The sequence below is a fragment of the Thalassophryne amazonica genome, chromosome 7, assembly GCF_902500255.1.
Source record: "Thalassophryne amazonica chromosome 7, fThaAma1.1, whole genome shotgun sequence".
Classification (NCBI taxonomy): domain Eukaryota; kingdom Metazoa; phylum Chordata; class Actinopteri; order Batrachoidiformes; family Batrachoididae; genus Thalassophryne; species Thalassophryne amazonica.
The window spans coordinates 122,188,246-122,260,334 of record NC_047109.1 but is presented as its reverse complement, the minus strand read 5'-3'; the positions used below and the strand labels follow the sequence as shown (position 1 = coordinate 122,260,334).

General features: G+C 43.2%; 1 protein-coding gene and 1 long non-coding RNA gene across 2 annotated transcripts; both read left to right on the top strand.

The window, feature by feature from the left end:
* The first annotated feature begins 17,478 nt into the window (after positions 1-17,478).
* On the top strand, positions 17,479-55,748 carry klhl32 (kelch-like family member 32). Its single transcript, XM_034173696.1, is given in 7 exon segments — positions 17,479-17,526; positions 36,492-36,518; positions 36,520-36,738; positions 54,457-54,767; positions 54,769-55,178; positions 55,475-55,533; positions 55,683-55,748. Coding segments are annotated over 7 exon segments (1,140 nt in total).
* A 4,885-nt stretch (positions 55,749-60,633) lies between these two features.
* Positions 60,634-61,041, top strand: LOC117513398. The gene is made up of 3 exons (XR_004561612.1): positions 60,634-60,736; positions 60,807-60,881; positions 60,959-61,041. It is a non-coding gene; the product is annotated as an uncharacterized LOC117513398 (long non-coding RNA).
* The last annotated feature ends 11,048 nt before the right edge of the window (positions 61,042-72,089 follow it).

The following is a 72,089-nucleotide window of genomic DNA, read 5'->3' as shown; positions in this document are numbered from 1 at the left end:
GAATAGAATTTAAAATTCTTCTTCTTACTTATAAGGTTTTGAATAATCAGGTCCCATCTTATCTTAGGGACCTCGTAGTACCATATCACCCCAATAGAGCGCTTCGCTCTCAGACTGCAGGCTTACTTGTAGTTCCTAGGGTTTGTAAGAGTAGAATGGGAGGCAGAGCCTTCAGCTTTCAGGCTCCTCTCCTGTGGAACCAGCTCCCAATTCAGATCAGGGAGACAGACACCCTCTCTACTTTTAAGATTAGGCTTAAAACTTTCCTTTTTGCTAAAGCTTATAGTTAGGGCTGGATCAGGTGACCCTGAACCATCCCTTAGTTATGCTGCTATAGACGTAGACTGCTGGGGGTTCCCTTGATGCACTGTTTCTTTCTCTTTTTGCTCTGTATGCACCACTCTGCATTTAATCATTAGTGATCGATCTCTGCTCCCCTCCACAGCATGTCTTTTTCCTGGTTCTCTCCCTCAGCCCCAACCAGTCCCAGCAGAAGACTGCCCCTTCCTGAGCCTGGTTCTGCTGGAGGTTTCTTCCTGTTAAAAGGGAGTTTTTCCTTCCCACTGTAGCCAAGTGCTTGCTCACAGGGGGTCGTTTTGACCGTTGGGGTTTTACATAATTATTGTATGGCCTTGCCTGACAATATAAAGCGCCTTGGGGCAACTGTTTGTTGTGATTTGGCACTATATAAAAAAAAAAAAAAAATTGATTGATTGATATAGCACCCCTCGGGCACATACTGTGGCGTTTTCGGATTACCTTTCACTGCTATGCTAATGATACTCAGTTATACATGCTGATAACTGCTGGTAATCTCATCCACATAAAATCCTGAGAAGATTGCCTTGCATCATTGAGAAGCTGGATGTCTAGTAACTTCCTACTTTTAAACTCTGATAAAACTGAAATGATGGTTCTTGGTCCAGTGAGACATTGTGTGACGTCCCCGCCGTCTTGTAGCGGGGCGTGCCCATAATCAGGGGCACCTGGGCCCGGTGTCCCTGTCTCTTATTTAAGTGGGCCCAACTAATTCATTTTGTTCTCTCCCTCTCTCTTTCTAGGACATCTCGCTGTGCTGACCGGTAACAGAGCGCCTTTTTGCACAGCTGCATATCTTTGCACCTTTTAATTTGACTTAAACTATTGTAAATAAATACTTCTATTTTTCTAATCCTCTTGTTTGTGTCTCCTCCTTGTCACTGTCCTCTGAGCCACGGGCAAGTGACAAGAGTGGGGGCTCGTCCTTTAAATTTAATTTTTGTAGTCAGCGCGTTTAGGTTTTGTAAATTTATTTGGTTAAAGTTTGTTTTTAGGCCTGATTTTTGTGTTGGGGCTTTGCCGCACGCTGATTACATGATTAGAATCCAGTGTGCACCTGCTGATTGCGTTTGTTTGTTTGTGGGGACACGTGAGAGGTTTGAAGCCAAATTGTGTTTTTTTTTTTTTTTTTTATCTGAGGTGAAGGCAAGTGCTGTCTCATGCTGCATGGTGTTTTGGAGTCCGTTAGGCTTTAGTGGCTTTTCTCATAAGGAGATTTTCCTGCTTTTGTTTTGTGAGGGCAGCGGTGAACGTGGCTACAAGCTTCGGCTTGGGAGCACGTCCGTGGTGTTCTGGGGGTTGTCAGCTTGCTGGTCGCTGCTCAGACCCATCGGGTTTTAGCGCATAAATACCCACCATATGAGACCGCAAGAAGACTAGGTTAAGCAGGTAGATTTGGGGTTAAGTAGTTCAGGGCGGGGGACTCCAAGGGACGCGCTGACCCTCAGCCTCGGTTATGTGAGATTGATAGTTTGTATTCAGTTCGGTTCACATTACTTTTTTTTGGAACCATGGTTTCTGTTTCGCATTTTTTTTCCCACTCCTTCTGAAAGTTTTTTGGAAAATTGTCAAAAGAAACATTTATTGCAGATAGCTAAACACTATGGCATTACAGTGGGAAATAATACACGCAAAGATGATGTTAGAGATATAATCACTGCTGCACTCTTTAATAAAGGCGTCCTGAGAGGGGGAGAGCAACAGTCGGGTTTATATGTCAATTCTAAACCTGAACTGTCTATTTCGTTTGATGGACTGAGGTTTGAGCAGCGTAAGGAATTAATGTTGCTACATATTGAACAAGAGAAAAGCAGAAAAGATGCTGAACTTCAATTGGAACAAATGAGACTGAGAACTGAAGCTGAAAAAGAGGTTCAATTGGAACGTGTCAGACAAGAGACTGAAAAAATGAGATTGGAATTGGAACACTATAAATTGAATTTGATTTGTGATGGTAAGGTTATAGGCGAGGTGAGTGAAGAATCATTTTCCTCTGCTGTTTGTAGGCCTGCTCCTAATGCGTTTGACCGGGGTGCTAGTCTGCACCTAATGCCAAAGTTTAATGAAAAAGATCCAGATACGTTTTTCATTCTGTTTAAGCGCATTGTAGATGTTAAAAATTGGGTGGATTGTGATAGAGCTTTGTTGTTGCAGTCTGTGTTTACTGGTCGTGCCCAGGAGGCTTATTCTGCGTTGAACGCTGCAGAGTGTCTGGATTATGCCAAAATAAAGGCTGCGGTTGTAAAATCCTACGAATTAGTCCCAGAAGCTTATCGCCAGAAATTCAGCAATTTTGAGAAAAATGAACATCAAACTCACGTGGAATTTGTTAGAGATTTAACCTGTCAATTTAATCGTTGGTGTTCTGCTTTGAATATTGACACTTTTGAGGGTTTGTCAGAGTTGATGATCTTGGAGCAGTTTAAGAACTGTATTCCTCAGCATGTAGCTACTTATGTTACTCAACAGAAACCCAGCACCACTCTGAAGGCAGCGGAGCTGGCAGATGACTTTGTCCTGACTCACAAGGGGGCTATGGGTGAAATTTTTCCATCTAGGACCAAGCCTATAGTCAGTGAAAGTCGCTCCTACTCGCAGACCTTTGCGCAGGGTCGCTCTGCTTCATTCAGAGGGCATTCTAGCAGGTGTAATTACTGTCAGGCAACGGGCCACTGGACGTCTCAGTGTCCTGTGCTCAAGTCTAAAAGCAGGTGTAAAATGTACGTACCTTCAGCTCCTCCTCTGTTAGCTTCAAACAATAAGTCCAGGAAAAAGTTCGATAAAGCGTTTGCTCCTTTTATCCATGATGCGTATGTGTCCGTTGTGGGGAGCAAGCAGCGTGTTCATATTAAGATGCTGCGTGACACAGGGGCTAAACATTCATTTATAATGGCTTCTGTGCTTCCATTCTCCTCTGCTACAGAAACGGGTGACTCTGTCCTTATGCATGAGATGGAGCTGGGTGTGGTCTCCGTGCCGAGGCACACAATTATGTTAGAATGTGGGTTTATTAATGGTCTGGTGATTGCAGGCGTGAGCCCCACTCTGCCGCTTCCTGGGGTTTCATTGATTTTAGGCAATGATTTGGTTGGTAGTGCGGTGTGGCCAAGGTCTCCTTTGCCCGTGGTGACCCCTGAGCCACGCTCATCGGCTCTGCTTGAAGAGCAGTGTTCAGGGGTGTTTCCGGCTTGTGTCGTGACGCACGCTCAATTTCATGCGTCTGAGTCGGATGTGCTTGAGAGCTCAGTCTTGTTGCCCGAGCTCCCCGCATTTGTCTCTGTTTCAGTTTTGTTTGAAAATGTTCTTCCAGGTGACAAGGTACAGAGTGCTGCTCATGGGTACTTCATGCAGGAGGGTCTCTTGGTGCGTAAGTGCGTCCCATGTCATGGTGACTTCGTTGGTGAGCCCATTTTTCAGATTGTTGTTCCTGAGATGTTTTGTGATGATGTGATCAGAGTTGCCCATGATGACTTTGGTCACTTAGGTGTGAAAAAAACGTTGAAAGTGCTATTTCTACAGGTGTTCAGTTTAGACATTCATCATATTAAAGGTTCTGATAACTTATTGGCTGATGCTTTGTCATGTGCGCCAGTTTAAAAAAGGAAAAAGCAAAGTTGCCTTAATTTTTGTGCCTGTCTCTCTTCTGCCTCTCCCCAGTTTCAGGCGCCGGAACTCTGGAGGTGCAGCAGAGGACGTGTGTGCTAAGCTTGTGACTTTACCAATTAAATGTGGTCTATTAAACATTAGGTCTCTCTCTTCTAAGTCCCTGTTGGTAAATGATATAATAATTGATCAACATATTGATTTATTCTGCCTAACAGAAACCTGGTTACAGCAGGATGAATATGTTAGTTTAAATGAGTCAACACCCCCGAGTCACACTAACTGTCAGAATGCTCGTAGCACGGGCCGGGGTGGAGGATTAGCAGCAATCTTCCATTCCAGCTTATTAATTAATCCAAAACCCAGACAGAGCTTTAATTCATTTGAAAGCTTGTCTCTTAGTCTTGTCCATCCAAATTGGAAGTCCCAAAAAACAGTTTTATTTGTTATTATCTATCGTCCACCTGGTCGTTACTGTGAGTTTCTCTGTGAATTTTCAGACCTTTTGTCTGACTTAGTGCTTAGCTCAGATAAGATAATTATAGTGGGCGATTTTAACATCCACACAGATGCTGAGAATGACAGCCTCAACACTGCATTTAATCTATTATTAGACTCTATTGGCTTTGCTCAAAAAGTAAATGAGTCCACCCACCACTTTAATCATATCTTAGATCTTGTTCTGACTTATGGTATGGAAATAGAAGACTTAACAGTATTCCCTGAAAACTCCCTTCTGTCTGATCATTTCTTAATAACATTTACATTTACTCTGATGGACTACCCAGCAGTGGGGAATAAGTTTCATTACACTAGAAGTCTTTCAGAAAGCGCTGTAACTAGGTTTAAGGATATGATTCCTTCTTTATGTTCTCTAATGCCATATACCAACACAGTGCAGAGTAGCTACCTAAACTCTGTAAGGGAGATAGAGTATCTCGTCAATAGTTTTACATCCTCATTGAAGACAACTTTGGATGCTGTAGCTCCTCTGAAAAAGAGAGCTTTAAATCAGAAGTGTCTGACTCCGTGGTATAACTCACAAACTCGTAGCTTAAAGCAGATAACCCGTAAGTTGGAGAGGAAATGGCGTCTCACTAATTTAGAAGATCTTCACTTAGCCTGGAAAAAGAGTCTGTTGCTCTATAAAAAAGCCCTCCGTAAAGCTAGGACATCTTTCTACTCATCACTAATTGAAGAAAATAAGAACAACCCCAGGTTTCTTTTCAGCACTGTAGCCAGGCTGACAAAGAGTCAGAGCTCTATTGAGCTGAGTATTCCATTAACTTTAACTAGTAATGACTTCATGACTTTCTTTGCTAACAAAATTTTAACTATTAGAGATAAAATTACTCATAACCATCCCAAAGACGTATCGTTATCTTTGGCTGCTTTCAGTGATGCCGGTATTTGGTTAGACTCTTTCTCTCCGATTGTTCTGTCTGAGTTATTCTCATTAGTTACTTCATCCAAACCATCAACATGTTTATTAGACCCCATTCCTACCAGGCTGCTCAAGGAAGCCCTACCATTATTTAATGCTTCGATCTTAAATATGATCAATCTATCTTTGTTAGTTGGCTATGTACCACAGGCTTTTAAGGTGGCAGTAATTAAACCATTACTTAAAAAGCCATCACTTGACCCAGCTATCTTAGCTAATTATAGGCCAATCTCCAACCTTCCTTTTCTCTCAAAAATTCTTGAAAGGGTAGTTGTAAAACAGCTAACTGATCATCTGCAGAGGAATGGTCTATTTGAAGAGTTTCAGTCAGGTTTTAGAATTCATCATAGTACAGAAACAGCATTAGTGAAGGTTACAAATGATCTTCTTATGGCCTCGGACAGTGGACTCATCTCTGTGCTTGTTCTGTTAGACCTCAGTGCTGCTTTTGATACTGTTGACCATAAAATTTTATTACAGAGATTAGAGCATGCCATAGGTATTAAAGGCACTGCGCTGCGGTGGTTTGAATCATATTTGTCTAATAGATTACAATTTGTTCATGTAAATGGGGAATCTTCTTCACAGACTAAAGTTAATTATGGAGTTCCACAAGGTTCTGTGCTAGGACCAATTTTATTCACTTTATACATGCTTCCCTTAGGCAGTATTATTAGACGGTATTGCTTAAATTTTCATTTTTACGCAGATGATACCCAGCTTTATCTATCCATGAAGCCAGAGGACACACACCAATTAGCTAAACTGCAGGATTGTCTTACAGACATAAAGACATGGATGACCTCTAATTTCCTGCTTTTAAACTCAGATAAAACTGAAGTTATTGTACTTGGCCCCACAAATCTTAGAAACATGGTGTCTAACCAGATCCTTACTCTGGATGGCATTACCCTGACCTCTAGTAATACTGTGAGAAATCTTGGAGTCATTTTTGATCAGGATATGTCATTCAAAGCGCATATTAAACAAATATGTAGGACTGCCTTTTTGCATTTACGCAATATCTCTAAAATCAGAAAGGTCTTGTCTCAGAGTGATGCTGAAAAACTAATTCATGCATTTATTTCCTCTAGGCTGGACTATTGTAATTCATTATTATCAGGTTGTCCTAAAAGTTCCCTAAAAAGCCTTCAGTTAATTCAAAATGCTGCAGCTAGAGTACTGACGGGGACTAGAAGGAGAGAGCATATCTCACCCATATTGGCCTCTCTTCATTGGCTTCCTGTTAATTCTAGAATAGAATTTAAAATTCTTCTTCTTACTTATAAGGTTTTGAATAATCAGGTCCCATCTTATCTTAGGGACCTCGTAGTACCATATCACCCCAATAGAGCGCTTCGCTCTCAGACTGCAGGCTTACTTGTAGTTCCTAGGGTTTGTAAGAGTAGAATGGGAGGCAGAGCCTTCAGCTTTCAGGCTCCTCTCCTGTGGAACCAGCTCCCAATTCAGATCAGGGAGACAGACACCCTCTCTACTTTTAAGATTAGGCTTAAAACTTTCCTTTTTGCTAAAGCTTATAGTTAGGGCTGGATCAGGTGACCCTGAACCATCCCTTAGTTATGCTGCTATAGACGTAGACTGCTGGGGGGTTCCCATGATGCACTGTTTCTTTCTCTTTTTGCTCTGTATGCACCACTCTGCATTTAATCATTAGTGATCGATCTCTGCTCCCCTCCACAGCATGTCTTTTTCCTGGTTCTCTCCCTCAGCCCCAACCAGTCCCAGCAGAAGACTGCCCCTCCCTGAGCCTGGTTCTGCTGGAGGTTTCTTCCTGTTAAAAGGGAGTTTTTCCTTCCCACTGTAGCCAAGTGCTTGCTCACAGGGGGTCGTTTTGACCGTTGGGGTTTTACATAATTATTGTATGGCCTTGCCTTACAATATAAAGCGCCTTGGGGCAACTGTTTGTTGTGATTTGGCGCTATATAAAAAAATTGATTGATTGATTGATTGGTGTCATCTTTAGCCTTGTATAGCTAAGTCTAATTTGATTCCTTGCAAATGGTAGAATTTCTCTTGTTTGTTAATGGAAAATAGAAGAAAAAACTTAGTCCTATCAGATTTTAAAGTAGTTTGTAAAGGAAAAAAATGTATAGCTGAATATAGGTAAGCTGTAAATATTGTAATTTTGGTGCAACAAAAAAATATGTAGTACTACTAAAAACAAAAGAAAAAATTGCTGTTTGCAATTGGTTTGGAAAGTCCTTAGGTGGACTTCCCTTTTGAAGGGGGAGGGTGTGACGGTCCCCGCTGTCTTGTAGCGGGGCGGGCCCATAATCAGGGGCACCTGGGCCCGGTGTCCCTGTCTCTTATTTAAGTGGGCCCAACTAATTCATTTTGTTCTCTCTCTTTCTAGGACGTCTTGCTGCGCTGACCGGTAACAGAGCGCCTTTTTGCACAGCTGCATATCTTTGCACCTTTTAATTTATTGACTTAAACTATTGTAAATAAATACTTCTATTTTTCTAATCCTCTAGTTTGTGTCTCCTCCTTGTCACTGTCCTCTGAGCCGCGGGCACGTGACAATTGGCATCAATTTGACCAGCTAAACACTTAGCGAGGCTCATGTGTCATACATCATACTGACAAAGTGTGTAAATTACTTTGAGTAATTTTTGATCCTACTGTGGCATGTTGGTGCACAGCATACCTTTAAGGTGAAGGTGGGCGGTGCCAACGGGGTCGTTAAAGCGCGCAGGGCACACTCATAGAGATATACCGCCTGGAGTGGGCTTGTGGTGGCGGCGTGCTGCGGGTTCTGTGCCGATTTGTTTGGGCACGGTTGCATCGGACTCTGAGGGTTCCAGTTGTTCTTACAGGTCAGTTTTGTGCTTTTCTATAGTCTCGGTTGACATTGGTGTTATTTAATTGCATGTGTCTCGGGTTCAGGGCAGCAGCCTGGCTGGAGTGCGTTTGTTTGATTCCTGGTTGTTGGGAGTGCGTGCTGTCAGGCACGCGTCGTGTGCTCGGGGCTCTCTGCTGTGGTAAGTTTGTTCATGGTCTGGCTGGTTTTGCATGCTGTGTCACAGCTAATGTCACAGCTTCCCTTTCAGTAATGCTGGTATTTGCTTTCTATTTGGTCTATTTGAAGAGTTTCAGTCAGGTTTCAGAATTCTTCATAGTACAGAAACAGCATTAGTGAAGGTTATAAATGATCTTATGGCCTCAGACAGTGGACTCATCTCTGTGCTTGTCCTGTTAGACCTCAGTGCTGCTTTTGATACTGTTGACCATAAAATTTTATTACAGAGATTAGAGCATGCCATAGGTATTAAAGGCACTGCGCTGCGGTGGTTTGAATCATATTTATCTAATAGATTACAATTTGTTCATGTAAATGGGGAATCTTCTTCACAGACTAAGGTTAATTATGGAGTTCCACAAGGTTCTGTGCTAGGACCAATTTTATTCACTTTATACATGCTTCCCTTAGGCAGTATTATTAGAAAGCATTGCTTAAATTTTCATTGTTACGCAGATGATACCCAGCTTTATCTATCCATGAAGCCAGAGGACACACACCAATTAGTTAAACTGCAGGAATGTCTTTCAGACATAAAGACATGGATGACCTCTAGTTTCCTGCTTTTAAATTCAGATAAAATTCAGATTGTACTTGGCCCCACAAATCTTAGAAACATGGTGTCTAACCAGATCCTTACTCTGGATGGCATTACTCTGACCTCTAGTAATACTGTGAGAAATCTTGGAGTCATTTTTGATCAGGATATGTCCTTCAATGCGTATATTAAGCAAATATGTAGGACTGCTTTTTTGCATTTGCACAATATCTCTAAAATTAGAAAGGTCTTGTCTCAGAGTGATGCTGAAAAGCTAACTCATGCATTTATTTCCTCTAGGCTGGACTATTGTAATTAATTATTATCAGGTTGTCCTAAAAGTTCCATGAAAAGCCTTCATTTAATTCAAAATGCTGCAGTTAGAGTACTGATGGGGACTAGAAGGAGAGAACATATCTCACCCATATTGGCTTCTCTTCATTGGCTTCCTGTTAATTCTAGAATAGAATTTAAAATTCTTCTTACTTATAAGGGTTTGAATAATCAGGTCCCATCTTATCTTAGGGACCTCATAGTACCATATCACCCCAATAGAGCGCTTCGCTCTCAGACTGCAGGCTTACTTGTAGTTCCTTGGGTTTGTAACAGTAGAATGGGAGGCAGAGCCTTCAGCTTTCAGGCTTCTCTCCTGTGGAACCAGTTCCCAATTCGGATCAGGGAGACAGACACCCTCTCTACTTTTAAGATTAGGCTTAAAACTTTCCTTTTTGCTAAAGCTTATAGTTAGGGCTGGATCAGGTGACCCTGAACCATCCCTTAGTTATGCTGCTATAGACTTAGACTGCTGGGGGGTTCCCATGATGCACTGAGTGTTTCTTTTTATTCACCTCTTTTTGCTCTGTATGCACCACTCTGCATTTAATCATTAGTGATTGATCTCTGCTCTCTTCCACAGCATGTCTTTTTCCTGATTCTCTCCCATCAGCACCCACCAATCCCAGCAGAAGACTGCCCCTCCCTGAGCCTGGTTCTGCTGGAGGTTTCTTCCTGTTAAAAGGGAGTTTTTCCTTCCCACTGTCGCCAAGTGCTTGCTCATAGGGGGTCGTTTTGACCATTGGGGTTTTTCTGTAATTATTGTATGGCTTTTGCCTTACAATATAAAGCACCTTGGGGCAACTGTTTGTTGTGATTTGGCACTATATAAATAAAACTGATTTGATTTGACCTCCATGACCAGTAAAAAATCAAGGACCGAGACGTCGCCTGGTATGGCGGAGCCGGGGCCCCACCCTGGAGCCAGGCCTGGGATTGGGGCTCGCGTGCGAGCGCCTGGTGGTCGGGCCTTAGCCCATGGGGCCTGGCCGGGCTCAGCCTTAAAGAGTGACACGGGCCCGCCCTCCTGTGGGTTCACCATCTGCAGGTCAAAACTTTCTGACCTGTAAATCTGGTCATATTTTCTGCATAAATAAATGTTATCCATTCTTTGTGCTCAAACGCCAAAGCAGGGGCGAATCCCTAATACTACTTAAAATGATTTTGACAAGTAAAATGTTTAGAGAAATTTAAATGTTAGAAAAATGTTAGAAAGAATTTAATAGTTACATTTATTAACAATGTAGGTTAGAAATTACAAGTTTTACTGTTACAGTGCTGTCAACAGTTAAATATGAGGTCAAGAAAGAGGTCTTTATTTTACTTTTTATAAAACAAGTATATACTTTCATTGAAGTCAAGAAAGGTTGACTATAAAGTGAGGCGGGGACCACTATGGCCATGACGGTAAGTGAAGGTTATCTTCAGCTATTAATTGATGAACAGCAACCTAACTTGTTCATAAATCAGACATCTGTGTGTGAGAGAGACATTCTGATCTTCTGGTCCGAAGTGCTGTCTAACCGGGTCACTCGGATATGAATTAAGGTTGGATATTATTTTCATTCGTGCTAACTCTGCCAGTCACGTAACCTAGCCTAGCAATGTAACCTGTGCAAATGGTGTGCATGGCTAGCTACCATGCTGTTGCCGCCAGATTGTTTCTTTATTCTATTTGTGTGACGGTCGTGCGTCGGTCATATGAAGTATGCTGTTTTGCACAGTCTGTGGTGCGGTGGCGTGGTATAACGGCGTCCCCGTCTAAAATGTATTTTCCAAAGTCCTGGCATAATTTCACATACCTAACATTTTACTTTAAATTGAGAGTCATTCTCTAAGTTGATTAGAAACACAAATTGGTAATAAAAGAAATCCTTGATGTTACTTGTAGCTTGTAGTGAGATAGACAACTGTCTCCATGTGGCATTTTTGTGTATTGCAGTTTCAAAAGTTCAGCCTTTGTATCCAGTCATCCAGTCATTTCTTGCTTTATATGATGAATTGTATCACACAAGTAATATATTATTTATAGTATAGCCTGCAATATTTCTATAACAAATGTTTTTATATAATTTCTATTTCTAAATTTAAGTAACAAGGCTGAATGAAATGACGGCTTATTATGTCTAAAAAGTAATGTGACATACTGTCAATAGATCGTACTTTTGATAAGCCTATGATAACTGTATTTCGGGAGAACTTTTCATAATGCTTCTTATAGTGTTAAAATGTAAGTGTCTCCTGGTGCACATTGATCGGTTAAGGGACCAAAAAAAAAAAAACACTGTCACAGCAGGCTTCATTTTTTTCCCCTTCGATACCTTGTGGTGGCCTGGTCTTGGTTAAAAATGCCCGGCCTGAAAAATTTCCCCAGTCCAGCCCTGCTGGGGGAGGTGTGTGTGGATCGGGAGGTCTGGGCGGCTTTGCTTGAGCTGCTGCCCCCGCGACCCGACTCCGGATAAAAAGAAAACGGATGGATGGATGGATGATTTGATTTGATTTAATGTCACATTCTGCTTCAGAGCCTGAGTTGTTGTGGGCTTTTTCCCCCTCCTCTTCCTGCTGTCTGCGGGTGCATGCGCCTACACTGGCAGGTAAGATTTCAGTTACACAGGCTGAGTTAATATGGTTGGTTGTTTGTTTGTTTGCTTTTTAATTGCTTGTTTAGGTACAAGGAATCATGGTGTGCAGAGTGTACGTTTGAGTCGCCACCTCCTATTAAAGGGCTGTTGCTTCGTCCACATTTCATCGGCTGCCAGCAGCTGTGTACATGGCTTTGCAGAGGGCACCCTCTGCGGGTGCTGTTGGCGCACTACACGGGACTGATTTCACCTGCTGTGATTAATATGGTGGGGTGAGGGGTTTATTCCTCCTCGGCCGAGTTTGATGCATGTTTGGTTGTTTGTGTGTGTGTGTGTGTGTGTGTGTGTGTGTGTGTGTGTGTGTGTGTGTGTGTGTGTGTGTGTGTGTGTTTGGTTTGTTGTTTATGTTTTGGTTTGCAGTGTTTTTTGTTTTTTTTTGTATTTAATTTTTTTTTTTTGTCTGAGTTGGACCCTTGCTCACCCAACATTAATTTGGTTGAAGGTGAATAATTTAACTCGGTTAAGTGCAATATAAGATCTGGTTGAAACTGAATAAGGCAATTCTGTGCAATATAAGGTGAATGTGAAAAGCAAATGTGAAATGAAATGTTAAATATGTAATGTTTTATTTATATTTTTAAACTAATTTGACAGAATAAATCTACCTTGTGATAAGCACACCTCTCTGTTTCCCGTACCTTGCGCAGCCTTCTGTTACAAATTGGGCTTTGATTGGTCCCAGGGCCGTATCCCTGGGTGGCATTGTTGGTCCTTTTAAAATTGGAATTTAATGATAGTGTCTTTTTAATTAGGATAAACAAACAAATAACCCTAGCCCAGGAGCGAGACTCCACTTGGCGTTGTCGGCAGGATGGAAATGATGTAGAGGTGTGATCACTGTGGTAGTATTTATGAACTGTGACTCTTGTTTGTACTGTTTATATGTAATTTTGTTGTGGATAGGCACAGTTGGACAAAGCAACGGTATTCTTTTTAGGACCCAAACTCGAGGTTGGTAGAACTTTTTAATTTTTTTTTCTCCCTTTTTCTCCCTTTCCATAGAGGTCGGTGTGTTGACTTGCAGCAGTATGGAGGAGGAGCTCCAACAGCTCAGAGAGCAACTGTCTCAGCTTAAAGCAGACAATAAGCGACTTCTCCAGGAGGGGCCCCAGGCTGGGCCTAACGTCCAGGCTCCGGGCACTCCTGCTGCCAGTGCTTCTTCGGGGATTCCATCTGCGTCCGTAGAGTGGGTGATTGTTATGCCCCGTGATCGTAAGTGTCCTCTGTTCAGTGGTAGAACTGGTATAACGTTGGATGAATGGACGGAGGCGGTCCAAGCTTGTATGCATGCGCGCTATTCATGTTCGATCATTTGGAAGGTGAGGCTAAGAGTGAGATAAAGTTCCGTCCCCTAGAGGATCTGGAGGACCCAGTTCGGATTTTGCAAATTCTTTTGGAACTGTGTGGCTGTACAGAGCCATATGTCACTTTACAGCAAGCTTTTTTCTCCAGACAGCAACAAGATGGAGAAACTTTACAAGAGTTTTCATTGGCTCTAATGTCGCTTATGGAGAAGGTCAAACAGAGTACTCCTGGTGGTGTGCCAAATGCCGCAGTTCTCCTTCGAGATCAGTTTGTCGAGCACTTATGTGACAACGCTCTGCATAGGGAGTTAAAGCGGTTTGTCCGCGGAAGTCCCACTGCTACCCTAATGCAGGTACATGCAGAGGCCCCTGTGTGGGAAAGGGAGGGGCTTCCTACTGTTCATCGTGAGCGTAGCTTTTCCCTCTCATCCATCCATGGTCTTCAGTTTGAGGTTAGAGGTAATGCTCTATCTCCCTCCTTGCCGGCACCGGGACTGAGTGAAGTCCTGGAGCTGCTTAAGAGCCAGCAGGAACAACTGAATCAGCTCACCCAGACTGTGGCTTCTCTCTAGGCATCACGGCAAAGTGGTAGGCCTCTTCATAGTAGTATCATATGCCTGAGATGTAATCAATCTGGCCATTATGCAAGTGAGTGTGATGGAGAGAGGGTTACATTTCGCGGCCGAGTAAACCCTTCCTCTAGGCTTCCTCAAGCTTCTGAGCCACAGGGAAACTAGCACCCCCTGGACTAGGGAGCCAAAGTTCAGGTGGGGTGTTTAGGTGCTCAATGGTAGGCAATTTTTCACACTTAATGTCGTCTTGTCTGACCATTATGGTTGGCATGGGTGGAATAGAAGTTCCGTGTTTGTTGGACACTGGATCTATGGTGTCCACTATCACGGAGAGTTTTTTCAGAGAACATTTTGAGCCTTGGGGCACAGACCGTCTGCAGGCCTGTCACTGGTTGCAGTTGAGGGCCACCAATGGGCTCGAGATTCCCTATATTGGCTATCTAGAACTGGACGTGGTTCTGTGCAATAAAGTGCTAACTCACTGTGGAATACTTGTTGTAAAGGATTCCCCGGTTGCAAGACTGCCAGTGCCTGGTATTTTAGGAATGAATACATACATATAGATATATAGACAATAAGATCCACAAAATTCTAAAAGCTAATAAAGAATCAAGAAATAAACAAAGACACGTGCAAAAATTATTCCAATGAGTGGCACCATACCACCTAATCATGGAGCAAACAGAACGAGGACATCCCCAAAAAGAAATGCTATGAGTTCTAGTCTGCTAAGTAATTTAACAAAGGAGGTATGGGGAAGCAAACAGTTGTATACTAAAAAACAAATCCCCCAAAAAAACAACAAGGTATCTGTAGAGGAGAAAAGAGGACTTTGATATGAAACAGTTGCAGTTGTAGGGAATAAATGTGCTTAATTGAAACATAGAACCAATGAAAAAAACAACAAAATGAAATGCTAATAGGACCAAGAAATGTAATTATTCCAACAACAAGGCTACTATGAAATGACTGCTTAAATAATGAATACCTACCAAAAATGGAAAACCCAACAAAGAGAACATGATTTAACCATTTGTCTAAGCACAGAGCTATGAGAACTGCCAGAGCGTAAGACAAAAAAGGAAAGGCATAAAACACTAAATCGTGTAAAAAAGAAAAACAAAAGATGAAAAAAACCACCAAAATAAACTCAGGGGCCAGTCAAAAACAGAAAAATAACCAAAAAGACTGCGAGCAGGGAAATCTGAAGATGCATGTGAAGAATGAAACTGCTTAATGTAAAAAAGGACAAAAAGTCATTAACCCACTGAACTGAGATACAGGAACCACTTGGTAATAGAAAGCAAAAAAGATGAAAACCAATGAAATAAGCCCAAGAAGCTATCCAAAACAGAAACCTTTAAATTGGACATGGGAAAGAAACTAACCAATCAATCAATCAATCAATCAATCAACTTTTTTCTTATATAGCGCCAAATCACAACAAACAGTTGCCCCAAGGCGCTCTATATTGTAAGGCAAGGCCATACAATAATTATGTAAAACCCCAACGGTCAAAACGACCCCCTATGAGCAAGCACTTGGCTACAGTGGGAAGGAAAAACTCCCTTTTAACAGGAAGAAACCTCCAGCAGAACCAGGCTCAGGGAGGGGCAGTCTTCTGCTGAGACTGGTTGGGGCTGAGGGAAAGAACCAGGAAAAAGACATGCTGTGAAGGGGGGCAGAGATCGATCACTAATGATTAAATGCAGAGTGATGCATACGGAGCAAAAAGAGAAAGAAACAGTGCATCATGGGAACCCCCCCACAGTCTACGTCTAAAGCAGCATAACCAAGGGATGGTCCAGGGTCACCTAATCCAGCCCTAACTATAAGCCTTAGCGAAAAGGAAAGTTTTAAGCCTAATCTTAAAAGTAGAGAGGGTATCTGTCTCCCTGATCTGAATTGGGAGCTGGTTCCACAGGAGAGGAGCCAAACCAAACAAAATGGTGAGGACCAAAACTGTCAAACATAAACCCAACCAGAAAAATACAATCTCATAACTTACTAAATAATCTATGGATGTCAGAACATTGGCATTTCATTTAAACAGAAGGTGAATCGGGCTGGAATAGGAGACATGAAACAGTCTTTCCAAAAAACATAACAGGTGGGGGAGGAACCAGAAAAACATAATCAATACATAGAATAATTTCACACTAACCGTCCAGAGAGCTGCGCATCTGATGGTCGTCTCTGGAGAAATCTCAGCTGATTGAATGTGGGCCTGAACCTTGGGAGATACAGGACTAGCTGTGATTTTAGGAGATGGTGCTAAGCATCTCTCCAAAGGTGCTGCTGGAAGCCTGAAGGACATGCGCGGCTCCACTTGTTGCAAAGAGGTGAGCGCAGATGGCATCACTGCTGGTGCCAAAGAGGAATCTGATGGTGTGTGTGCGGCGCTGAGCTGCGGTGACAAGATCTCTTCTGGAGGAGCCATGGACGTGAGCTGCTCCACTTGTTCCGGTGGTGTGAGCGCTGATGTCACTGCAGGTGCCAGGGAGGAATCAGATGGCATCTGCGCTGCGCTGAGCTGTGGTGGCATGATCGCTTCTTGTGGAGATGTGATGGACATGAGTGTTGATGACGTCACTGAAGGTGGCAGAGAGGAATCCAATGGTGTGTGCTCTGCTGACTGATCCCTGAGCTCAGATGATTCGGCCGGAGGAGCTGTGATTGCCGATTCCAAGGGAGCTGGACATTGTGGTGAAGCGCTTGCCGCAAAGCTTGCGGGCGCACAGGCAGTGAGGAGCTGGAGTGACGTGGCTTTTCTTGATGGCTCTGATAGCGATTCAGGAGGCGAAAGTGGGTCCAATGGCCACAGAGGTGTGAATGTGTCAGAGCTCAGGCAACAAGTGAGCCCGGCTTCTGTAGGCGGCATGGCGGCGGAGGCTGAGGGTCGCGGCAGAGGTGTTCGGTATTTACGAGGCATGGGGACCGGTGGTGATCGCGGCGTAGCCACAGGTTGTGCTGAGACGTGCCTTGGAGCTGGTACAGGTGACTGACATGACGTTGACAGCTCTGAGAGGTGACACTGCGCCGCTGTGGGATACTGTGGGAACGAGACTGCAGAGTCAGGGTAATTGAAGGAGGTGCGTCAGAACTGGCATCATACATGTCAGATTCAAAAAGGAGGTCCATGGGGTCCTCAATGTAAGGGGGGACTCGACCCTGCTTAAACCACATCTTAATTCAAGTCAGGTCTGGATAGGAAGTCGTCAAATCAGGCTGAGCTCGCAGAATCTGATCCAGCGCTGAAAAAATACGCTTTTTGCTCTGCCAACCTCGACTGTCCAATATTCAAAAAATAAATCTTGGATTTTGAAAAATACTGTGGCTGTATCTTGGAGGGCACGGCCCTCCGTTTCAAATGATGCGTCATCGTCCATGTCGCTCCACTCTGATTCACTGTCAGTGAGTGTCAGACTGGGCAGCAGGTGCAGTTCAGGGTGTTTGAGCCAGGCTGGGAGACTTTCCGCGGTGAATATTTCGTCCAGATCTTCTAAGGCTGAAAAATATTCGTACAGCCAGGTGTTAGCCTCTACGAAGTCCAGGGCTTGGTTTACATAATCAAACCTCTTCTTGGATGTGAAGCAGGCACGAAAACAGTCAAAACAGAAGTCGATTTCCGAAAAAATGTCCTTGATGAGGACAAGGTCTTGTGGTGAGTAACTGCTCACCGGCATGGCGGGCTGTGAGTCAGCTGTGTCCAGGTTATGGCTAGTTCATACTGTCAGAGAGAGAGGTGACGAGGCACAGCGGGCGGATGGACACAAATGCATGACTCAGATATGGGTTAAGAAAAAGGCTTTATCCAAAAACAGGCTTAGGTCACTACACAAGAAGTCAATCAGTACAGGCAGAGGTACAGATGGTCAAAAGGCGAGGACGTGGTCAAACAACGAGCAGAGTTCCAGCACGGGCAAACAGGTGTATCGGAGGAGGCAAAAATATAGTCAAAAACAAGTAGGGTTCATGCACAGTGAAGCAGGTTAACAGGCTCAGGCAAAAACGTGGTCAAGGACAAGCAGAGGTCGAGAACAGCAAAAACACAGACTAGGACAGGATACAGGTGGCTTGGAACGAGGCAGAATGCACAACGAACTAGCAGTGAGTTGTGGAGAACAAGTGGTTTAAAAGCAGAGGATATTCAGGGCGAGATGAGATACAGGGAAGAAGGCGTGGCTGGACGAGACGAGTGGAGTGACAGGTGGGCGTGTCAGAGAAAAGCAGCAAAAAAAGGAAAGTGATAGTGACAGAGCAAATGTTAAACAATTAGGAAATAATGATACCTAAAATACAAATGTGACAGAAGCAGAATAAACAAGTGAAAAAGCAGAAACAGAAAATTAAAGGTGATCTAAACTAAATGAGAACTCAAAATGTGGGACACGTGCTCAAGGCAGAGTGACTGAATAACCAGAAAGTAAAGGATGAAGACTAAACGAGATATGACTAAATAAAAAGCAGAGACTAAACTAGAACAGAACTTAACATGGCAGAAGTGTAACAGATCATAAAACCAAGACCAAAATGGAAGAAACAGAAAATAAACACTCAGGGTCGGACAGAAGGACAAAGAGAGGGAAACAGATGGAGACTGGGGAACAAAACCAGATTCTGTGCAGGTCCAAAACCTGACAGAAACATTTGGAAACAGATCCAGAAGTTAAAGAAAGATTAATAATTTCCAGCACAGTCGGCCCAAGAGTGGACCAATCAATCAATTCAATCAATCAATTTTTTTTTTTATATAGCGCCAAATCACAACAAACAGTTGCCCCAAGGCGCTTTATATTGTAAGGCAAGGCCATACAATAATGATGTAAAACCCCAACGGTCAAAACGACCCCCTGTGAGCAAGCACTTGGCTACAGTGGGAAGGAAAAACTCCCTTTTAACAGGAAGAAACCTCCAGCAGAACCAGGCTCAGGGAGGGGCAGTCTTCTGCTGGGACTGGTTGGGGCTGAGGGAGAGAACCAGGAAAAAGACATGCTGTGGAGGGGAGCAGAGATCGATCACTAATGATTAAATGCAGAGGGGTCACCTGATCCAGCCCTAACTATAAGCTTTAGCAAAAAGGAAAGTTTTAAGCCTAATCTTAAAAGTAGAGAGGGTGTCTGTCTCCCTGATCTGAATTGGGAGCTGGTTCCACAGGAGAGGAGCCTGAAAGCTGAAGGCTCTGCCTCCCATTCTACTCTTACAAACCCTAGGAACTACAAGTAAGCCTGCAGTCTGAGAGCGAAGCGCTCTATTGGGGTGATATGGTACTACGAGCTCCCTAAGATAAGATGGGACCTGATTATTCAAAACCTTATAAGTAAGAAGAAGAATTTTAAATTCTATTCTAGAATTAACAGGAAGCCAATGAAGAGAGGCCAATATGGGTGAGATATGCTCTCTCCTTCTAGTCCCCGCCAGCACTCTAGCTGCAGCATTTTGAATTAACTGAAGGCTTTTTAGGGAACTTTTAGGACAACCTGATAATAATGAATTACAATAGTCCAGCCTAGAGGAAATAAATGCATGAATTAGTTTTTCAGCATCACTCTGAGACAAGACCTTTCTGATTTTAGAGATATTGCGTAAATGCAAAAAAGCAGTCCTACATATTTGTTTAATATGCGCTTTGAATGACATATCCTGATCAAAAATGACTCCAAGATTTCTCACAGTATTACTAGAGGTCAGGGTAATGCCATCCACAGTAAGGATCTGGTTAGACACCATGTTTCTAAGATTTGTGGGGCCAAGTACAATAACTTCAGTTTTATCTGAGTTTAAAAGCAGGAAATTAGAGGTCATCCATGTCTTTATGTCTGTAAGACAATCCTGCAGTTTAGCTAATTGGTGTGTGTCGTCTGGCTTCATGGATAGATAAAGCTGGGTATCATCTGCGTAACAATGAAAATTTAAGCAATACTGTCTAATAATACTGCCTAAGGGAAGCATATATAAAGTGAATAAAATTGGTCCTAGCACAGAACCTTGTGGAACTCCATAATTAACTTTAGTCTGTGAAGAAGATTCCCCATTTACATGAACAAATTGTAATCTATTAGACAAATATGATTCAAACCACCGCAGCGCAGTGCCTTTAATACCTATGGCATGCTCTAATCTCTGTAATAAAATTTTATGGTCAACAGTATCAAAAGCAGCACTGAGGTCTAACAGAACAAGCACAGAGATGAGTCCACTGTCCGAGGCCATAAGAAGATCATTTGTAACCTTCACTAATGCTGTTTCTGTACTATGATGAATTCTAAAACCTGACTGAAACTCTTCAAATAGACCATTCCTCTGCAGATGATCAGTTAGCTGTTTTACAACTACTCTTTCAAGAATTTTTGAGAGAAAAGGAAGGTTGGAGATTGGCCTATAATTAGCTAAGATAGCTGGGTCAAGTGATGGCTTTTTAAGTAATGGTTTAATTACTGCCACCTTAAAAGCCTGTGGTACATAGCCAACTAACAAAGATAGATTGATCATATTTAAGATCGAAGCATTAAATAATGGTAGGGCTTCCTTGAGCAGCCTGGTAGGAATGGGGTCTAATAAACATGTTGATGGTTTGGATGAAGTAACTAATGAAAATAACTCAGACAGAACAATCGGAGAGAAAGAGTCTAACCAAATACCGGCATCACTGAAAGCAGCCAAAGATAACGATACGTCTTTGGGATGGTTATGAGTAATTTTTTCTCTAATAGTTAAAATTTTGTTAGCAAAGAAAGTCATGAACTCATTACTAGTTAAAGTTAATGGAATACTCAGCTCAATAGAGCTCTGACTCTTTGTCAGCCTGGCTACAGTGCTGAAAAGAAACCTGGGGTTGTTCTTATTTTCTTCAATTAGTGATGAGTAGAAAGATGTCCTAGCTTTACGGAGGGCTTTTTTATAGAGCAACAGACTCTTTTTCCAGGCTAAGTGAAGATCTTCTAAATTAGTGAGACGCCATTTCCTCTCCAACTTACGGGTTATCTGCTTTAAGCTACGAGTTTGAGAGTTATACCATGGAGTCAGACACTTCTGATTTAAAGCTCTTTTTCAGAGGAGCTACAGCATCCAAAGCTGTCTTCAATGAGGATGTAAAACTATTGACGAGATACTCTATCTCCCTTACAGAGTTTAGGTAGCTATTCTGCACTGTGTTGTTATATGGCATTAGAGAACATAAAGAAGGAATCATATCCTTAAACCTAGTTACAGCGCTTTCTGAAAGACTTCTAGTGTAATGAAACTTATTCCCTACTGCTGGGTAGTCCATCAGAGTAAATGTAAATGTTATTAAAAAATGATCAGACAGAAGGGAGTTTTCAGGGAATACTGTTAAGTCTTCTATTTCCATACCATAAGTCAGAACAAGATCTAAGATATGATTAAAGTGGTGGGTGGACTCATTTACTTTTTGAGCAAAGCCAATAGAGTCTAATAATAGATTAAATGCAGTGTTGAGGCTGTCATTCTCAGCATCTGTGTGGATGTTAAAATCGCCCACTATAATTATCTTATCTGAGCTAAGCACTAAGTCAGACAAAAGGTCTGAAAATTCACAGAGAAACTCACAGTAACGACCAGGTGGACGATAGATAATAACAAATAAAACTGGTTTTTGGGACTTCCAATTTGGATGGACAAGACTAAGAGACAAGCTTTCAAATGAATTAAAGCTCTGTCTGGGTTTTTGATTAATTAATAAGCTGGAATGGAAGATTGCTGCTAATCCACCGCCCCGGCCCGTGCTACGAGCATTCTGACAGTTAGTGTGACTCGGGGGTGTTGACTCATTTAAACTAACATATTCATCCTGCTGTAACCAGGTTTCTGTTAGGCAGAATAAATCAATATGTTGATCAATTATTATATCATTTACCAACAGGGACTTAGAAGAGAGAGACCTAATGTTTAATAGACCACATTTAACTGTTTTAGTCTGTGGTGCAGTTGAAGGTGCTATATTATTTTTTCTTTTTGAATTTTTATGCTTAAATAGATTTTTGCTGGTTATTGGTAGTCTGGGAGCAGGCACCGTCTCTACGGGGATGGGGTAATGAGGGGATGGCAGGGGGAGAGAAGCTGCAGAGAGGTGTGTAAGACTACAACTCTGCTTCCTGGTCCCAACCCTGGATAGTCACGGTTTGGAGGATTTAAGAAAATTAGCCAGATTTCTAGAAATGAGAGCTGCTCCATCCAAAGTGGGATGGATGCCGTCTATCCTAACAAGACCAGGTTTTCCCCAGAAGCTTTGCCAATTATCTATGAAGCCCACCTCATTTTTTGGACACCACTCAGACAGCCAGCAATTCAAGGAGAACATGCGGCTAAACATGTCACTCCCGGTCTGATTGGGGAGGGGCCCAGAGAAAACTACAGAGTCCGACATTGTTTTTGCAAAGTTACACACCGATTTAATGTTAATTTTAGTGACCTCCGATTGGCGTAACCGGGTGTCATTACTGCCGACGTGAATTACAATCTTACCAAATTTACGCTTAGCCTTAACCAGCAGTTTCAAATTTCCTTCAATGTCGCCTGCTCTGGCCCCCGGAAGACAATTGACTATGGTTGCTGGTGTCGCTAACTTCACATTTCTCAAAACAGAGTCGCCAATAACCAGAGTTTGATCCTCGGCGGGTGTGTCGTCGAGTGGGGAAAAACGGTTAGAAATGTGAACGGGTTGGCGGTGTACACAGGGCTTCTGTTTAGGGCTACGCTTCCTCCTCACAGTCACCCAGTCAGCCTGCTTTCCCGGCTGCTCAGGATCTGCCAGAGGGAAACTAACGGCGGCTAAGCTACCTTGGTCCGCACCGACTACAGGGGCCTGGCTAGCTGTAGAATTTTCCACGGTGCGGAGCCGAGTCTCCAATTCGCCCAGCCTGGCCTCCAAAGCTACGAATAAGCTACACTTATTACAAGTACCATTACTGCTAAAGGAGGCCGAGGAATAACTAAACATTTCACACCCAGAGCAGAAAAGTGCGGGAGAGACAGGAGAAGCCGCCATGCTAAATCGGCTAAGAGCTAGTAGCTACGCTAAGCTAGCGGATTCCTAAAAACACGCAAAGTGAATAATGTGTAAATAATTTAGAGGTGATTCAGCAGAAGGAGTGCTTTAGTTAAGGCACGTAAAGATTACACTGGGAAACAAATCGTAATCTAGATAACTAGATCAATCTAACTGCGCAGATTAAACAGCTAACAGATACAGAAAAACACAGCTGTGCTCCGGAACAGGAAGTGATACAATACCGCAGTGAGAGCCACAGGTCCTTAAACAGTTTTGTTGGTATAGGATCAAATAAGCAGGTTGTGCTTTTTGTTGATGTTACGAGTTTCGTGAGCATGCCCAGAGAGATACTATCAAATTCTGTAAATCTAGGTAATACCTCAGTAGAGTGTAGTGGCTGGATTAAGGCATGCCGGGATATGTTTAACCTGATGTCTTCTATTTTCTTCTCAAAGTAATCCAGGAAATCTTGTGCTGTAAAAGAGCAAACTACAGGTGGTTGTCCATGAATAAGTGTTGCCACCGTGTCGTACAAGAACTTTGAATTATGCTTTTTTGTTGATCAAATCAGAGTAATAGGTCCACTTTGTAGCCAGTAATGCATGCTTATAGTCTAAGATATCATCACGCCACGCAAGATGAAATACTCCTAAAATTGTACTACGCCATTTCTGTTCTAGACCTCAACCCTTATGCTTGAGGTCACAAAGGTAAAACCAAGGTGACAGTGTTTTGGGGGGGCGTGGTTTTAACAAAGGTGGCGCAATCATGTCGAGTGTAGTTTTGTGCACTGAGTTTAAACTATCCACAAGACTGTCTACTGATTGGGTATTTGCCAAATGTGAAGCTAAGACATCAGGCAGTCTAACTTCGAGTTCAATCTTAGTTTAGGAGTTGATGCATCACCGTAGTGATATGTAAGGTTGTTGTTCCACAAAACATGGCAGCGAAACTGTAAACTTAATAAGTGAGTGATCAAAGACCGCTGATATGAGGCATGATGTCAATATGTGACAGCAATACCACATGTGAGAACCAAATCCAGGGTATTTCCACTAATCTGTGTCGAGTCTTGAATGTATTGCCAAAATCCTAATGTATCCACAATTTCCATGAATGATTTACAGAGGGGATCAGAAGGCTTATTTATATGAACGTTAAAGTTACCAATGATCAGCATGTTATCTGCACTAGTTGTCAAGTTAGAGATGAACACACCAAATTCATCTAAGAATTCAGAATATGGGCCAGGAGGCCTATATACAGTGGCAAAGTAATACAGTTGATTTTTATTGTTCTGACTTTGGCAATGCGTAATATCCTGAGCAAAGCAGAGAATCAGATGCTCAAACGAGTTATATTTGTGACCCCCAACAGCTAATCAATCAATCAACTTTTTTCTTGTATAGCGCCAAATCACAACAAACAGTTGCCCCAAGGCGCTCCACATTGCAAGGCAAGGCCATACAATAATTATGAAACACAGTCTACGTCTAAAGCAACATAACCAAGGGATGGTCCAGGGTCACCCGATCCAGCCCTAACTATAAGCCTTAGCGAAAAGGAAAGTTTTAAGCCTAATCTTAAAAGTAGAGAGGGTATCTGTCTCCCTGATCTGAATTGGGAGCTGGTTCCACAGGAGAGGAGCCTGAAAGCTGAAGGCTCTGCCTCCCATTCTACTCTTACAAACCCTAGGAACTACAAGTAAGCCCGCAGTCTGAGAGCGAAGCGCTCTAATGGGGTAATATGGTACTACGAGGTCCCTAAGATAAGATGGGACCTGATTATTCAAAACCTTATAAGTAAGAAGAAGAATTTTAAATTCTATTCTAGCATTAACAGGAAGCCAATGAAGGGAGGCCAACACGGGTGAGATATGCTCTCTCCTGCTAGTCCCCGTCAGTACTCTAGCTGCAGCATTCTGAACCAACTGAAGGCTTTTTAGGGAACTTTTAGGACAACCTGATAATAATGAATTACAATAGTCCAGCCTAGAGGAAATAAATGCATGAATTAGTTTTTCAGCATCACTCTGAGACAAGACCTTTCTGATTTTAGAGATATTGCGTAAATGCAAAAAGGCAGTCCTACATATTTGTTTAATATGCGCTTTGAATGACATATCCTGATCAAAAATAACTCCAAGATTTCTCACAGTATTACTAGAGATCAGGGAAATGCCATCCAGAGTAACGATCTGGTTAGACACCATGCTTCTAAGATTTGTGGGGCCAAGTACAATAACTTCAGTTTTATGAGTTTAAAAGCAGGAAATTAGAGGTCATCCATGTCTTTATGTCTGTAAGACAATCCTGCAGTTTAGCTAATTGGTGCGTATCCTCTGGCTTCATGGATAGATAAAGCTGGGTATCATCTGCGTAACAATGAAAATTTAAGCAATACCGTCTAATAATACTGCCCAAGGGAAGCATGTATAAAGTGAATAAAATTGGTCCTAGCACAGAACCTTGTGGAACTCCATAATTAACTTTAGTCTGTGAAGAAGATTCCCCATTTACATGAACAAACTGTAATCTATTAGACAAATATGATTCAAACCACCGCAGCGCAATGCCTTTAATACCTATGACATGCTCTAATCTCTGTAATAAAATTTTATGGTCAACAGTATCAAAAGCAGCACTGAGGTCCAACAGAACAAGCACAGAGATAAGTCCACTGTCCGAAGCCATAAGAAGATCATTTGTAACCTTCACTAATGCTGTTTCTGTACTATGATGAATTCTAAAACCTGACTGAAACTCTTCAAATAGACCATTCCTCTGCAGGTGATCAGTTAGCTGTTTTACAACTACCCTCTCAAGAATCTTTGAGAGAAAAGGAAGGTTGGAGATTGGCCTATAATTAGCTAAGATAGCTGGGTCAAGTGATGGCTTTTTAAGTAATGGTTTAATTACTGCCACCTTAAAGGCCTGTGGTACATAACCAACTAACAAAGATAGATTGATCATATTTAAGATTGAAGCATTAAATAATGGTAGGACTTCCTTGAGCAGCCTGGCAGGAATGGGGTCTAATAAGCATGTTGATGGTTTGGATGAAGTAACTAATGAAAATAACTCAGACAGAACAATCGGAGAGAAAGAGTCTAACCAAATACCGGCATCACTGAAAGCAGCCAAAGATAACGATACATCTTTGGGATGGTTATGAGTAATTTTTTCTCTAATAGTCAAAATTTTGTTAGCAAAGAAAGTCATGAAGTCATTACTAGTTAAAGTTAATGGAATACTCAGCTCAATAGAGCTCTGACTCTTTGTCAGCCTGGCTACAGTGCTGAAAAGAAACCTGGGGTTGTTCTTATTTTCTTCAATTAGTGATGAGTAGAAAGATGTCCTAGCTTCACGAAGGGCTTTCTTATAGAGCAACAAACTCTTTTTCCAGGCTAAGTGAAGATCTTCTAAATTAGTGAGACGCCATTTCCTCTCCAACTTACAGGTTATCTGCTTTAAGCTACGAGTTTGTGAGTTATACCACGGAGTCAGACACTTCTGATTTAAAGCTCTCTTTTTCAGAGGAGCTACAGCATCCAAAGTTGTCTTCAATGAGGATGTAAAACTATTGACAAGATACTCTAACTCCCTTACAGAGTTTAGGTAGCTACTCTGCTCTGTGTTGGTATATGACATTAGAGAACATAAAGAAGGAATCATATCCTTAAACCTAGTTACAGCGCTTTCTGAAAGACTTCTAGTGTAATGAAACTTATTCCCCACTGCAGGGTAGTCCATCAGGGTAAATGTAAATGTTATTAAAAAATGATCAGACAAAAGGGAGTTTTCAGGGAATACTGTTAAGTCTTCTATTTCCATACCATAAGTCAGAACAAGATCTAAAATATGATTAAAGTGGTGGGTGGACTCATTTACTTTTTGAGCAAAGCCGATAGAGTCTAATAATAGATTAAATGCAGTGTTGAGGCTGTCATTCTCAGCATCTGTGTGGATGTTAAAATCGCCCACTATAATTATCTTATCTGAGCTAAGCACTAAGTCAGACAAAAGGTCTGAAAATTCACAGAGAAACTCACAGTAACGACCAGGTGGACGATAGATAATAAATAAAACTGGTTTGTGGGACTTCCAATTTGGATGGACAAGACTAAGAGACAAGCTTTCAAATGAATTAAAGCTCTGTCTAGGTTTTTGATTAATTAATAAGCTGGAATGGAAGATTGCTGCTAATCCTCCGCCCCGGCCCGTGCTACGAGCATTCTGACAGTTAGTGTGACTCGGGGGTGTTGACTCATTTAAACTAACATATTCATCCTGCTGTAACCAAGTTTCTGTTAGGCAGAATAAATCAATACGTTGATCAATTATTATATCATTTACCAACAGGGACTTAGAAGAAAGAGACCTAATGTTTAATAGACCACATTTAACTGTTTTAGTCTGTGGTGCAATTGAAGGTGCTATATTATTTTTTCTTTTTGAATTTTTATGCTTAAATAGATTTTTGCTAGTTATTGGTGGTCTGGGAGCAGGCACCGTCTCTACGGGGATGGGGTAATAGGGGGATGGCAGGGGGAGAGAAGCTGCAGAGAGGTGTATAAGACCACAGCTCTGCCTCCTGGTCCCAACGCTAGACAGTCACAGTTTGGAGGATCCCAAAAAATTGGCCAGATTTCTAGAAATGAGAGCTGCTCCCTCTAAAGTGGGATGGATGCCGTCTCTCCTAACAAGACCAGGTTTTCCCCAGAAGCTTTGCCAATTATCAATGAAGCCCACCTCATTTTTTGGACACCACTCAGACAGCCAGCAATTCAAGGAGAACATGCGGCTAAACATGTCACTCCTGGTCTGATTGGGGAGGGGCCCAGAGAAAACAACAGAGTCCGACATTGTTTTTGCAAAGTTACACACCGATTCAATGTTAATTTTAGTGACCTCCGATTGACGTAACCGAGTGTCATTACTGCCGACGTGAATTACAATCTTACCAAATTTACGCTTAGCCTTAGCCAGCAATTTCAAATGTCCTTCGATGTCGCCTGCTCTGGCCCCCGGAAGACAATTGACAATGGTTGCTGGTGTCGCTAACTTCACATTTCTCAAAACAGAGTCGCCAATAACCAGAGTTTGATCCTCGGCGAGTGTATCGTCGAGTGGGGAAAAACGGTTAGAGATGTGAACGGGTTGACGGTGTACACGGGGCTTCTGTTTAGGGCTACGCTTCCTCCTCACAGTCACCCAGTCAGCCTGCCTTCCCGACTGCACGGGGTCTGCCAGGGGGGAACTAACGGCGGCTAAGCTACCTTGGTCCGCACCGACTACAGGGGCCTGGCTAGCTGTAGAATTTTCCACGGTGCGGAGCCGAGCCTCCAATTCGCCCAGCCTGGCCTCCAAAGTTACGAATAAGCTGCACTTATTACAAGTACCGTTACTGCTAAAAGAGGCCGAGGAATAACTAAACATTTCACACCCAGAGCAGAAAAGTACGGGAGAGACAGGAGAAGCCGCCATGCTAAAACGGCTAAGAGCTAGTAGCTACGCTAAGCTAGCGGATAATAAGCTAAACCTAGATTTATAAATAAGAGCAACACCCCCACCTTGCCTCGCATTACGAGGGATGAGACTAAATGTATATGCTGGTGGGCAGGCCTCATTTAAGGGGAGGACAGCTGTAGTGGAGACGCTTGAATCTTCGGCTGGACTGGGTTGCTTGACGCCAGGACGTTTCGCTTCAAATCGCAGAAGCTTCCTCAGCTAAAATTCTTGCTCTGATAGTCTGACTTCTGTCTTGACCCTTGTAGAGAAGAACAAACAGGAGCCACAAAAGCTGGAGTTTTAAACCTAACCAGACCCTTCCTACCAAGAGGCAGACTGCTATTGGCTAGTAACTAAACAATTGCTTTAATTAGCACCTATTGTGTTCTAGTTTGCACCCTCCTAATGACAGGGTAGCTGTCCCTCCTAACGATGGGACTGACGCCTCTCCTGATGACTCATTACCATGAACAAAAGACTGAAACTACTTTGACCTGAGTACCCCATTGTAAACAGGGGACAAAGCGTGTCTCAGACCCCCTCCCCGGTTAAGACTGGGTTTCAACTGTTTCACATACAATGCCTTCTTCACCCCCCTCTCAAACCATTTCTTCTCTCTGGCTAAGATTTTAACTTCCTTGTCCTCAATACCAGCACCACAGAGAGGGCACCAGTGGACCTCAGTCTGCAGTTCATCTCCACCTTAAAGACACTAACCTGAGAGCCTTCACAGGAACAGGACAGCTGTAGGTTTAAGCCAGGTTTCACATAACCCAATCATATCTACTCTACTTTTAAGATTAGGCTTAAAACTTTCCTTTTTGCTAAAGCTTATAGTTAGGGCTGGATCAGGTGACCCTGAACCATCCCTTAGTTATGCTGCTATAGACTTAGACTGCTGGGGGGTTCCCATGATGCACTGAGTGTTTCTTTCTCTTTTTGCTCTGTATGCACCACTCTGCATTTAATCATTAGTGATTGATCTCTGCTCCCCTCCACAGCATGTCTTTTTCCTGGTTCTCTCCCTCAGCCCCAACCAGTCCCAGCAGAAGACTGCCCCTCCCTGAGCCTGGTTCTGCTGGAGGTTTCTTCCTGTTAAAAGGGAGTTTTTCCTTCCCACTGTCGCCAAGTGCTTGCTCACAGGGGGTCGTTTTGACCGCTGGGGTTTTTACGTAATTATTGTATGGCCTTGCCTTACAATATAAAGTGCCTTGGGGCAACTTTTTGTTGTGATTTGGCGCTATATAAATAAAATTGATTGATTGATTGATAACTAAGTGATGATCAATAATTAGATCATTAACCAAGAATGATTTTGAGGACAGTGATCTTATGTTAATGAGACCCAGACTAAGGACCTCAGTGAGGTTGACAGTTGGACTGTTTGGATTTACGGTGGTTCCAGAGGAGCATATATAAGATGCCTGGAAGTAGGTTTAGGTTTGAGACATTCCACGTGAGTTGTAGGAAGCAGACACGAAATCTTTGATATTGCTGGAACAACCACTGGGCCATCTTCAATTTCAACATGATCCAATGTTGTAACGGGTATTAAGTGTGCAAAGCATATCCCTCTATGATTTTTTTTTTTTTTTTTTTACGGACACGTCTATGGAAGCAGGCCACAGTCTCAACTTGTTGAATTTCCCTCCCTGGCAGATAAACTGCACTATTACCATAGTGGGTTTTCTACACTAATTTCCCCGCTAAGCTAATGTATTGTACTTCCACATTTGTCATAAGCCTTGCAGGGTCTCTAATCACCTGCTCCATGGCCTAGCTAAGCACTCCTAAGGCTCACACAGGATTCACACAGAAGTAAATAAATGAGTTAAAATTCACAGCAGTTACGTCTGCTACTTTTTCCAGTGTATTAGACTTGAGGAAAAGTAAAAAAAAACCCTCCTAAGAGTAAACCACTCCTAAGATTTACATAAGAGTAAAGTACTAGGCTAAAATTCACAACAGTTACACTAAAAAACTAACAGATGTATTCAAGAAACGGGGGGTGTCGAACTAGCTAACGCAAGCTAACCGCTAGCGAAAATGCTCACCACTCCTAAGATTTACACAGGAGTAAAATAATGACCTAAAATTCACAGCAGTTACACTGAAAAACTAACAGACGTATTAAACAGGTTAAAAAAAAACAGTGATAAAAGTAAGGCAGTGGATATTTTACCGGATACGGCAAACACACACTTAACGCAATTTGACGGGATCTCCTCACTGATTGGCTAGTTCAAATGATGGATCTCCTCGCTGATTATTATTATTATCAGGTTGTCCTAAAAGTTCCCTGAAAAGCCTTCATTTAATTCAAAATGCTGCAGCTAGAGTACTGACGGGGACTAGGAGAGAGCATATTTCACCCATATTGGCCTCTCTTCATTGGCTTCCTGTTAATGCTAGAATAGAATTTAATATTCTTCTTCTTACTTATAAGGTTTTGAATAATCAGGTCCCATCTTATCTTAGGGACCTCATAGTGCCATATCACCCCAATAGAGCGCTTCGCTCTCAGACTGCAGGCTTACTTGTAGTTCCTAGGGTTTGTAAGAGTAGAATGGGAGGCAGAGCCTTCAGCTTTCAGGCTCCTCTCCTGTGGAACCAGCTCCCAATTCAGATCAGGGAGACAGACACCCTCTCTACTTTTAAGATTAGGCTTAAAACTTTTCTTTTTGCTAAAGCTTATAGTTAGGGCTGGATCAGGTGACCCTGAACCATCCTTTAGTTATGCTGCTATAGACTTAGACTGCTGGGAGGTTCCCATGATGCACTGAGTGTTTCTTTCTCTTTTTGCTCTGTATGCACCACTCTGCATTTAATCATTAGTGATTGATCTCTGCTCCCCTCCACAGCATGTCTTTTTCCTGGTTCTCTCCCTCAGCCCCAACCAGTCCCAGCAGAAGACTGCCCCTCCCTGAGCCTGGTTCTGCTGGAGGTTTCTTCCTGTTAAAAGGGAGTTTTTCCTTCCCACTGTCGCCAAGTGCTTGCTCACAGGGGGTCGTTTTGACCGTTGGGGTTTTTTACGTAATTATTGTATGGCCTTGCCTTACAATATAAAGCGCCTTGGGGCGGTGGGTTGCACTGTTTTGCTTGCCGTCTAAATTTATTCATGACGGATGGAACGGCCGCGGTCGGGCAGGAACTTAAAGTCAATCAGACTTTAAGATCTCCTTTTTTCACATTCATGATAGTAACTCGATACTGGTGATTTTCATTCTTGAAAATTGGCATATTTTACCAGTTCCTATCTTCAGGGGTGGACTGATCGAAGGTTTTGCAGACATGACACAGAGAAAAAACAGGATAAACACACGTGCCAGCGTGGACTTCTGTATTTTCGTTTTTGTTCTTTCTTGAATTTGCAGGTTTTGGAAATCACAAATCTAAGAGATTATTTGTGTTTACCATGGTATTTTGAATGTTTTATCATGTTAGCTACACAAAATGAGGCCAATTAAGGCCAAATAAAAAAATAAGTTGTTGATCATCCCTGCCCGACAGAAAATTACCAAGCCTGCAAAAATTATTTCCACCATGCCTGAAATTATTTCCACCGCGTGGCAAAAAGCACAGGTGGAAATAATTTCGGGCACGTCGGTGGAAATAATTTTGGGCACGGCTATGTCACGTTTTTTGAGCTGCTTTTAGCAATGGCACCCAAAACGGCATAGAATCCCTCTGCCAGTTGGTGAATTTCTGTTCCAATTCAAATTACTTTATGGCACCCAAATCGGCCGGTGGAAATAATTTCAGGTACGGCTATGCCACGCTTTTGAGCTGCTTTTAGCATCCCTCCACCAGTAGGTGATTTTCTGTTACGATTCAAATGACTTTATGGTACCCAAAATGACATAGAATCCCTCCAACTTTATGGCACCCAAAACGGCATTAAAAGATGAAAAATTAGACATCATTTGAACTCGCCAATCAGTGAGGAGATCCGGTCAGATGGTGTTAGGTGCATGTTTGCTGTATCCGGCAAAATATCCACTTCATAAAAGTAACGGCGGGGGGGAGTCAACCAAGCTAATGAATGCTAACCGCTAGAGATTCACAACAGGACTATAGTTTAAGATTCAGAGTAGATACATTTCACAACCAGAAGAGTGCTAAACAGAAATAAAAGAAACCTATACAACCGTGTAAAGTTCGGAAGAGCGTCAGAACAGCAAACAATCCACTGGAAGCTTTTTGTACGGTGGCTGGGAAGTGCCAAAACAGATCTGCATTTGTTTTTCTGTCTTTTTCCATACTGTGTTACCTTTTTCTGATTTGGGGTTGCAGTTATTGTTTATGGTACCCTAAACTCCTTAGTTACCCCCCACCCCCACCCCCCACACATACACACACATATATATCTATGCATCTTCTATACCCACTTACTCCAATTAAGGGTCCTGTCCCACTGGGGAGAGGATTAATTGTGCATGAATTGAGTATACAAATCGCGGGCGTTCGTTGTCGTCTGCAACAAAAATGGCCAAAAATGACAAATGTCCCAGTATGAATTACGGATATATTAATAATATATAGCGAATATATGATGAACAATCACGGTTATATAACACATGTAGTGAGGAAACTGATCCAACATATTGAGATTACGGGTGTATTATGACTGCATCGCGCATGTGTTGCGTGTGCACGGCATCTGCATTGCGGTCGTAAAAGAAGCGCACTCGCTCCTTTCAGCATCACTATACACACCAACAATACAGCCTCTGGACCATTTGCTGGACTTGGACAAGTTGATCACAGTGTTGTCATGCGAGGGTTAACTATTCATGAGTTTGGGGAGCGGGAGGGGGTAAGCCGCTCGGGGTGTGAGTGTTTTTTTTTTTTTTTTTTTTTTGAGTGAGTTGTGGCTAAACAGCAACTCTTCCTTTCGTTGGTGTTAAATAAAAGTCCTGGATTGCAGCAGCTACGTCTTTGTGGATCTACACAGCCGGACCGGCACTGACTGGCAGGTATGTCACTTTCTGCCACATATAGTACTTTGGGTTTATGTGACGTGTTTGTTATGCATTCACAGATTGTCCGCAAATCAGCTGCAAAGCAGATGTAATAAAAACACTTTATATGGACCAATTTTGTGCGCAAGCCATACGCAAATCCTCCCAAATGCCAGTGAGACAGGACCCTAAGTTGTTGTTGTTGTCCATTCCGCTGCTCCTGTTTGTTCGGGGTCGCCACAGCGGATACAACCAGACCTGCATTGGTATTTGGCGCAAGTTTTACGCTGGATGCCCTTCCTGACGCAACTCCAGTTTTACCTGGAGAAACACACACAGCTGCTGGTGTTCCAAAGAGGTCTCCCATCCAAGTACTGACTAGGTCCTGTTAATGTCAATATTATTTGTATAGCACATTTTCGACAACAGCAGCTGCCCAAAGTGCTTCACATGTTAAAAAAAACAATATCGAAACATTACTAACAATATTACAAAAACTTGGCAATTAAAATCCAAATAAACAAAAGACAAGTAAAAACAGACACATACAGCTTATTCTGTATTAAAAGCCAAAGCAAAAAGGTAAGTTTTAAGAGCAGATTTAAAAGTCTCTAGAGTTGGAGCAGCTCTGATGTGTAAAGACAAACTGTTCCAATGTTTGGGTGCAGCCACCGAAAATATCAGAGCAGTCCTGGACTGCTTAGCTGCTGATATCTGATGGGATCTGGCTGACACAGAACAGACCGGCGGCCCGCTTACTCCAATTAAGGGTATATATATATATATATATATATATATATATATAAGATCTAAAACTTTTTCCACATACACAATATCACCATTTCCCTCAAATATTGTTCACAAACCAGTCTAAATCTGTGATAGTGAGCACTTCTCCTTTGCTGAGATAATCCATCCCACCTCACAGATGTGCCATATCAAGATGCTGATTAGACACCATGATTAGTGCACAGGTGTGCCTTAGACTGCCCACAATAAAAGGTCACTCTGAAAGGTGCAGTTTTATCACACAGCACAATGCCACAGATGTCGCAAGATTTGACGGAGCATGCAGTTGGCATGCTGACAGCAGGAATGTCAACCAGAGCTGTTGCTCGTGTATTGAATGTTCATTTCTCTACCATAAGCTGTCTCCAAAGGCATTTCAGAGAATTTGGCAGGACATCCAACCAGCCTCACAACCGCAGACCACGTGTAACCATACCAGCCCAGGACCTCCACATCCAGCATGTTCACCTCCAAGATTGTCTGAGACCAGCCACTCGGACAGCTGCTGAAACAATCGGTTTGCATAACCAAAGAATTTCTGCACAAACTGTCAGAAACCGTCTCAGCGAAGCTCATCTGCATGCTCGTCGTCCTCATCGAGGTCTCGACCTGACTCCAGTTCGTCGTCGTAACCGACTTCAGTGGGCAAATGATCATATTCACTGGCGTTTGGCACGTTGGAGAGGTGTTCTCTTCACGGATGAATCCCGGTTCACACTGTTCAGGGCAGATGGCAGACAGCGTGTGTGGCGTCGTGTGGGTGAGCGTTTTCTGATGTCAATGTTGTGGATCGAGTGGCCCATGGTGGCGGTGGGGTTATGGTCATGGTATGGGCAGGCGTCTGTTATGGATGAAGAACACAGGTGCATTTTATTGATGGCATTTTGAATGCACAGAGATACCGTGACGAGATCCTGAGGCCCATTGGTGTGCCATACATCCAAGAACATCACCTCATGTTGCAGCAGGATAATGCACGGCCCCATGTTGCAAGGATGTGTACACAATTCTTGGAAGCTGAAAATGTCCCAGTTCTTGCATGGCCAGCATACTCACTGGACATATCACCCATTGAGCATGTTTGGGATGCTCTGGACCGGCGTATACGACAGCGTGTACCATTTCCTGCTAATATCCAGCAACTTCGCACAGCCATTGAAGAGGAGTGGACCAACATTCCACAGGCCACAATTGACAACCTGATCAACTCTATGCGAAGGAGATGTGTTGCACTGCATGAGGCAAATGGTGGTCACACCAGATACTGACTGGTATCCCCCCCAATAAAACAAAACTGCACCTTTCAGAGTGGCCTTTTATTGTGGGCAGTCTAAGGCACACCTGTGAGGTGGGATGGATTATCTCAGCAAAGGAGAAGTGCTCACTATCACAGATTTAGACTGGTTTGTGAACAATATTTGAGGGAAATGGTGATATTGTGTATGTTGAAAAAGTTTTAGATCTTTGAGTTCATCTCATACAAAATGGGAGCAAAACCAAAAGTGTTGCGTTTATATTTTTGTTGTGTGTATATATATATATATATATATATATATAACATTTTAATACTTTCCCAGACTATTTGAATCATCTGTAAGGTATTTCATCTGGAAATGCAGGTTTATAAGCACTAACTGCCACTAGGTGGCAGTCTTATTCCACAAGTATCACCTGCCTCTCAGTGTTTTGACAATCACATATTTATTATCTTTCAAATTTGAAAATACGTCATATTAACATGTGCATATGTGTGAACGTTTATGTCCATTTACAAGAGAGACACTCACCTTTTTAATAGTGTTTACATACTGATAAAATGAAAAAAAAAATCATGATGGACCCCCGGTGACCCTTGATTGGAGTAAGCGGGTACAGAAAATGAATGACTGAATGATAGAATTATGATGAGTTCAACTTATACCTAAGAATCAATGTCATGCAGACTGTAAGGAATGAAATGACGAGATGACGTGCAGGTTCACGTTGATAGACTACATTCCTTTTAAAGCTGGGGTTTGAAGCTGGTGGCCTGATGGCGGGGTAATCAAACATGGCCTGAATGATATTGTTCCTTCTGCACGTGGAAATGCACACGTCAGTACTGGATGATTTATGATTTTATTGTGCTCAGCAGTTTGGTGGATGTGTCAGTTTGCATCACCTGTTCTCAGCATTATTTCATATTTTGGTGCTGATTGATGTGGATGGATCTTGTCAGTGGATATATTATTATTTTTTGACCTTGAGTACAACTTTGATGCAGCACCACCTTGGGAACATTATGTACCAGTCTGATCCAAAGCAGTCCATCAAAGAAAAAGAAGCATAGCATTGTGTGATTTTTTTTTTTTTTTTTTTAATTGTGGATGACAGATTTTTAAAAAACTTTCCAGCTTTGCTCACTGTGGTGTACTTTTGGGGTCACAGCTGTTATTGGGTACATTTCTCGTGCTGACAGGAACTGAGCAGCGTGAACTACCTGGAACTGTACCGTGTGTCCGACCTGTTCCACCTGCCTGCCATAGAGGAGACCGTGGTGGACTTCCTGATGGAGCAGTTCTCTGAGCTGAGCCAGAACCAGCAGGACGAGGGCCTGTAGCTCCCCTACCGCCTCCTCAGGGAGGTGCTGAAGAGCAACCGCCTCACCTCCCTCAGTGAAAATGAGATATGGAAGGTACTGGATATGTGTGCATGGGTACGAGCAAAAGAGGCAATCTGGCGTGAAGGAATTTTTTAAATGATGTTTTTGCAAAATTGAATATATGATTTGCCTGAGAGGATAGTTTAGAGGTTACGTGATCGCCTTTCAGTTGCAAATATTGGGTAACAGATTTTGATGAACTGAATACATTTTGCTCCAATTCAGGGTCGGGGGGTTCGGTGGGCTGGAGCCTATCCCAACTGTCATAGGGCGTGAGTCCGGGTTCATCTTTGACAGGACAACAGTCTGTCACAGGGCACATTTCAGTATTGATCTAAATTAATTTAGGATCTTCGTTTCATGACATCACAAATAAATGACAGCAGTAAAACTCCGCCCTCTTGTGTCAGGATGTGGAAGTTAAAGATGATTTCATTTTCTGTGAATTTTAGAAAAACAAAAAACCTAAATATTTCAAGGTTGTAAATGTCAAACTTGTATTTCTGCAGTGACATTTATGTCTCTGGGTCCTCAGTCTTTGAGCTCGAGAGACACCTGATAAGAACATAAGGAGTCATAGGTGTTTGGTGATCCTGATATCTTGAAAGTCCAAATCTTTAGGGTCCTGGTGGTCCCTGTTTTACAGTATGTTTGTGAGACTTGGATGCTACCTAGTGACCTAAGACAATGACATGATGTCTTTGGCTCCAAGGGTCGATGAGCACTGCTGGAGGGAGCTTGTGCCAAACAAGCAGGTACTTAGGGAGATAAAGAAGAGTATCATTTACATTGTGAGGGAGTGTCGGCTACAACACGAGTTTCTCTGGGTATCATCCAGCATGTAGGTGCCTCAGTGTTGTGGAATCCATCAACTGGTAAAGACCAGGGGTGTCATGCTTCTGTCCTGTTTGGGTTCCTGTCTTCGTCCCCTTTTTTTTCCTTCAGTTTAGCCCATTCTTGACTTTGTTTTCATTCTTGTCTGGTTCTGATTATTCATGTTCATGTAGTATTCTGTGTCCCGGGTTTTGGTTCTTTATTGTATTCTTGGTTCTCATGTATTGCATTTTCAGTTTAGTCATTTATTGCTTTTCTTTCGGTATTCTTGAGTCACTAGTGTCATTCTTGGTTATCTTTTATTTTATTTGTCATGTATCTATTGGTTTTAGTGTTTCACATTCTTTACATTATGCTTTAGTCTCAGGTTTTGCTTATTGTTTATCTTTGTTTCATATCTGATTAGGTTCTGTTTGTGATTTATTGTATTCTCTGTTTTAGTTATTTTGTATTCTCATTGTATTTATTTCTATATTTTATTCAGTGTCAGTTCTGTTCCAGTTTTATTATTATTGATCTCCTGGTTTTCCACTTTGATTAGTCACATTATTTCCTAGTTTTTTCCCCTTTTGTTTTGCTCACATTTTAGCACGTCTCATTTTCCTCTGGTAATTTTCCAGTCACGTAGGTCTTCTGATTCGTCTGCATTGCGTCTTCCTCCTTCACTCTCCTGCACCTGTTCCTCATCTGTCAGCCACGCCCCCCACTCCAGATCCTTCGTCTTCACGTGCACCTTGTTTTCCCGTCACTGTCTTCCTTATTTAAACTGTCTGTTCACTCCCTCATTGCTCGTTTGTTGATGATGTCCATCACTAACCAGTGCTTCGTCTCATCCTGTTTTTGCTCGAGCCGTGTTTTGATTCTGCTCTGTTTACCGGATCCTGTTTTTGCCTCAGCTCTAAAAATCCAGTTTGCTCGTGTACTGACCCTGCTTGTTTTTGACCACGTCCTCTGTCTCGCCCCCGCCTGGTACTTTTGCTCCGCGGACTGCCTTCCTGTTACCGAACCTCTGCTTGTAATAAAGACCAGCATTTTTACTCAGACATCCAGTTTGAGAGCCTGCATTTGTGTCCAGCTTCTGCCTGTGCCTTGCCTCCCTTCGCTCAGCCTGACATGGGCTATGCCCATTTTACACCTGGCTACAGCAGCTGGGAATGGAATCTACCTAGATCTTTGCCATTCAGGACTCAAGGCAGCTCCGCAGTGAGGTGGATACAGCAACTGAAGCACCAGTGGATCCTCCCAGACCTGATCCATCGGATTTTTCAAATATATTTAATTACAGTGATATAAAAATGCTGAAAAAGACTTAAAAAACAAACAAAAGATTCACTTTTTAATAAAAAAAAATGGTAAAGTATTTTTTGCTTTAATAGAAAATAGAGTAGTAGTAGCAGTAGTAATAGTAGTAGAAGTGGTCATTTCACCAGGGCAGTGTAGTGGTCAAGCATTGAATACACTTTCAAAACAAAAGCTTCATGGCACAAGACCAAACCTGTCTATTCTCCATGTAAAGTGGCATCCAGCATTTAATCACAGCTGATCTGCTGGCGACTTCAAGCAAAGGGAGACGCTGAAAGAATTTACAGTCGTCTCACTTTTCGTGTTCGTGAAAGCAACTTTGATGAGACATGAACTTTTGAACTTGAACTTATTTATTTTGGCACAAAAACTCGACAATAACAAAAACTGATACACAAGACAATTCCACAGTGATATGTGTGACCAAAAAGGTCACACACGGTGCAAGTTGGACTGTTTGGAGGTATGCACTCTAATGCATGCCCTTCTGGTCATAATGAATGCATGATTCATACACGTGATGGAGCGTGCACGGAGTGAAGGGACGGTGCACGGTGAGACTGCTGTTTGACTGTTCATTTGCACCAATCAGCCCCCCCTCCCCTGTTCTCTCCTTCTCTGCTGTGATTAGGCCCACCATGGTTCCATCAGGGCCCCAATCCCCCAGCTGTCACTCGGCCGCCCGTCTGATTGAAAACAATCAGGCCTCTGATGGCACAATTACCCCGACCCCTTAGCCAGCCGCCGCCGCCGTAATCAGCCTCTGATTAGGCTGCTTTGGGCCTCCTTCACTTCGCCCACAAGGTTAATTTTGGCATCAGACGGAAGTAAATGGCAAGCGGGCGCTGCTGTCCAAAAGGGGTGGGGGCAAAGAGGAGTGGGCACACCAAAACTGGACGGCTATCGCCGGGCTGTCAATCACCGTCGCTCAGAGTTTTCTTTGCGTCTCTCACACTCTGGAAATCACATTTTCTTTGTTTTTTTCCCCTCACTTGCTCTTCTTTCTCACCATCCTTTGCCTCTCTGATGCTGCTCTCTGGCTCTCTCTCAGTCACACACACGCACGCAGAGGGGAAGGAGCTGATTTATTCTGTGCCTTGAGGAAGTTGTGTGATGCAGCGTGACCTTCACAGTCGGCTGCAGGATTGTGCACGTGCAAAGTGCATGCATGCATAAACACACACTGTCACTTCATAGATGTGAGGAGAGCGGCGAGTGGGGTGGGAGGTGCAAAAGAGAAAAGGTGGAGCGAGGCACTGACATAAGAGAGTTCTGACTTGCAGATTCACACCTTTAAAATGGAGTGGAAGCAGATGAAAGAAAAATGGTTTTACCTGCGTTACCTTTTGTTTGGGTGGTGGAGGTGCAACCCCTCCTCCAGTCGCTGACCAAAAGTGTGATAAAATATGGGAAAGGTTTTGGATAAACAAATGCTGATTGATGATCACTGCTGCAGTCAGGGGGCATGTGGCCGTCACCCCGGGTTCTCCGCACCGAGGCGCCTCGGTGCTGGATGACGCTCAGAGAAACGAGCCATGTGGCCAAAATGTTGTAGATGGCGTTCCCTTACAAGGAAAGTGATGCCCCTCATCTCAGGCTCCCTAAGTCACTGCTCGCTGGACACATTCCTGCTGTACCAAAGGATCCTCCAAAGAGACCTGGTAGCAAAGACATCCAGTTGGTGTCTTATTTATTTTATTTACTTATTGTTTATTTGATGAGGACAATGCACATTAATGAACACTTTGTACATTTTCATGCCTTAGTGTAAATATGCCAGATTTAGCTAAAAGCTACTTTCCATCTGTAGTCCTCAAACACACAGCAAACAATTACAATAAATAAATTAAAACATGAGATTATGTACATCTCACCTGTGTTGACAGTTACTGGTTAGTGTCCAGGTTTCTCAACCATACAGTAAGACAGGAAGCATCAGGACATAAACCACTTGTCCTTCATCCTCACCATTACCAAACACTTCATGAGTCCTTTAACTCTTCCCAGGTGTCTCTGAGTACAGAGACACACGTACAATATGTGGGGATAACTGAACATCAAATCAAATCAAATTAATTTTATTTATATAGCGCCAAATCACAACAAATAGTTGCCCCAAGGCGCTTACAACTTACATCTCTACATATTTAACACATTTAATTACAATCTGTCTTTTTGAGTTATGTTTTGCAAACAAACTCCTTTATGAATTAAAAAGTACTGTATTTAACATACTGTATGTATCACAACTTTTTGTTGGAGCCTAAATGTAATTTTAGTTCAGCAATATTTGGACAATAATTGAAGTTCATGGCTATTTATGTTTACTCTGTTAAATAAGGACTATTTGCAGTATTGACAGCACGTAATTGAGGAATATTTAATTCGTTGCACTTAAAATGTGTGTGGATAATTTGTATTGCTTGAGAGTTGATCTGTATTCCTTCTTCTTCTTCTTCTTCTTTCGGCTGTTCCCGTTAGGGGTCGCCACAGCAGATCAATCGTTTCCATCTCACCCTGTCCTCTGTATCTTCCTCTGTCACACCAACCACCTGCATGTCCTCTCTCAGCACATCCATAAACCTCCTCTTTGGTCTCCCTCTTCTCCTCCTGCCTGGTGGCTCCATCCTCAGCATCCTTCTTCCTATATACCCTGGGTCCCTCCTCTGCACATGTCCAAACCATCTCAATCTCGCCTCTCTGACTTTGTCTCCAAACCGTCCCACCTGAGCTGTCCCTCTGATATGTTCATTCCTAATCTTGTCCATTCTTGTCACTCCCAAAGAGAATCTCAACATCTTCAGCTCTGCCACCTCCAGCTCTGCCTCCTGTCTTTTTGTTAGTGCCACCGTCTCTAAACCATACAACATAGCTGGTCTCACTACTGTTTTGTAAACTTTCTCCTTCACTCTTGCTGATATTCTTCGGTCACAAATCACTCCTGCCACCTTTCTCCACCCACTCCACCCTGCCTGCACTCTCTTCTTCACCTCTCTACCACACTCTCCATTACTTTGGACAGTTGACCCCAAATATTTAAACTCATCTACTTTCACCACTTCTACTCCTTGTAACTGCACTATTCCACTGGGCTCCCTCTCATTCACACACATGGACTCAGTCTTGCTTCTACTGACTTTCATTCCCCTTCTCTCCAAAGCATATCTCCACTTCTCCAGACTAAACTCAACTTGCTCTCTACTCTCACTACAGATCACAATGTCATCTGCAAACATCATAGTCCATGGGGACTCCTGTCTGATCTCATCTGGCAACCTGTCCATCACCACTGCAAACAAGAAAGGACTCAGAGCTGATCCTTGGTGTAATCCCACCTCCACCTTGAATGAGTCTGTCATTCCGACTGCGCATCTCACCGCTGTCACACTATTCTTGTACATGTCCTGCACTACCCTAACATACTTCTCTGCCACTCCAGACTTCCTCATACAATACCACAACTCTTCTCTTGGCACCCTATCATAAGCTTTTTCTAAGTCCACAAACACACAATGTAACTCTTTCTGTCCTTCTCTGTACTTCAACAGTATTCTCAGAGCAAACATTGCATCTGTAGTGCTCTTTCTTGGCATGAAACCATATTGCTGCTCACAGATCTTCACCTGTTTTCTAAGCCTAGCTTCTACTACTTTTTCCCATAACTTCATGCTGTGGCTGATCAGCTTTATGCCTCTGTAGTTACTGCAGCTCTGCACATCACCCTTGTTCTTGAAAATAGGAACCAGCACACTTCGTCTCCACTCCTCAGGCATCCTCTCACTTTCCCAGATTTTATTAAACAATCTGGTTAGAAACTCTACTGCCATCTCTCCTAGACATTTCCATGCCTCCATTGGAATGTCATCTGGACCAACTGCCTTTCCACTCTTCATCCTCTTCATAGCAGCCCTCACTTATTCCTTGCTAATCTCTTGTACTTCCTGACTTACTCTCACCACATCATCAAGCCTTTTCTCTCGCTCATTTTCTTTATTCATCAACTCTTCAAAATATTCCCTCCACCTTCTCAGCACACACTCCTCACTTGTCAGCACATTACCATGTGCATCTTTTACCACCCTAACCTGATGCACATCCTTTCCAGCTCTGTCCCTTTGTCTGGCCAATCTTTACAAGTCCTTTTCTCCTTCCTTACTATTCAACTTCTTGTACAGCTCGCAATATGCCTTTTCCTTTGCTTTTGCCACTTCTCTTCTCGCCTTACGCTGCATCTCCTTGTACTCCTGTCTACTTTCTTCATCTCTCCGACTATCCCAAAACTTTTTCACCAACCTCTTTCTCCTTATGCTTTCCTGGACCTCTTCATTCCACCACCAAGTCTCCTTGTCTTCCTTCCACTGTCCAGATGTCATACCCAGTACTGCCCTAGCTGTCTCCCTCACCACATCTGCAGTACGTTTCCAGTTGTCCAAAATTGCTTCCCCTCCAACCAGTGCTTCTCTCACCTGCTCACTAAATTTCACACAACAGTCTTCCTCCTTCAGCTTCCACCATCTGATCCTTTGTTGAGCTCTCACTCTCTTCTTCTTCTTTATCTCTAAAGTCATCCTACAAACAACCATCCTATGCTGTCTAGTGACACTCTCTCCTGCCACCACCTTACAGTCTGATTTCTTTTAATCAATCAATCAATCAACTTTTTTCTTATATAGCGCCAAATCACAACAAACAGTTGCCCCAAGGCGCTCCATATTGTAAGGCAAGGCCATACAATAATTATGAAAAACCCCAACGGTCAAAACGACCCCCTATGAGCAAGCACTTGGCCACAGTGGGAAGGAAAAACTCCCTTTTAACAGGAAGAAACCTCCAGCAGAACCAGGCTCAGGGAGGGGCAGTCTTCTGCTGAGACTGGTTGGGGCTGAGGGAAAAAAACAGGAAAAAGACATGCCGTGAAGGGGGGCAGAGATCGATCACTAATGATTAAATGCAGAGTGATGCATACGGAGCAAAAAGAGAAAGAAACAGTGCATCATGGGAAACCCCCCCACAATCTACGTCTAAAGCAGCATAACTAAGGGATGGTTCAGGGTCACCCGATCCAGCCCTAACTATAAGCCTTAGCGAAAAGGAAAGTTTTAAGCCTAATCTTAAAAGTAGAGAGGGTATCTGTCGCCCTGATCTGAATTGGGAGCTGGTTCCACAGGAGAGGAGCCTGAAAGCTGAAGGCTCTGCCTCCCATTCTACTCTTACAAACCCTAGGAACTACAAGTAAGCCCGCAGTCTGAGAGCGAAGCGCTCTAATGGGGTAATATGGTACTACGAGGTCCCTAAGATAAGATGGGACCTGATTATTCAAAACCTTATAAGTAAGAAGAAGAATTTTAAATTCTATTCTAGAATTAACAGGAAGCCAATGAAGAGAGGCCAACACGGGTGAGATATGCTCTCTCCTGCTAGTCCCCGTCAGTACTCTAGCTGCAGCATTCTGAACCAACTGAAGGCTTTTTAGGGAACTTTTAGGACAACCTGATAATAATGAATTACAATAGTCCAGCCTAGAGAAAATAAATGCATGAATTAGTTTTTCAGCATCACTCTGAGACAAGACCTTTCTGATTTTAGAGATATTGCGTAAATGCAAAAAGGCAGTCCTACATATTTGTTTAATATGCGCTTTGAATGACATATCCTGATCAAAAATGACTCCAAGATTTCTCACAGTATTACTAGAGATCAGGGAAATGCCATCCAGAGTAACGATCTGGTTAGACACCATGCTTCTAAGATTTGTGGGGCCAAGTACAATAACTTCAGTTTTATCTGAGTTTAAAAGCAGGAAATTAGAGGTCATCCATGTCTTTATGTCTGTAAGACAATCCTGCAGTTTAGCTAATTGGTGTGTATCCTCTGGCTTCATGGATAGATAAAGCTGGGTATCATCTGCGTAACAATGAAAATTTAAGCAATACTGTAATAATACTGCCTAAGGGAAGCATGTATAAAGTGAATAAAATTGGTCCTAGCACAGAACCTTGTGGAACTCCATAATTAACTTTAGTCTGTGAAGAAGATTCCCCATTTACATGAACAAACTGTAATCTATTAGACAAATATGATTCAAACCACCGCAGCGCAGTGCCTTTTATGACATGCTCTAATCTCTGTAATAAAATTTTATGGTCAACAGTATCAAAAGCAGCACTGAGGTCCAACAGAACAAGCACAGAGATAAGTCCACTGTCCGAAGCCATAAGAACATAATTTGTAACCTTCACTAATGCTGTTTCTGTACTATGATGAATTCTAAAACCTGACAAACTCTTCAAATAGACCATTCCTCTGCAGGTGATCAGTTAGCTGTTTTACAACTACCCTCTCAAGAATCTTTGAGAGAAAAGGAAGGTTGGAGATTGGCCTATAATTAGCTAAGATAGCTGGGTCAAGTGATGGCTTTTTAAGCAATGGTTTAATTACTGCCACCTTAAAGGCCTGTGGTACATAACCAACTAACAAAGATAGATTGATCATATTTAAGATTGAAGCATTAAATAATGGTAGGACTTCCTTGAGCAGCCTGGCAGGAATGGGGTCTAATAAACATGTTGATGGTTTGGATGAAGTAACTAATGAAAATAACTCACACAGAACAATCGGAGAGAAAGAGTCTAACCAAATACCGGCATCACTGAAAGCAGCCAAAGATAACGATACATCTTTGGGATGGTTATGAGTAATTTTTTCTCTAATAGTCAAAATTTTGTTAGCAAAGAAAGTCATGAAGTCATTACTAGTTAAAGTTAATGGAATACTCAGCTCAATAGAGCTCTGACTCTTTGTCAGCCTGGCTACAGTGCTGAAAAGAAACCTGGGGTTATTCTTATTTTCTTCAATTAGTGATGAGTAGAAAGATGTCCTAGCTTTACGGAGGGCTTTTTTATAGAGCAACAAACTCTTTTTCCAGGCTAAGTGAAGATCTTCTAAATTAGTGAGACGCCATTTCCTCTCCAACTTACGGGTTATCTGCTTTAAGCTACGAGTTTGTGAGTTATACCACGGAGTCAGACACTTCTGATTTAAAGCTCTCTTTTTCAGAGGAGCTACAGCATCCAAAGTTGTCTTCAAAGAGGATGTAAAACTATTGACGAGATACTCTAACTCCCTTACAGAGTTTAGGTAGCTACTCTGCTCTGTGTTGGTATATGACATTAGAGAACATAAAGAAGGAATCATATCCTTAAACCTAGTTACAGCGCTTTCTGAAAGACTTCTAGTGTAATGAAACTTATTCCCCACTGCAGGGTAGTCCATCAGGGTAAATGTAAATGTTATTAAAAAATGATCAGACAAAAGGGAGTTTTCAGGGAATACTGTTAAGTCTTCTATTTCCATACCATAAGTCAGAACAAGATCTAAGATATGATTAAAGTGGTGGGTGGACTCATTTACTTTTTGAGCAAAGCCGATAGAGTCTAATAATAGATTAAATGCAGTGTTGAGGCTGTCATTCTCAGCATCTGTGTGGATGTTAAAATCGCCCACTATAATGATCTTATCTGAGCTAAGCACTAAGTCAGACAAAAGGTCTGAAAATTCACAGAGAAACTCACAGTAACGACCAGGTGGACGATAGATAATAAATAAAACTGGTTTGTGGGACTTCCAATTTGGATGGACAAGACTAAGAGACAAGCTTTCAAATGAATTAAAGCTCTGTCTAGGTTTTTGATTAATTAATAAGCTGGAATGGAAGATTGCTGCTAATCCTCCGCCCCGGCCCGTGCTACGAGCATTCTGACAGTTAGTGTGACTCGGGGGTGTTGACTCATTTAAACTAACATATTCATCCTGCTGTAACCAGGTTTCTGTTAGGCAGAATAAATCAATACGTTGATCAATTATTATATCATTTACCAACAGGGACTTAGAAGAGAGAGACCTAATGTTTAATAGACCACATTTAACTGTTTTAGTCTGTGGTGTAGTTGAAGGTGCTATATTATTTTTTCTTTTTGAATTTTTATGCTTAAATAGATTTTTGCTGGTTATTGGTGGTCTGGGAGCAGGCACCGTCTCTACGGGGATGGGGTAATGAGGGGATGGCAGGGGGAGAGAAGCTGCAGAGAGGTGTATAAGACCACAGCTCTGCCTCCTGGTCCCAACGCTGGACAGTCACAGTTTGGAGGATCCAAGAAAATTGGCCAGATTTCTAGAAATGAGAGTTGCTCCATCTAAAGTGGGATGGATGCCGTCTCTCCTAACAAGACCAGGTTTTCCCCAGAAGCTTTGCCAATTAACAATGAAGCCCACCTCATTTTTTGGACACCACTCAGACAGCCAGCAATTCAAGGAGAACATGCGGCTAAACATGTCACTCCCGGTCTGATTGGGGAGGGGCCCAGAGAAAACAACAGAGTCCGACATTGTTTTTGCAAAGTTACACACCGATTTAATGTTAATTTTAGTGACCTCCGATTGGCGTAACCGAGTGTCATTACTGCCGACGTGAATTACAATCTTACCAAATTTACGCTTAGCCTTAGCCAGCAATTTCAAATGTCCTTCGATGTCGCCTGCTCTGGCCCCCGGAAGACAATTGACAATGGTTGCTGGTGTCGCTAACTTCACATTTCTCAAAACAGAGTCGCCAATAACCAGAGTTTGATCCTCGGCGAGTGTATCGTCGAGTGGGGAAAAACGGTTAGAGATGTGAACGGGTTGACGGTGTACACGGGGCTTCTGTTTAGGGCTACGCTTCCTCCTCACAGTCACCCAGTCAGCCTGCTTTCCCGACTGCCCGGGATCTGCCAGGGGGGAACTAACGGCGGCTAAGCTACCTTGGTCCGCACCGACTACAGGGGCCTGGCTAGCTGTAGAATTTTCCACGGTGCGGAGCCGAGTCTCCAATTCGCCCAGCCTGGCCTCCAAAGCTACGAATAAGCTGCACTTATTACAAGTACCGTTACTGCTAAAGGAGGCCGAGGAATAACTAAACATTTCACACCCAGAGCAGAAAAGTACGGGAGAGACAGGAGAAGCCGCCATGCTAAATCGGCTAAGAGCTAGTAGCTACGCAACCTATCGGATTCCTAAAAACACACAAAGTGAATAATGTGTAAATAATTTAGAGGTGATTCAGCAGAAGGAGTGCCCCAATCAAGGCACCAAACAGGCCATGAAGCAGCACAGGCAACGCACGACAACAGCGAACGCACGACAACGGTGCTAAAATAAAATAAAAATCGACTAAACACGCTGTGGAGCAGCACAGATAACGCACGACAACAGTGCTAAAAAAAAAAATAAATAAAAACGAAAGCGTTAGCAAGCTAGCTACCTTGCCAACGCTGATGAAAGTTAGCTGATAAAAGTGCTCCGTCGCGATGTTTCGACCATTAGAGGTCTTCCTTAGGCGTTGGAGCACAGTAAAAAAGTAAAAAAAAAAGTAAAAAGGTAAAAAAGTAAAAAAGTCTTGAAAAAGACTGTTAGTTCAAGTCCAAAGCAGCAGGTAGCAGTCTGTGTAAACAGTCCCAACAGAGAGCCAAAATTCTGATGCAATCTCACTCCGAAGACCAAGTCCACGAGGTTTGCGATTCAATGATCAGACCTTTGCAGCAGCCTTTTAGCTTGCATCTCCTATAAAGAATGTAATCCACCTGTGTGCACCTTCCTCCACTCTTATATCTTACCCTGTGCTCCTCCCTTTTCTTAATGTAGGTGTTCACCACAGCCATTTCCATCCTTTTTGCCACATGAACTACCATCTGTCCTTCCCCATTCCCATCCTTGATACCATATCTACCCATTACTTCCTCATCACCTCTGTTCCCTTCACCAACATGCCCATTGAAGTCTGCTCCTATCACCACTCTTTCATGCTTGGACACACTCTCCACCACCTCATCTAACACACTCCAGAAATCTTCTTTCTCCATCTCACAACCTACCTGTGGGGCATATGTACTGATGATATTCATCATCACCCCTTCAATTTCCAACTTCACACTCATCACCCTGTCAGACACTCTCTTAACCTCCAACACACTTTTAACATACTCTTCCTTTAAAATGACCTCAACACCATTTCTCTTCCTGTCCTCACCATGGTACAACAACTTGTACCCACCGCCGATGCTCCTGCTCTTACTTCCCTTCCACTTGGTCTCTTGCACACACAATATGTCTACCTTTCTCCTCTCCATCATATCAGCCAGCTCTCTCCCTTTACCAGTCATACTACCAACATTCAAAGTCCCCACTCTCATTTCCACCCTTCTAGTTTTCTTCTTCTCCCACTGTTCGTGGCAACGTTTTCCTCCTCTTCTTTGTCGTGTGTGGTATTTTTGTAGTGCCCCTTGTGGCTTTAAGTGGTTGTGCACTTTTACTTAGGTGTGTCTGGTCCATCTTTTAGTCAGGCAGCGTGGAGTGGAGTTGTCTTTTTGTGGACAACTTTGTACCAATTAGTGTTTTGTTTTAATTTTTGAAGTAAAATGTTTCACTGAATTCAGAGGATCCTGTGGAGTTATTTTTTGGTTGTTGTTGTGGATGACAAGGGATGAAGGAACATCGAACTTGGATTATAACATAAATATGAAATGTTTTATGTATGTATCCAAACTCTGTTGTGCCAAAATCAAACGGCTCCACTGGTTTTATTGGATCATACAGAAAGTCAGCGTCCCGACTGTCCACAGTCATCTTGGACCACAGTGTTCTGCACTACGGTATCAGTCCTCTCACACACACTGGCTTCTTGCAGCTAAATAACCTTCCACCAGTCTAAAGTTCAATTAAATCCCTTCTTTGCAACTTGCGCCTGTGGATATTTACAGTCACAGTGTGTATATTAAATTCTCCTGATTATGAAGTGTGTGTGTGTGTGTGTGTATGTGTGTGTGGATGGTCACATTGCTTCAGTCTTTCCACGCTGGCCTGTAGGTGCTAGAATAATAATTCTGATTAACTCGATTGTTTTCTCTTCTCGACATCTACTTTAATTCCTCCGGTGCCGTACCACAGCTGGCTCAGCTCTTCTCAGAATGGTCTTGTGTCCTGGGAGCTGGAGGAGCTGCGTATAACAGACATTTTTCAGAAACCCATTAATTCAGAATCCACGAATATGACAGGTGTGTTTTTGTCTTGCTCTGTTCAGAAGATTGTTAACAGGACGACTGAAAAACTACTGAACCGCACATGGAAACATGGAAATAGAAACTAATAAACTTGATTTGGCAGATTCAGGATATGTAAAAACCCGTGAGACACAGCGTGTCAATGTCAGTGATTTTCAGAATTCGGTGAAACGGTCAAGTGGCTCCTCAAATAAATTCTATTAAATGTTGGGTTTGATTCAGACACAGAACCAAGAGATTAAAAAGAAAAAAAAAATCATTATGCAAGCTGTCTTATTAACAAATAAATTTTAATTAAAGTAATGAACCCTCATTTTTATCAAACAAGGGTCAACACAGAGACCGGGCAGTATTTTTGAATATCAACCCAGAAACAATTAAGTTTTTCACATGAGAAAAAAAAATACATGGTCAATGGTTTCAATATGATCTTCACCAAATGTACAGATATTTTTTACCTCTGCCTACGACGCTGGGTGGAGGTTGTGCTTTCTCCCGTTTGTTTGTGAACAGCTGTGAGACCACAGTTTTTCATATATCGTTCTGATTTTTTTTTTTTTTTTTTTTTTACTGAAGATTCATATCCTGATAGGCAAGAACTGATTCAAGGTCATAGGTCAAAGTCAGGAAAAATCTTGGAATATTGGAAAAAGAACAAATTTTTAAAAATTCAAAACTGACAAAAAAGATCCAATGTCTTTCATACAATCCCTGGCAAAAATGACGGACTCACCAGCCTCAGAGGATGTTCATTCAGTTGTTTAATTTTGTAGAAAAAACTCAGATCACAGACATGACACAAAACTAAAGTCATTTCAAATGGCAACTTTCTGGCTTTAAGAAACACTATAAGAAATCAGGAAAAAAAATTGTGGCAGTCAGTAACGGTTACTTTTTTAGACCAAGCAGAGGAAAAAAAATATGGAATCACTCAATTCTGAGGAATAAATGATGGAATCATAAAAAACAAAAGAACGCTCCAACACATCACTAGTATTTTGTTGCACCACCTCTGGCTTTTCTAACAGCTTGCAGTCTCTGAGGCATGGACTTAATGAGTGACAAACAGTACTCCTCATCAATCTGGCTCCAACTTTCTCTGATTGCTGTTGCCAGATCAGCTTTGCAGGTTGGAGCCTTGTCATGGACCATTTTCTTCTTCCTTTCAATTGATGGGATAAGAAACGTGTCCAAAATATCAACGTAAACTTGTGCATTTATTGATGATGTAATGACAGCCATCTCCCCAGTGCCTTTACCTGACATGCAGCCCCATATCATCAATGACTGTGGAAATTTACATGTTCTCTTCAGGCAGTCATCTTTATAAATCTCATTGGAATGGCACCAAGTAAAAGTTCCAACATCATCACCTTGCCCAATGCAGATTCATCACTGAATATGACTTTCATCCAGTCATCCACAGTCCACAATTGCTTTTCCTTAGCCCATTGTAACCTTGTTTTTTTCTGTTTAGGTGTTAATGATGGCTTTTGTTTAGCTTTTCTGTATGTAAATCCCATTTCCTTTAGGCAGTTTCTTACAGTTCGGTCACAGACGTTGACTCCAGTTTCCTTCCATTCGTTCCTCATTTGTTGTGCATTTTCGATTTTTGAGACATATTGCTTTAAGTTTTCTGTCTTGACGCTTTGATGTCTTCCTTGGTCTACCAGTATGTTTGCCTTTAACAACCTTCCCATGTTTGTATTTGGTCCAGAGTTTAGACACAGCTGACTGAACAACCAACATCTTTTGCAACATTGCGTGATGATTTACCCTCTTTTAAGAGTTTGATAATCCTCTCCTTTGTTTCAATTGACATCTCTCGTGTTGGAGCCATGATTCATGTCAGTCCACTTGGTGCAACAGCTCTCCAAGGTGTGATCACTCCTTTTTAGATGCAGACTAACGAGCAGATCTGATTTGATGCAGGTGTTAGTTTTGGGGATGAACATTTACAGGGTGATTCCATAATTTATTCCTCAGAATTGAGTGAGTCCCTATTTTTTCCCTCTGCTTGGTCTAAAAAAGTAACCGTTACTGTCTGCCACAATTTTTTTTTCTTGATTTCTTATAGTGTTTCTTAAAGCCAGAAAGTTGCCATTTGAAATGACTTTAGTTTTGTGTCATGTCTGTGATCTGCTTTTTTTCTACAAAATTAAACAACTGAATGAACATCCTCCGAGGCCGGTGATTCCATAATTTTTGCCAGGGGTTGTATTTGAGAGCGTTATGTGGAATGGTGTCCTTTATTAACTGACAAAGTTGGATCAGGATCTGATCTAGATTATAGTTTTTTTTTAATTTAACACTGAAAACCCCATTTAATGTATCAATCAAGTTTTATTTCTATAGCACTTTACAACAGTATAATGTACGAGGTCTATTAGAAAAGTATCCGATCTTATTATTTTTTTTAAAAAACCATATGGATTTGAATCACGTGTGATTACATCAGCCAAGCTTGAACCCTCGTGGGCATGCAAGACTTTTTTCACGCCTGTCGGTGACGTCATTCGCCTGTGAGCACGCCTTGTGGGAGGTCCAGCCCGCTCGTCGGAATTCCTTTGTCTGAGAAGTTGCTAAGAGACTGGCGCTTTGCTCAAAAACTGTGAGGCACATCGAAGTGGACACCATTCGAGAAATTCAGCTGGTTTTTTGTGAAAATTTTAACGGCTGATGAGAGATTTTGGATTGTTTCTATCGCTGTAAGGACTTCCCATGGAGCGGGATGTCGCGCAGCGCTCCGAGGCGACGTCATCATCCTGTTTCAAGCTGAAAACCTCCAGGACGTCGTGAGAGAACAGAGAACTTTCAGAAGAGGTCGGGATCACCAGTTTATCCGGACATTCCACTGTTAAAGGAGATTTTTTTAATGACAGACATGCGGACGGATTGGTGCGTCGGCTTGCAGCCGGCGCAGCACACCCGCCACGGGAAAAACACCTCCGTTGGAAGCCTTAAGGACAAGTTGGAACATGCCCTGCTGTTAAACAATTTCTCAGATACTCACTCAACTGAATCCACCAAAAGCTGCCTGGATTTTACAAATGGTTATCAACACGGAGGTGCGAACCGACGCACCAATCCATCCGCACGTCTTTCATTAAAAAAAAAATCTCCTTTAACAGTGGAATGTCCAGATAAACTGCTGATCCCGACCTCTTCTGAAAGTTCTGTTCTCTCACGACGTCCTGGGTCTACAGAGGCTTAAATTTGGAGGTTTTCAGCTTGAAACAGGATGACGACGTCGCCTCAGAGCGCTGCGCGATGTCCCGCTCCGTGGGAAGTCCTTACAGCGATAGAAACAATCCAAAATCTCTCATCAGTCGTTAAAATTTTCACCGAAAACCAGCTTAATTTGTTGAATGGTGTCCACTCGGATGTGCCTCACAGTTTTGGAAAAAATTTTGATGAAACAGTGCCAGTCTCTCAGCAACTTCTCAGACAATTAAAATCCGACGAGGGGGCTGGACCACTCCTCCCACAAGGCGTGCTCACAGGCGAATGACGTCACTGACAGGCGTGGAAAAACTCACGCATGCGCACGAAGGTTCAAGCTTGGTTGACGTAAAAACATATGAATCAAATCCATATAGTTTTTTTTTTTTTTAAATAAAAAGGTAGGATACTTTTCTAATAGACCTTGTATATTATGAATGAATGAATTTATTCGGCACACAGACCTAAAATAACAAATATCTTAAACAAACGTGCCCCAGTCACTCTCATATTTGATAGTGAGATGCAGACTTACACTCACTATTGCCTGAAGCCCTGGTCCCACCAAAGAATGAACAGTGAATTTAGGGGGAGGTGATGGTCTAGTCAGTGGCTAAGCATTGAGCTAGAGACCAGAGGATCCTTCTTCCGCATGTTTGCCACATACAGAGAATCAAAACTGCATTTCTCTCTAACCGTAACAGGTAACACTTAACATTAACACTAAGGTCAAATGGAAATATAAATATAAAAAAATATAAAGTCAGAAAAAAGAGCATTAAGTGTCACAAAAAGGCAGCACAAAATGCAGCAGCTTATACTGACTGGGTGGGAACTAGGTGCACGAGAGTCCAATACGTGGCAGCTCGTTCAGAAGCACATACTCACAACCTACTATGCCATGGTAATTAGTAAAAACAATGGCAACCCACTGGCAACTGCCAAAATAGCTAAAGTTGCTGTGACAAGTGGCAAGAGCTGCAGTTGCCACTGGAAGTGCCGAGACTACCTGCCACTGCCACAAAACACTGCCCTTCCTCCATGACTGTCTATCTGTAGGGTCCACATCCAGAAAATGATCCACTGCTGTTGGACAAGGATGGTCCACTTGAGTCAACTGAGGATTATAAATGACTTACTCTTTAATAAAATTAATGGGGATTATGGAGGATCTGCCAGAGGTGTTTGCTCCACCAAGTGTCCTTTGAGATCTTAAGTTGTATTCCTTCCTTATTTCATCCTTCCATTTGTTGTCTTCCCTTTCTTTGATCCTCACTGATCCTTCTCTTCTGTTTTCTAGTTGGCTGCTGTTCTCTGGCTGGAACATGACTGACGCTACCAGTACACGGAGGATCTAATTCAGCACATCTGCTATGGCCTGATGAACATCTCCACATTGCACCACCTAGCCTGTAGCCACCCTCTGGTCCAGTCTAGTCCCACTGCTGCCGCCCTGGTGGAGGAGGCACTGGATTAGCACCATACCACCTTTGCCCATCCCCTTCACCAGTCAGCCCGTACCAAGCCTCGCTTCCAGTCTCTCACACTCTCCATAGCTGGCAGGCAGAAGCAGGAGGTGAGCAGGGTCAGAAAGCTGTGGTACTTCAATCCAGCAGCATGTACATGTGGTAGGTAGGTCAAACTGGAGTGAGCTGGCCCCCATGCCTACAGGATGCAACCACCATTGCGTGGCTGTGATGGGGATCTTCCTGTTTGTTGTGGGTGGTGAAGTTGAGCACGCCACTGGAAGGACATGTCCCGTAAGGACCGCCTGTCAGTATGACCTGAAAGGAAACCGGTGGACAGAGATTGCCCCAATGAAGGCTTGCAGAGAACATTTTGTGCTTGGAGTTCTGGGTCAGTACCTGTACGCAGTGGGGAGCCGGAACGAATTGAGGTAGGTCCTGCCCTCTGTGGAACGTTATTAACCCAAACGGAACAAATGGATGTTTGTTCAGCCCTTTGACCACTCGCTGTCTTGCCATGCCGGCTCTGTAGCTGATAGTCTGCTCTGGGTGTCAGGTACACAATCATGCTTCAGCACTATTACCTTCTACACACTTTAACATTGTTAATAGATATGTGTAGGGGAAAAAAAACACACGAGGTTGATGAAGAAGGTTCTCAATTATCCAGGTGGGAAATACTGCATGTAGAAGTAGAACAAAGTCTTGAAAGCACAACATGAAATTCAGTTCATTTTTAACAAGCAACTAGAGAAACCCTTGACATTTCATGCACTCTTTCTCACGCATTTGTATCAAAGCCTTTTGAACTTTGAAAAAAAAAAGTCTAGAATGTGTCATCGTGTGTTACAGGTGGAGTGACAAACACTGCACAGTACCAGAATCGGCTGATGGTTTACGATCCAGAGCAGGTAACACTAGAGCAATGACAGTTCACAAAGGGTTAAATTCATGAAGCAAGTAGTAAGTACTTGCTAGACCCTAAGATCCATTGGTGCTGGTGCTCACGTATCTCTAGGCTCAGTAGTGGTTAATAATCCAACTCCTATACCTGTAATAGGTATGGGCCTTGGACTGTGTTGGACTGACATCCCCTCCAGGGGGAGTTGTAGACTCATCTGCTTAATGATACAGAATCCAGGGATAACACCTGCACCGATGGGCCTCAGGACCTGTAGTGGCCGCATTCTCTCTTTGTGGTATCAAGTGGATGAGAGTCGACTACTCCCCCTGGATGGGACGCCAGTCTGACACAGGTTACGTCCTCAGCCAAAGCCGGTACCCATTCACAGATAGCTGGACTGACACACTATGGATTAAGTGTATTGTCCAAGGACACAGACAGGCAGCATGTATAGGATTCAAACAAAAGTCCGCAGATGGGCAGTCCAGCTCCTTATCCACTTACCTAACTATGCTACCTGCCAAACCTGTGTAGGATTTAGTTATTTTTTTTCCTTTAGCCATTAAAAATTACAGCTGGGACTACGTCATGATGGTCAACTACAGCTAGCTCGTAGGTTCGTGGACTAGTTAGGTAATTGAGATACTCCTGTACAACTATCAGAAACAGAGACAGGGTACCCTTGCAGAGATTGTTCACAGAGGACAGAGATCAAACAGGAACCAACACAGGAACTCATATAGTTGTAGATTCATGTTACATAATCGTATGGCGCAATAGCAGTTCATTAAGAGAAGTGATGAGATTTTGCTGGTGAATCTGAACTGGCACTGAACTTTAACTTTGATGTCCTTAACACACCTGCCTTATGACATTCTCTGATGGGGAGCAAAAGCTTTCTGACCATCCTCCAAGTGAACCAAGTTAAATACACTGAACAAAAATATAAATGGAACACTTTTGTTTTTAATCCCATTTTTCATGAGCTGAACTCAAAAATCTAAAACATTTTCTATATACACAAAAGACCTATTTCTCTCAAATATTGTTAGCTGTCTAAATCTGTTAGTGAGTACTTCTCCATTGCCAAGATAATCCATCCCACCTCACAGGTGAGGCATATCAAGATACTGATTAGACAGCATGATTATTGCACAGGTGTGCAATAATAATACAATTATTAACCCTGTCAACGTTCCATTTTGGCATCGTATAACCTTGACCCAAATTGCATAGGCATACCAAACGGCAAATGTCAGCTGCTCCCAGTCGCACGCACACAGAGCTTTTTTGTCTTTTCTGCAAGCAGGTGCTTTTCTTTTTACAAACACACAAACAGAGACGGTGGTGGAAGACATCAAACACACTATACTTCTCACTCACAGTAACAGCAACATGACATTCACTAAACTCACTAAAGCAAATGAGCTACAAAAACACAATAAATCAATAACACTAACACTGTTAAACTAACATGAACCACAATAACAACATTTATAACCCAAAAAACCAAAACTCCCATGGTGCATTGCAGCACAATGTCCATTGTTTATTGGTTAATTAAAATAGCTAATTCCTCCAAAAATATTAGTCCTATCAACTATCCGTTTTCACAGCATTCGTCCTTGACCCAAATAGATAAGCATACCAAATGGCAAATGTCAGCTTTCCCGGTTTTGCCGTGATCGAAGCCATACACACACGCATGTACACACACAGAGGCCACTTGGCTATTATATTGATTTTTAGCCCTCCACTCTAGGATTTTCTTAAAAAAGAACTTGCAAAATTTCAGCTGCAGTTTGCCAGAAGGCACAAGGGACACTAGAGGATAAAACTGATTATTTTTTTCAGTCCTTCTCCATTCCAACGTGACACTGCGAATGATATCGCTAATGTTGCACCATTCCCAGTTTTTTCACTCACATCCATGGGAGCTTATAATTCTTTCAGAGCTGTCACTGGTATCTTGGTGGCTTTCTTTACTTGTCTCATTCCAGCTCATGCCTACTTGAGACAGACTTGCCATACAGTACCATACGGTTTGTATTTCTTAGGGCCCTGTCCCACAGGGGAGAGGATTAATTGCGCATGAATTGAGTATACAAATTACGGGCATTCGTTGTCGTCCGCAACAAAAATGGCCAAAAATGACAAATGTCATATGATATATGTCAATGACAAATGATATATTAATAATATATAGCGAATATATGATGAACAATCATGGTTATATAACATGTAGTGAGGAAACTGATCCGACACATTGAGATTATCATGGCAGTATTACGGGTGTATTATGAATGCATCACGCACGTGTTGCGCGTGCACGGCATCTGCATTAAATAAGCGCACTCGCTCCTTTCAGCATCACTATTCACACCAACAATACAGGCTCTGGACCATTTGCTGGACTTGGACAAGTTGATCACAGTGTTGTCATGTGAGGGTTAACTGTTCATGAGTTTGGGGAGCGGGAGGGGGCAAGCCGCTCGGGGTGTGAGACGGTGTTTTTTTTTGGGTTTTTTTTGAGTGAGTTGTGGCTAAACAGCAACTCTTCCTTTCGTTGGTGTTAAATAAAAGTCCTGGATTGCAGCAGCTACGTCTTTGTGGATCTACACAGCCGGACCGGCACTGACTGGCAGGTATGTCGCTTTCTGCCACATATAGTACTTTGACTTTACGTGACGTGTTTGTTATGCATTCACAGATTGTTTGCAAATCAGCTGCAAAGCAGATGTAATAAAAACACTATTTGTGTCCAGTTTGTCTGCATTCGCTACAACTTATTTTAATCAATCAATCAATCAATTTTTTTTATATAGCGCCAAATCACAACAAACAGTTGCCCCAAGGCGCTTTATATTGTAAGGCAAGGCCATACAATAATTATGTAAAACCCCAACGGTCAAAATGACCCCCTGTGAGCAAGCACTTGGCTACAGTGGGAAGGAAAAACTCCCTTTTAACAGGAAGAAACCTCCAGCAGAACCAGGCTCAGGGAGGGGCAGTCTTCTGCTGGGACTGGTTGGGGCTGAGGGAGAGAACCAGGAAAAAGACATGCTGTGGAGGGGAGCAGAGATCGATCACTAATGATTAAATGCAGAGTGGTGCATACAGAGCAAAAAGAGAAAGAAACAGTGCATCATGGGAACCCCCCAGCAGTCTACGTCTATAGCAGCATAACTAAGGGATGGTTCAGGGTCACCTGATCCAGCCCTAACTATAAGCTTTAGCAAAAAGGAAGTTTTAAGCCTAATCTTAAAAGTAGAGAGGGTGTCTGTCTCCCTGATCTGAATTGGGAGCTGGTTCCACAGGAGAGGAGCCTGAAAGCTGAAGGCTCTGCCTCCCATTCTACTCTTACAAACCCTAGGAACTACAAGTAAGCCTGCAGTCTGAGAGCCAAGCGCTCTATTGGGGTGATATGGTACTACGAGGTCCCTAAGATAAGATGGGACCTGATTATTCAAAACCTTATAAGTAAGAAGAATAATTTTAAATTGTATTCTAGAATTAACAGGAAGCCAATGAAGAGAGGCCAATATGGGTGAGATATGCTCTCTCCTTCTAGTCCCCGTCAGTACTCTAGCTGCAGCATTTTGAATTAACTGAAGGCTTTTTAGGGAACTTTTAGGACAACCTGATAATAATGAATTACAATAGTCCAGCCTAGAGGAAATAAATGCATGAATTAGTTTTTCAGCATCACTCTGAGACAAGACCTTTCTGATTTTAGAGATATTTTAGTTTGTGATGTGGACATGATGGGCACGATATATATCTGTTTTACACACTGTCCCGGTCTGCTGCCAAGCCGCTAATCCCCGTCAGTTGCGGATATCAGCGGTTAACATCAGATAAACAGCGCATAGAGTGAGTATGTATTGTGTATGAATTGAGTATATATGGAGTATGTGAAGCGGATGTTATCCGCATTCAGATTTTTGAACAGCGCAAAAATCCTGGCTGTGGACATGTGTGCCTCTGCGGATGATCACGGACATGTTTGGATGACGGCCAACTCATACAGGCATGTTACACGGTGTAACAAATAGCTAATTTGTTACTTAGTGATTTTATAGCTGTACAGTTACTTTAGTTAGGAAGCACCTTGATGTATGTAGGATTGAGTATTGAGGTGTGTAGTTGTAATTTGTCTTCCTTACCTCATGTCTTGTGTCCAGGCGGCAAAGAGGTCCCACTGGACACTGTTGCTATGATAAAGGTTCTGGGATAGACCAAGGCAGGGGAGTCATGGGGGGAGATGTGTTTAAGGGGGTTTATTGGTGTATGAATTTAGTAAATAGGTGGTTTGGGGGGTTTAAGTTTAGGTTTAGAGATGGTGGGATTTTAAATGGGTTTTGGGTTGGTTAAAGGTATGGAGGGTTTTGATAGGTGTTAGGAGCTAGTTAGTTAGCTCTTACCTTTTTAGATTTTAATGGTTTAACCCGATTAGTCAAACCAGATAAAAGGCGCCTGAGAGATCATTCTGGAGTGGCAGTTGGGGAGAGACTATTCCCACCACCTCTCTGGGTATTTGTACTTTATGCACGATTTTCTTTGTTCTTTTTGGAAGGGTAGTGATAAAGTAAGAAAATTAAAGTTGTGGACCACATCAAGTTGCCTCGGCCTCTGTCTCTGCTTCTGTCTCATTGGGGGTTTGACCGCTAGGGGCCAACCGACGTCACACACGGATATTGCGGATGTTTGGCGAATATGGGCCAATTTTGTGCGCAATCCATACGCAAATCATCCTAAACGCAGTGAGACAGGGCCCTTAGTGATTGATGGAAATGAAGTCCAAGACATATTCAATGATTTGGAAATGTTTGTGTGTTCATCCTGACTTGTTTCCAGAAAACTGGCTGTAAAAGTGATTATTTAATTCTTATATTTAGAATAAATTGCCCCTTCGCAACTTTTTGGGGAATGTGTTGCAAGCCTTAAATGCAGGAATGGATGTATATTACCAAATGAAATTAAGATGACCACATAAAACATGAGCTATGTAAATGTGAATGTAGCAGGAGGAATGTCCTCCTTCTCTCCCCTGATTGTCATTTGGTTCACCCAATCCTCGCTAGGGGCGCACTCTAAAAAGAGTAGTAGTGCCTTAGTGGCTGTCTCCTCCTGGCTCTGTACAGCATTGAGCAGGCACCTTTAGCCACTCCACTTCTGCCACCTGGTTGTTTGCGTCACTCTCTGTGCAGGTATGTAGCGGTGCTACGCTTCTTATCAACCTCATTGTTTGTGCTTGCTGCTAATGATTTAATTCTGCAGCACCTCATCATGCAGCTAGCTGCCAGCCTCCTTCCTTGCACCACCTGGCTACGTGTCTCGCTTTCTGCAGTTCAGGTATGTTGCTGTAATCACACTGCCTGCAAGAAGGCTAAAAGAAGCTATAGCTCATTATGATATTTGTAATTTTGCAGCATACGGGAAAACCGTAATATTGTGTCGTGGGGAAACGTAATCCGCAGGTTGTTACAGCGGCATCATCAGCTGTGGCACTCCTCCCTCCCTTCCTGTGACCAAACAGCTCTCTTACCGGTATGTAGCTCTACACGTTAGTAATGCACATATTATGGCCTCTCAGTACTTTAATAACTTGTAATGTCATGGCAGATTCCTGGGGTGGACAGCAGCTCCAGATTGGCCGCATAGAGCCGCTGCTGCTTTGCCTTACTTTGCTTCAGTGTGTGTTTGGTAACATTAGCATACCCTCCGGTGGCTAACTTAGACACTCTCAACATACCCAGGTCTTCTGGTGCAGTAGCCCTTGTGGGTGCTAGGTTTAGAGTTATGTTTATTCATTTTATGTCTTTTTTTAACTGTTTTGTGTTTGTTTTTATTTGTTTGGTTTGTATGTGTTAGCTCAGTTTGTTGGTGGTTAATTTTAAATTTCTTTTTCGTGAATTGGTTTCATTTGAGGGATTACCGCTAATTGTTTTCTTTTTTGTTTCAGTTGCTGGGCAATGGTGGTGGTGCAGGGGCCCAGGGTGCTGGATCCCCCTCTTTTGGTGTGTTGTGTTTCACCCCCCGGAGGATTGGACCTTCACAGTGTGAGTGTGGTGCTTATATTTTCTTTTAGGGACCATCACTGCTGGTGTCTCCTCCTTCTCACCGGTAAACCCTATCTTCTGAATAATCCCTCATTTCTTTTGTGTTGATTATTTGTTCATCATTTTTAACCATAAAACAATGTTAATTTGATATATTTAGAAATAAAATCTTGAATTATTGCAACTTGGAACCATGTTTCTGCTTGTCCTTTTTACCCTAGTTTGAGGATCTCTGCATCCTGTAGGGGTTGCCACAATCTGGTGTCACAAACAGGATTCTCATAGGGTAAAAGCAGAGACCTGTGTCCCTTAATCTGTTTCTTTTTTTTCATTGTTTTGGTATTGTGTTTTGAGACAAAGCAGCAGTGTGTTAGCAATTTGTAAATTAGCACCATCTGGGGTTTTTTCCTTTCTCTTTATTTATTCCAAGAGTTTTTTTTTTTTTTTTTTTGCATTGGTTAACTTGTAGTCATGGAAGAACATTTGCAGGAATTAAGAGAGTTAATTTGCTAGCTGAGGGCGGACAATGATAGGTTGCGACAGGAGCAGGCTGCAGTTGTGTCTGGCCCTAGCACTTTGGTGTCTGGTGGACCTAATGTTGCCCCTCTTCCTGAGAGGCTAGTTTTGGTACCTCAGGACAGGAAGTGTCCTATGTTTAGCACCGGTCAAATGACCAATCTACCTCTAAAGTCCACGGATAGTCAAATGACTCCAAGATCCCCTGTGGAGAGCTACTTCTGTTATGTAAACAAGGAAGTCTCAGAACACCTCAGGGGAGGGGCTGACTTGGCTAGCCACATTCTTGTGTTTGCATATTTGCTGTCTGAAAGGGCTGCTGATTTGTGCTTAGGTGGATAAATAACTTTACCCTGGGGGAGAGATGAAATTTTGTTTTCTGAATTGTATTGAAATGTACCAAAAAACACACCAAAAGAAAACTTTGTTTTCTGAATTGTATTGAAATGTACCAAAAAAACACACCAAAAGAAAACTTTGTTTTCTGGATTTTATTGAAATGTACCAAAAAAACACACCAAAAGAAAACTTTGTTTTCTGGATTTTATTAAAATGTACCAAAAAACACACCAGAAAACCAAGATATATACAATAGGTACAGGTTACAGTCACAAATAGGTGTACTAGGCAGCTGTAATTTTACATGTTTTGCACACAACTCCTGCTTCATACGCAGCCCTTTCAGCTAAGCAGGCAAGTGACTCCAAGATCCCCTGTGGAGAGCTACTTCTGTTATGTAAACAAGGAAGTCTCAGAACACACAGACAGCAAATATGCAAACACAAGAATGTGGCTAGCCAAGTCAGCTAGCCAGGGTCATTTGACTATCTGTGGGCTTTACAGGTAGAAGAGAAAAGCTTGGACCTCCGAGTGTTAGGGGAAGATCAGGCATAGGACTGAGTGAATGGATTGGGGAGGCAGAGGCTTGCATGAGAGCGTGTCATTTATCTACATCTGACAGGGCATTCTTTTTGTTTGATCACCTTGAGGGGGAGGCGTGTGAAGAGATTAAATTTCAACCGAGTGAAGAGCGGGAAGACCCAGCTAAAATTATTGCTGTGTTGCAGGAGTTGTATGGCTGTTGTGATTCTTACGTTGCTCTACAGGAAGCGTTCTCCTCCCGACGACAACAAGAAGGGGAAACCTTGCAAGAGTTCTTGTTAGCATTGATGAGTATAATGGCATCTGTTAAACAGCGCAACCCGAGTGATATACCCAATGCCGACATCTTGTTACGCAATCAATTCATAGAGCATGTTAGTGATGGCTCCCTCCGTCCGGAGTTGAAATATGTGCTCTACGTCACTTGAGGTTCAGGGTGAGGCAATTAGGTGGGAACGGGAGGGTTTGCCAGGGGGAGTTAGGGGTCATAGTCATTCTGTCCCTTCACTGCTGGGCTCTCAGTATGGCATCAACAGTGGCCCCACGGTTAATCCATCTCACGTGTCTGAGTTAACTGAGATGAGGGAGATGCTCAAACTCCAGCAGGAGCAGCTCAATCAGCTCACTCAGAGTATCTCCCAGTTACACAACCTCTGTCAGCGTAGCCGCTCCCATCGTGGCCCTCTTGTTTGTAGAATAAGTCAGCAACTGGGTCACTTTGCTAGGGAATGTGATGTGACGGGGGCCATGTGGCTTCAGGCACTCAGTTTTCTTCTGCACGGATGACCAGCCGGCAAACCCATTCTGCCCAGCCGTGGGAAAACTAGGTCCAGCCAAACTGCAGAGCCACAATTTGGAGGGTGCAGCTACAGGCTCAAAGTTTGCCGTTGGCAATTCTGAAGTTGCTAAACTTGTTTCTGTGTAGGCTCTCAGTTGTCCAGGTGGTTTCCATAGTAGAGAAGCTTGAATCTTCGACTGGACTGGGTTGCTTGACGCGAGGACGTTTTGCTTCAAATCGCAGAAGCTTCCTCAGCTAAAATTCTTGCTCTGGTGGTCAGACTTCTGTCTTGACTCTTGTAGAGAAGAATAATCAAGAAGTCACAAAAGCTGGAGTTTTAAACCTAACCAGACCCCTCCTACTGAGAGGCAGACTGCTATAGGCCAGTGACTAAACAATAGCTCTAATTAGCACCTATTGTGCTCTAGTTAGCACCCTCCTAATGACAGGGCAGCTGTCCCTCCTAATGATGGGACGGACCCTCTCTTGATGGCTCCCTTGACGACTCTGCTGATGACGTGAATGACTCATTACCATGAACAAAAGACTGAAACTGCTTTAACCTGAGTACCCCATTGTAAACAGGGGATAAAGCATGTCTCAGACCCCCTCCCCGGTTAAGGCTGGGTTTCAAACGTTTCACAAAGAATGCCTCCTTGACCCCTCTCTCAAACCATTTCTTCTCTCTGGCTAATATTTTAACTTCCTTGTCCTCAAACGTGTGGTTAGTGTCTTTAAGGTGGAGATGAACTGCAGACTGAGGTCCACTGGTGCTCTCTCTGCGGTGCTGGTATAGCCTTTTGTGTAAAGGCTGCTTAGTCTCACCTATGTAGTGTTCGGTACAGTTTTCCTGACATCTGATAGAATACACTACATTGCTGTTTGTAACTAGGGATCCTGTCCTTAGGGTGAACTAATTTGTCTCAAATTTTGAGACAGAAATTAGTTCTATCATATAGTTCTACTTTGCTAAACTTGTGTCATCTTGTCCCCATTTAGCTGTGAGCATGGGTGGAGTCATTGTCCTTTGCTTAGTGGATACTGGTTCTATGGTTTCTATGATTACAGAGAGTTTTTCCTTCAACACTTTAAGCCATGGGGTGAACCAGAGATTCGGGTAAGAGCAGAGGTGGGGGGCTGTGTTTATGTGAACTGCGAGTGGTGCTGTAGCAGCAGGATCATTGACTCTCACTGTTCTCCTGATTTAGAGGTGCTGGCAGTCTCGTGCAGACCTTTTTATCTCCCAAGGGAGTTCACAGTAGTCATTGTGTTTACTGTTTGCATCTAGGGTTGCCAACTCTCTGAAAAATAAATAAGGGACACCTCACCGCCAGGGCCGACCGGCCGACTGACCATTGCCTTCACCCTTCCCAGCGTCTGTGTGAAACGATTTTTAACCATTTGACTGTTGACTTGACCCTGAATTTAGGTAGATGCATACATGCATTTGTTCTGATATGAACACGTGGAAAACAAATTATTATTTAGCAATTTATTTTTAGTGCAAAATAAATTTTCACTCACAATTTCAATGAGTATTCTGTCTTCTTTAAAAATAAATCTCTGTAGTGCTTAACTTAAAATTGTATAAATTAACAAAAAAACAATAGAAAATTTGCATCATCCAAAACAATGTAACAGTGCACATTTACACATTTAGTGTAATAAAAAGTGCAAAAAATAAAGTCTGAACAGTAAACAATACTGTTGTCGTGCACCTTTTCCACCCAGCCATTTTCCTTTTCTCATTCTCCCTGTATTTTTGCATTCTTTTTTGTTTGGTTTTTTTTAGGAGGAGTAGTAATGACGTTACAGACATTGCTGTCTGTAGACATATCTGCAGTGCCAGTGTCGGTGTCTGTATCGATATCAGCCATGCTGCTTTGTTATTGTCGTCCAGCGACCGTCGTTGGCTCATGCGAGCAGATGAGACCAATGAGATAAGAGTGATTCTGTATCGTCAACTCGTGTCTGTCAGCTCATTGGTGAAAAGCAGGAGAGAAGCTGGGATCAAATTTACCGTAAGTTTCCATATAAAGCGCCAGTCAATTCCATTGACATTTTACAGACTTTTTGATTCTCACAGAAATACGGGACAAACTGCGTCCCGTTTCAGGTCAGTACGGAACGCACACTTTTATTTCCAAATAAGGGACGATTCCGTTTTTCAAGGGACGGTTGGCAACCCTATTTGTATCCCACCTGATACTAACGTTAGCACGGCCCTTAGCCTCTTGCTTGCCTGTCTAAATAAACAGCTGGCCCACCCGGATGGCATCTGTATTGTTGCTGGTGACTTCAACCAAGCGTGTTTAAAGACTGTGCTCCCAAAGTTCGTCCAGTACATGAAGTGTGCCACCAGAGAGGAAAATACTTTGGGCCATGTTTACTCAAACATAAAACATGTGTACAAAGTCACTCCCCTCCTCCAGCTTGCTGGATCTGACCATCTCTGCCTGTCCCTCACCCCCACTTACACCCCCCTGCTGAGGCAGACAAAGCCACAACTAAAGACAATCCAAACTTGGCCTGAGGGAGTGCTCTCCCAGCTACCGGACTGCTTCTCACGGACTGTATGGGATTTATTTTCCAGCCACAACCTGCAGGAGTACACTGACACCGTATTCTCTTACATTAAGAACTGTGTTGACACTGTCACCATCAACAAAAGGATCAGGGTTTTTCCAAACCAGAAAACCTGGATGAACAGCGTAGTCCAGTCCCGATTAAAAACCCGCAACACTGCCTTTAAATCAGGGGACAGGGCCCTGTACAGTGCGGCCGGGACCGACCTGAAAAGAGGCATCAGGGAGGCCAAGGCTGCCTACAAGAAAAAGATAGAGGACCACTTCACTGTGAATGACCCCAGAAAGATGTAGCAGGGAATAAATCACATAACCAACTACAGAAGCAGCAACCCGGGATATGCTAGGTCTGACGCCTCGCTGGCAAAGGAGCTGAACCACTTCTTTGCCTGCTTCGAAGCAGACAGACCAGCAGCAACTCCACACCCACCACCCTCCAGCACTAGCACGCTAACACTTAAGGAGCACGAAGTGAGACGTGTACTGAAGGTGGTGAACCCCAGGAAGGCGGGCGGCCCCCATGGTGTACCTGGAAAGGTACTGAAAGCGTGTGCTGACCAACTGGCTGGAGTTTTCACCTGCATCTTTAACCTGTCCCTGTCGCAGACCATCATTCCACTCTGCCTCAAATCTTTCACCACCATCCCAGTCCCAAAGAATTAGCAGTGGAGAGCATAAATGACTACAGGCCTGTTGCACTTACACCTGTGGTCATGAAGTGCTTTGAAAGACTGGTCTTTCAGTACATCAGGGCCTGTCTGCCTACCACTCTGGACCCCCACCAGTTTACCTACAGAGCAAACCGCTCCACAGAGGATGCTATCACCACAGCGCTCCACACCACGGGAAGCCACCTGGAGCACCAGGGGAGCTATGTGAGGATGCTCTTTCTGGACTTCAGCTCAGCCTTCAACCACATCATCCCGGAGATCCTGGTTCAGAAACTGACACATCCTGGCATCTCCACCCCCATCTGGCAGTGGATCAAGGACTTCCTCACAAACCGCCCACAGTCCGTGAAACTCGGCCCCCACCTTTCCTCCACCATCACACTCAGCACTGGTTCCCCTCAAGGCTGTGTATTGAGCCCCCTCCTGTTCACCATTTACACTCACGACTGCTCTCTGACCCATCTCTCAAACACCATTATAAAGTTTGCGAATGATACCACCGTGGTTGGGCTCATCTCAGGGGGGGATGAGTCTGATTACAGAGACGAGGCCAACCAACTGAACACCACAAAACAAAAGAAATAATCTTGGACTTGAGGAAGGACAGGGCTGACCCAGCCCCGCTCTTCATTCATGGGGACTGTGTGGAAAGTGTCAGCTGCATCAGGTTCCTGGGAGTATAGCTCTCTGACAGCCTTTCCTGGACTTGCAACACCACAGTGATGGTGAAGAAAGCCCAGCAGCGACTCCACTTGCTGAGGGTGCTCAGGAAGAACAAGCTGGAGAAGAAGCTGCTGGTGGTGTTCTTCAGAGCCACGGCTGAGAGCATCCTGACATACTGCATTACAGCATGGTAGGGGGGTGCTCAGCAGCAGACAGGAGAGCATTGCGGAGGGTGCTCAACACGGCCCAGAGGATCACTAGCTGCTCTCTGCCCAGCCTGGAGGACATTGCCAGCTCTTGCTACCTCAGCAGAGCTGCCAGCATCATTAAAAAAGACACATCCCACCCCAGCAACCACCTGTTTGACCTACGACCCTCGGGCCAACGGCATAGGTCAATCAAAACTAGGACAAACAGACTCAGGAACAGCTTTCTCCCCAGAGCAATCACTGCACTGAACAATAATAAACCACATTAATCTGTACTTTTCAAAGTTCTTGTGCAATATCTGTACCCATGTGCAATATTTTGATTTGGCTAACAATTACTCGCATCTTGGAAAAGCACCTTGTGGAGAGCACTCAAATCTTGTTGCAATGTAAATTACAATCACAATAAAGGATATTCTGATTCTGAAAAGCTTCAGTCTTGCCACTGGCTTCAACTCAGAGCAGCTAATGGTTTGGCCATTCCCTATATTGGCTACTTGGAGCTTCAAATTGAGCTTTGTGGCAAGATAATGCCACAATGTGGGGTTCTGGTGGTCAGGGATTCTCCTGGTAGTGTATCTGCACCAGTCCCTGGTGTCTTAGAGATGAACATCATACGTAGATGCTACCAGGAGCTGTTTGGCCAACATGGTCTTGCACTGTTTGATTTGCCATCTGTATTTGAGGCCCCCGAAGCAGTTGTGCAGGAGCTACACACATGCCATCACGCTTTTTGATCAGGATATGTCCTTCAATGCACATATTAAGCAAATATGTAGGATTGCTTTTTTACATTTGCGCAATATCTCTAAAATTGAACTGAAAAACTAATTCATGCATTTATTTCCTCTAGGCTGGACTACTGTAATTCATTATTATCAGGTTGTCCTAAAAGTTCCCTGAAAAGCCTTCAGTTAATTCAAAATGCTGCAGCTAGAGTACTGACGGGTACTAGAAGGAGAGAGCATATCTCACCCATATTGGCCTCTCTTCATTGGCTTCCTGTTAATTCTAGAGTAGAATTTAAAATTCTTCATCTTACTTATAAGGTTTTGAATAATCAGGTCCCATCTTATCTTAGGGACCTCATAGTACCATATCACCCCAATAGAGCGCTTCGCTCTGACTGCAGGCTTACTTGTAGTTCCTAGGGTTTGTAAGAGTAGAATGGGAGGCAGAGCCTTCAGCTTTCAGGCTCCTCTCCTGTGGAACCAGCTCCCAATTCAGATCAGGGAGACAGACACCCTCTCTACTTTTAAGATTAGGCTTAAAACTTTTCTTTTTGCTAAAGCTTATAGTTAGGGCTGGATCAGGTGACCCTGAACCATCCCTTAGTTATGCTGCTATAGACTTAGACTGCTGGGGGGTTCCCATGATGCACTGAGTGTTTCTTTCTCTTTTTGCTCTGTATGCACCACTCTGCATTTAATCATTAGTGATTGATCTCTGCTCCCCTCCACAGCATGTCTTTTTCCTGGTTCTCTCCCTCAGCCCCAACCAATCCCAGCAGAAGACTGCCCCTCCCTGAGCCTGGTTCTGCTGGAGGTTTCTTCCTGTTAAAAGGGAATTTTTCCTTCCCACTGTCGCCAAGTGCTTGCTCACAGGGGGTCGTTTTGACCGTTGGGGTTTTTTCTGTAATTATTGTATGGCTTTTGCCTTGCAATATAAAGCGCCTTGGGGCAACGGTTGTGATTTGGCGCTATATAAATAAAACTGATTTGATTTTAGTGCATCAACTCGTCGGCCTCCCTTTGGTAAGGTCAAGGTGCATGTCGGATCCCTGGTGGGGTAATGCAGATTGTTGCAGCTACCTGTTCTGGACATTACTCAGATACCGCCGCATTGTGAGAGCCTTTGTAATCTGGCCTTCCTACTGGACTACTTGCCTCACCGGCCTTGGTTCGGGTGGTCGGGGAAGCACCTACATTCCTATAGTGAATGTAGGTTTCACAGAGATGCTGCTCTACCCCAATACAGTAGTTGGTAGCCTAACTGAGATAGGCATTGTGAGTTTTCCTGCTGAGGTCACAGAAGCACCATCTAATGTGGCCACAGTTTCATCCCAGTCAGCTTCCACTTCTGTTCTTGAGCAGATTGCCTCCCTTCCCTTGGCTTCCTTGTCTGTTGAACATTAGTGTATGGTCAGAGCTCTCCTCACCAAGTATGCTTCTGCGTTTGCTGCTCACGATGGTGATCTTGGTTGTACAAACTTGATCACCCATGACATCATCCTGTTGGATGATGCCCCTGTTCGGCAGTGCTACAGGCGCATTCCTCCATCTGAATATGAGGTAGTAAAACCACACATAAACCAACTACTTGAGGCTCAGGTGATTAAGGAGAGCAGCGTGTGTGTTGATTACAGGCAATTAAACAGTAAAACTAGGAAGGATGATTTCCCTCTGCCTCATATTGAGGAGTCTCTGGATGCTCTGACCTGGGCTCACTTGTTTTTGACTATGGACCTTGCCAGCGGGTACAATCAGGTTCCGGTTGTGGAGGGAGATTGAGCCAAAACAACATTTTGTACACCATTTGGCTTGTTTGAGTGGAATCATATGCCCTTCAGGCTCTGTAATGCTCTGAGCACCTTCCAGAGATTAATGCAGAGGATTTTCGATGATCAGCAATGCCAGACATAGCTGCTTACCTGGATGACATTGTGGTCTTTTTTTCTCTATACTGGGATCAACATCTGCAAAGGTTGGAGGTGGTGCTCAGGCGGTTGCAGCAAGAGGGCCTCAAAGCAAAGCTTACCAAATGCTCTTTTTTCCAGAGGGAGGTATGTTATTTGGGGCATGTAATTTCGGACAAGGGTGTTGCCACAGACCCCAGCAAGGTCAAAGTGGTGGCTAATTGGCATTCTCCCACCACCATTTCCGAACTGCGGTCATTTCTGGGCTTTGCCAGTTATTGCTGCCAGTTTGTGGAAGGCTTTGCCAAGTTAGCGGCACCCCTACACAGGTTGGTGCCTGAGCTGGGAGGCAAAAGGTCCAGAAAGGGATCGCATACCATGGCTGAGCACTGGTCCGATGAGTGTCATCAGAGTTTTGAGTCATTGAAGACCAAACTCACCACTGCACCTGTGCTAGCTTACGCCGACTTTTCCCTTCCTTTCATCTTGGAGGTTGATGCAAGCTATGGTGGTTTGGGGGCAGTACTCTCACAGCAACAGGATGGCAAGGTGAGGCCAATCGCTTATGCCAGCAGAGGTCTGCGGCCCATTGAGTGCAATATGGAAAATTATAGCTCCATGAAGTTGGAGGTTTTGGCACTGAAGTGGGCCATCACCACTTGAGTGGGCCAAAAATTTTGAGAATATCTGCTTGGTCATAAGTGTGTGGTCTACACCGACAACAATCCCTTGAGCCACCTTCCACCTTTTCTCTGCATAGCTTTGTGCCACAGAACAATGCTGGGTGGCCCAACTTGCACAGTTTGATTTTGACATCCGTTATCGAACCGGTAGGGTTAACAGGAATGCTGATGCATTGCCCAGTCAGCATCCTCCTGGTCCATCAAACCTGGAAGGTATGCTGCCTGGCACACCCATTCCTGTAGCCTTACAGCAAGCACTGCAGCCTAGTGCGGTTTAAGCAATTCAGGGTGCTGTTGTTGGTCTGCCTCACTATGCTCCCCGGGACCTCTTCCACCTCCAACAGGCTGACCCTGTCATCCAAGAACTCTTGGCCTTTTGGGTGCAGAAGCAGCGCTCGACCTATGTGCCGCGCAAACAACTCTCTCACCCTGCCCTGGTTCTGCTCCGTCAGTGGGACCACCTGATGGAGAAGAGTGGCATGCTGTATCTGTGGGCCTTTCGCCATGATGGCGCCGAGGGGGTTTTGCAGCTGTTGTTGCCTGCTGCATTAAAAGAAGAGGTACTAACGGAAGTACACCAGAGACATGGTTATCAAGGTGTTGAAAGGACCTTAGAGCTATTGCGTTTATGCTGCTACTGGCCAGGCATGTCCGCTGATGTGGCGTAGTGGTGCCAGTACTGTGATAGGTGCCAGGTTGCCAAAAACACCCAACCAGCTGCTCTCAGCATTATGGGGCACCTGCTTGCATCTCGGCCAAATGAGATCGTGGCCATGGTCTTCACGGTGCTGGAACCTACTACTACAGGTCTTGAGAATGTCCTCGTTATGATGGATGTTTTCAGTAAATACACACTGGCCATTCCCACCCATGACCAAC